Genomic DNA, 72,089 nt, shown 5'->3' with positions numbered 1-72,089 from the left:
ACTGTAGAAGCTTGCTCTGTTCTCTCACTGAAATCATAACTTTTACCACGTTTTTTACAGACAATATTGAGAGATAAATAGCAGTTGTCACTAATAGCTTTGCCTTCAATACCTTAAATTAGAAAGCTGACAAAGTAATATTGCTTGTTAACATGTAACCCTTTGCATGGAAAAAACCCTCAACTTCACTGATGTGTAGGTGATCTAGTATTTAGTATTGTTTAATGGAATGTATATCAGTGTATTAAAGTCAATACTTCATTTATTTAAACCAATATCTTTCTTGATTCTTTGTACAGTATAAAAAAAGAGTATTTGTACCTGTGCTGAAGTTCACTGCTGTGAGGAGTCCAGTTCTGTCTCTCACTCTCTGGTCCAGCCTGTCTGCATCACCTGGACACTTTAAACAAACAGATATATATGTAAAGAACCATGTGTACAAACAATATAACTTATTCTCTTCTGTTGAACATGTTGGATTGTGTATTTTCCGAGTCAGGGTCCTTTTTATTTTACTGTAACTTTGGAAGTTGTGTTACCAATGCTTACTGTTTATTTGATACCAATTTGGTAATGCAATTAATAAAAACAACAACGTTTGGGTTCGTTCTTCAGATGACTGTGACGTTAACGTGTAAGCTCAATAATGAACTCCAGCTCAACCAACCATATTGTAATATCTAAGTAATCATCTTGAAATATGACATTAATAATTGTAATATACACACATCTTATTGTGAGGTTGATTTCACATACACTACTTCGACGTTAGCTTGTCTACATACTTGAGCATAGCCAATTTAAATTAACCTTAGCGATGCATACAGTTCCTACCTACATAATAAAATATCTCTCTAAGTTACAAGGATGACCTTATTTTATCAACCTCAAACAGAAGCCTTTTGTTCTACAGTACTATCTCACTTAACGCTTAACACTTGTCTATTTCATTTTAACCTTTATATATACAGTCTATGGTTTTAAGTTAACTTGGAGGATACGATTAGCATCGTTAGCACCGATGTAGCTACCACTCACTTACACGCTAACCCAAGCCTTAACATTCATTACATAGCTGATTAAAATCATAAACACATAAATAAAGTACGGAATTTCACTTACCGCAAAACGGCATTCATGCACCGTCTGTTTTAACCGCAGAGCGAGTCACAATAGTCCGATATATAAGCATGAAGAACAAACAAACACGGCCGGGATCAAGTTGTGTTCCCTGGATGAACTGAGCAGGCAGAGTCCCTGTAGCTTCACGGACGGAGCAGCTAGCAGAGAGACAAGAAGCTAACAGCAGCAGTCACTTGACAGAGCTGTCACTCAATGTGACCACGCCCTAATTTATGCAAAAACTTTAAGACCTAATATAAATAAAAGGGTCGTGTTAGAAAACAATTCACTCACAGATTCATAATCATGAAGGTGGAATCTAACTATATTCATAATAATATTTATTGGATCCATCGGTAGAAACATGTTTTTTTTAGGCTGTGAAATTGGGCATTTTAACATGGGGGTCTATGGAAATTGCTCCTTTCTGCAGTCAGCGCCTATCGGCCAATATATGAACTGCAGTTTGTGGCACTTCCGCATTGGCGTCCCGGCTCTTCCCCAGAGTTTGCCGCTTGGTCCAGAGGCAAGAGCTTCGGAGCTATGACGCGGCGTCGCTTACGTCTCTTACGTCGAGGCGTGCAGGAAACCTTACTTTGACCATCCGTTCGCTGTTATTGATCATTGTGGAGATACATGGGCTATACAGGTTGTCATGTCCGACTATCAGAAGTAGAATCATAATGAAAAATACGCCGGTAAAATGTGCCTATAGGAAACGGCTTAGCAAGTAGTCAGTTTAGCTTCGGTTGCTATGCTAACATCACCCATGTTATACCAGAGAAACTTTCATAACAGCGTTGTGATGCCAAACAGCGTCAATTCAGACTGACACACATTCACTTAAGGGGAACTGGGGATATGTATCAGCTGCTTGTGTGACAGTCAGACAGTGAATACTTTAGAGCCGTGTGAGCTAACCCGGAGCTAACGGGACAATAAACTCCCGTGGAAGTGCAGCCACTGCAGCGGTCGGTAAATGCCGCTGAAACACATTAATAAACAATGAACCACGGCACTCTGGAGAAAAGTATAAGGTTGGAGAAGTCGTTATTTAATTTAATCTGGCTTCGTATGATTAAAAGCAACACGATCATCGACCCGATGCAGTCCCCGGCCCGTTGTTGTTGTGGGAGAAAATCAGCGACGTAAACTGTGACGTCATGACGCAGCAGCGGCAGCTCTGGGCAGTGTGAACAGAGCGGGAGCTGAAACGGGAGCTGAACCAGAAAAGCTCTCGCGAGGAGCTAGAAAGTGAAAAGCGCCGGTGTGAAAGCCGCATAAGTGAGGACTTTCTACAACACCAAAACTCATTTACCCATTGGTTGTGAGAGATGTGTCATGTGACTTAGTTTAGCTTTTACCTGTGGCCATTGCATTAAGGTTTCAAAAAATGTATAACTGGTAATACTGTATGTGTTTGGGGAATATCTTGCTGAAACAAAGGTGTGGGTATCATTACAAATGTTCTGACACAGATCATACTTTTTACAATAATCCAACATCTAGTTCAAAAACAAGTTCACTTGTTGTCGAGGGAACCAGGGCAATGCTTACTTAGAGGGTTGTCCTACAAAAAGTTCATTCCTGCAGCCCTCTATAACAACTCATTTTAAAGTTGATATATATTGATAGTTGGTATATTGATTGATATCATGATAATATATGTATTATATACAGCTCTGGAAAACATTAAAAGACCACTGCAGCATTATCAGTTTCTCTGTGTAAAATTAACATGTTCTTATTTTAATCTTTAAACTACAGACAACACTTCTCTGTGTTGGAATTCAACAGAAAATGCAATGGAATGGCTGCCATACATGTAGAGATTGAGATTTAAGAAAAATGGTGGTCTCTTAATTGTTTCCAGTGCTGTAAATGTACACCTTTCTGCCCTATTAATGCAACTGAAATGATAGTGACAGTGTAAATAAAGGGACGTCACGTGTCAGACTGCTCTTTACGTATCTATCTGTGAAGTAAAGTCTGATGGAAACTCTCCAGTGAGGACTCTCTGTGTGGCGGCCCCTCCTCGCTCTCTGGAGTCTCTTAGTCTAATCACGGAGCCTGTCTGTGTTGCTTAATTACCAGGACCAGCGTGGCGTCCACTAGGTGCCCGAGGTGAGGCCTGCATGGAGCCGTGGCACACTGCCAGGCACGGGGATTTGGCAGTGAAGCTCTCTCTGTTTCATTCCAAAGTCTTTGTTTATGTAAAAACAGTAGTGAGCCCTCTACCCCCAGATAATTCCCTGCTGGGAGGATAAAGACAAACACACACACACACACACCCACACACACACACACACACACACACACACACACACGCACAGCCTGGGAACCGGCTCTGGGCCAGGGCCAGCTCAGTCCAGGGATAATCAGATTGAGGCACAGAGACAAGAGGCTTGACTACAGACCACCTAACCTTCGTCTCAAGGTCTGTACTTATTTGCTCTCAGTTTAAATACTCATTAGTAGTGTGAATGCTATGAAGCACTTCATGTTTACACCGTGAGTCTTAATGGAAGGAAAAGAGCTGCAAAGATAAAACAATGCAAAGTGATTCAAAGAGTAGACATAAGAGGATTGACCGTAAGAGGTGAGAGGTGATGGTGCACCCTGTTGAGAGGATGCATGTTTGGGGTCTCAGTTAGGTTTAACATTTCACTTTTTTAATTAATTTTCATGTTTTTTTTTTTTTTATGATAATGAAAAGAGTGCTAATGGCAACATCCAAAAATGTACACTTCTCATGCTTCTATTTTTTACTGACAACTACTCTGCTCAGTCAAGACTTTGCTTTCTGAATATATTTATATTATTTTTGAGTTTATAGCCACAGTTCCTAACATGTTTAATATACGCACGCACGCACGCACGCACGCACGCACGCACGCACGCACGCACGCACGCACGCACGCACGCACGCACGCACGCACGCACGCACACACATACTCAAAGCTGATGTAGCTGAAGGGCATCTCATTCAGCACCATGGACAGTGCCCCCGTGCAGAAAGGGTGCACTTGTTTCTCATGGCCCATTTCATTCTTTTTATAAACAAGGATGTTCTGCCCTTTTATGTTGATTGTTGATCAGTTTTTAAGAAAATGTAAACTAGTCAGAGAAAAGACCAGTCTCAATACTGCACAGTGATATGGGCCAGCTTGTATATTCAGGTTATAATTGTTGTGAATATTTGTGAAAATAAAAACAGTATTTCTCCCATCTTTTATTGCCACCAGAACCTGACATGACAAATGTTCAACATGTTGTTTAAAGTGGTGGATTACACTAACTCCGAGTTGATTGATTCTCTCTTCTTTGGATGAGTTACAAACTGTCTGAATTTCTAACAATAAGAGTAATTTCCACTTATATATTTAAAATAAGTATTGTTGTTAAGTGCAGACATGATATAACACAATGAAACGTATGATTACACTGTATTTCTGGGTCAGTATTGAGAACGAGTGTTACAATAATATACACTTGTTTGTTATATATCCAGCAGGGTGTATATGAGTGTATACATGCAGCATTGAGGTCAGAGACAAACAAGTGGCTCACCAACCTCACAGTTTGAATAATGAATGATGTGACTGCAATGAACTAAAGAGATATTGATTGTGAGGGGAAACACAGTGTGTTGAAAGACTGATCCATCATTTTCAGAAAGCTGCCATATGCATTATTTAGTCCTGTCAGGGTGACGGTTTTTAAGATTGTGATTTCTGACTAACGGATACATAAACATCAGAAAGATAAAGCTATAAGCCTTTTGAGATGAATCTGCTCACCTCTCTCACATTCATTCATGCATGAAAATGATTCGTTGAATTCACAATTTCCCCAGGCAATAATAAGTCAGTTCATTTTCATTAACTCAGCAGTAATATGAATGTGAAGGAGGATGATGAGGGGGAAGAAACCTAGTTGAACCTAAAGGACCTTTGTTTTTGTGGGAGTGAAACAAATGATCAGTTTTTGCAGCTTTAGAGAATGTAATGAATGAATGTAAACAAACATCAAAGCATACATATATCATAAAGGGTAAGTAAGGGATATCATTGAAGCAATGGCTTTAGGGACTCCTGCCATCATAACAAATATATCATTTTTCGAGCAGAGGCCATGCGTATTTGAGTCTGATTCAGCAGATAGTTAGTTTTATTGATGAGAGCGTTATGAGTCATACTATTATCCTTGTTTTTGCACATGTTACTTCTGTATAGGGAGGCGTGTGGCGCAGTGGATAGAGCATTGGTATGGGGATCAGATGGTCACAGGTTCAAACCCCACTGCAGTCAGCATGTTGGTGTGTCCCTGGTCAAGACACTTCACCCCACAGTATTGAGTATGTAAGTCGCTTTGGATAAAAGCGTCTAACATGTAATGTAATGTATATGTGTTGTTGGTGTACAGCAAAGAGACGTTCCTCTCACTGTGAGTTGTACAGAATATGTGGAGCATCCAGGGAGTTATTCTGTTATCAAGAGTCCTGAGGGTTTTGTAAACTAACTTTACTTTTACACTTAGTATGTTTTTTTCTAAACAAAATGAGATACAAAAAAATTCTTTGTTGCACTCTCATGTAGGCGGATTAAATAAAGCTACATTTGTTGAGTTTTCCAGTCAAGAGAAATAAGTTCAACTACTTTTGCAAAACACATCTTCAGGCTGCATTGAATTGTTAGACTACAGCCTGAAGCTAAACAGAGTTCCAAAGTACATTGTTGAACCGTTATTCAAATCTATTGGCAAACAAGTAATAATAAAGTCAGAACAGAAATGTCTACTTTCATTGTTGTAGGTGGTCTAACTACTCCATATGTTTCTTTGGATCCTATAGTTTTGTTACGTTACACCATATCTGAATAGCTCTCTTATATCTGGTTTGATTGTGCACCTTCCTCCCTCTCTTCACTTCCTCATCTCCCACCCAGCTACACTACACCCAGCTGATCTGAAGCAGATGTGTAGAATCTGTTTAATATAATCATGTGTTTCAAGCCATACTAGTGAGTATTCATTTCGTTTCATGGAAAGAGGCCGATCTCTCACCATGAGCAACAGTTGTCTCCATAGGCATGTGTGGTATCAGCAGAAACGTGTCATGGAACCTGGGATTATTTCAAGTCTGGGGGGACAGAAGATGCAACATGAGGTCAGGAAAGGTTCAGCTACATGTACGTATGCTGTTTCAAGTGTATATAACCTGTAAGATTCTCTTAGTCTATAGGGCATTACACTATTGACTGCTTTGGTGCAAGGTCATGTGTCTCATTATAGTGCTGTACAGCAATATCATATTTAACTTCTACCACCTCTGTGTCTGTGTTTGATTGATTCCTCTTTGTCTTATTCTTTAATGTTGTGAGTGTTACATTGGATCCACGACAGGTGCTTTATTCCCGCCTCCTCCTCTAACAGCACCTTGTTTGCTACCTGAGAGACGACTCGCCAGACTCGCTAGTCCATGTGGCCTCTACTTTACCTTCTAATCCACCTATTTAATTACGAATACCTCTCCCTCAGACGCCTGAGCAAGCTGCACGAGGAGCTGAAACCAGATCAGGAGGCCTCTCAGTCTCATCAAGTGTTTTCCCAATCAGAGATTTCAGACACAGATCTTTTTTTCAAGCGCTTCCAGGTTGTATTACTGTTGGTGCCTCTGTCTGATCTTTTTCTGCTTCTATCAGATCGACCAACAACACAGGACACACTGCAAGTGTTTGCAAACAAGACAGAAGTCAAAGTAGGGCTTTTATTGTGAAAGGGAAAACATGACCTGAAGGCAGACAGAATTGCATTGTGAAAACGAGGCTTACATTGAACCAAGCGAAGTGCTGACTGCCTTTACTTACTGTGCAATCAATCCATCACTTCAAACAGTGCATGTTCACACACACACACACACACACCAAAGTACTTCTCCCTGACACGCAGAATACTAACAACTGAACAAACGGCGACGAAGAAGGAGTTAAAACAAATGAATAATTCTGATCAACAGCGCAGCGACAGTTTTGATGATGATTGTCGGCAGTGCTGATTGACCGATAATTTCATGCAAATCCGAACCTTTTTCTGACTACCATTTAAATTGCTGTTTATCTCTCCCACTGGGATCGAGTGATGGAAGCAGGGTTCCCAATCACCCACCCATCCATGCTTGAAGCCTCTGGAGGGAAGAGGAAAAAAAGAGGGGGGAGGCTTAAGTAAACAGCAGAGAACAAATGAGCTCTGTGACGGCTCAGCGAGCTCTGCTCCCTCCTCGCCTGTCTGAATGCCCGTCTTTTGTTGATGGCTGAATAGGGGGCTAAATATCCCTTGAAATCAGAGCCAGAGCCACCTCTCTGGATGCTATATTCTGAGGCTTTCATGTGCAAATAGTATCTGGGTTAGGATTGGTTCTACCCCAATGGTTGGTGTGCTATAATGGACGTCACATTTAGGGTCAGAGGATGAGTAATGGGGCAATATTTGTTCTTCTCATCTTCAGTTGGCTTTTGGAGTCTTTGCCGTTGTGTGCTTATTCATGCTGCTTTGACACGACCTCATTTTTCCAAGCGAGGATACCAGATGGTGTCCCCCAAACTGGTGTTTAGCATGGCAGCAAGAAGGGTTTGGGGTTGAGAGCAATGCTTGGTTACAATTCACTGAAGGATTAGTGTGTGTGTTGAAGAGGACAAGGCTATGTGTTTGTGTGGCTTGGCAACCTATTCATTAGGACCTAAATCACCATCTAATACCCCCTGAATTCCCTAAATGGGTTGGGTCTTCACAGCACAAGCTCGCAATCTGTGGTAACTTTGGTCTGATGTTGTACAAGCCAGCGGACATTTACACTGAACACAAACACACACAAACAAACTGAAATGGCTTGAATACACTTGCCAGAAATGCACCTTCTGTACCACTTTCTTTTGAGGCCATTTTCACACTGAAGTGAAGCCATTGTTTAACGTGAAAGAGAGTCATTTCAAAGACAGCGTTTCAGGTTTTATCATCATGTATTAAGGAAACAATGGTTCATTCACTTCAACTACAAAGTGTCACCAAGGTGTACAGTTGTTTCTGTGTCAATTAAATCACAAATGGTGTGTTATATCACCGTTTTGGAGAACTCCGTTTTTCCTTCCACACTGCTACACAACAATGATCAAATGATTCAACTCTGGAGAACATGTAACAAAAGCACTTTTGAAAAGCACCCTCTCTCTACGTCGTGTGGACAAGAGGCCAAAGTTAGAAATGTTATTAAAAGCATAACAAAGTATGAGTGACAATATCAAGCTGTACACTCGCATGTCTTGCTCCTGACCCTGTGACATTTATCTAACGTACCTTTTGATTATGCTGCTGTACTTAAGCTGTCAGTGCCCTTCTCCCACGCCTGCTGCCACACTGCTCACCTGAGAGCTGTGCTGATACTTTCTGCTGTTCATATAGCTTTTCAAATCCCCACCTTCACCCCAGCATCCACTTATAGGAAACCTACTATGACCTCTTCCCCTCCCTGCTGTGCAGACCGTGCTGCTTCTTTGTGGGGGGGGGGGGGGGGGTCAAAGGTGGAGGCAGTATCTTAGCAGCACATATTGTGTGTGATGCCAGAGCTTAACCTTTGTCTATCCTCCTTTAACCCCACTCCCACCAAGTTTCATTGACAATACAATCAATGATTGTACATTTCAGATGAGATCACACTGTTTGCAAAGGGGTAAGGCCTGATCATCTTTTTGGTTTGTGCTGCACAAGGGAGAAAACTATTGACTTACTTAGTTTGTATTACAATATTCTCACCAAGCAGAAGTCATCATCCTCCTGTGTAAAACTTATTTCTTACCAAATGAGTCAAACAGACAGAAAAGGAATACAAATCACGTTGAACATCAAGCCCAAAATCATCAATTCAGATGAATCAAGACTAAAAATATACATTTTTCAGTCAGGTATTAAAATTGCAGCAACCTTCCAAAACAAGTCTTTTTTTAATGGGTTGACTCATACTATCCTTAGATTGAGAGTAGTGATGGGAAAAAAAGACCCTCACAATTTTCTGCGGCCTTGAAGAATCCTCGATTGGCTCTTGACGGTCCACTTAGGAGCAGCCAGAACATTGGCTTTTGTCTGAGGCAGAAATGAGGGCAATTACCTGTGCCTTTTATAATGCTCACTGCCTTGTGTAATCTCGCTGTGCGGAGGCTGAGAGGAAAATACAAGGGCTGCCTTAAGTACATCTACACTCCCGCAGCTTTTATTTTTTTTGGTCAAGGCAGAATGAAAGAACTCACCTGAGCAACACACAGAGAATAGAGAAGAACTTTCTGAGGCTTTGTATGAAAGAGAGTCCACAGGCTGGTTTCAGGTGGAGGAGGATTCCGTTTCTAAAGGGAAGAAGATTGACATAAACAACAATAACCTACATAGAAACAGAGTGAACACACTCAGCGAAGGAAACATGTATTGCAATTTTGTAGCTACTTGTTGTACCTAGTTGTGTCTGTAACTGCTTTATGTACGTTTTATAATTTCATTTTAATCAAATAACTAATGTCAGTCCAGTATGCATCAATGACTTTTTATTGTAATGTTTAATGTTACACGGCTATAGCTCTGCCTTTGTATGCTCCTTGAAAGACTTACAAAATATTTGGACTTAAATCAAATACTTAAAGCAAGTGTTTCGTATTATATATTATGTTTTTCATCAATACATGGCTGTCACTGTCAATATGCAAAGGTGATAAGGCAGCCATTTCAATATATACAAAACATGTCTCTGAGTGTTTGCCTCAAAATACCAAACAGATCATGCATTGTAGCATCCCATAATCCCCTCTGTTTCAGCCCCGTTTCAAAAGTGCTGTCTTTTACTTTAGATGAAAAATAAGGAGCCACTCCCAACGCACCTGATATTTGGTTAATAAGAACACAATGGGGCTCTAAAACGTAAGCTGCGACTACACGAGAACCGTACTAGCTATCCAAAAATATCCTATTAGTCTAATAAAGTCCATAGTCTCGAGAACCGTTACATTTTTCCCATTCATTCCTATGGGGCAAATAATCGCAGTTTTCTGCTCATTCCGCACGTTTTGATGTGTTTTTTGTGTGTTTCGTGTCAACGCTGCCGGACGAGTAGCATGACAACATTTGTGGCGGAAGAAGGAGAATAAGATGAGATAAGTATGTCGAATACTAGACTGTGTGTGGCTTCCCCAGTCACAGAATAAAAAAAGGAAAGATACCTCGCAATAACCTTACATTTCCTAAAGCTACCCACGTATATTGTGTGGTTGAATAGAAGTATCAGGATCGGCATGTCAGTGTGAAGACTAGATTCTAGAAAATAATTATTTTTCACTGTGTGTGTGCGTGTGTACATGTGTACATGTGTACGTGTGTGTACGTGTACGTGTGTGATCATCGTGCTCCCAGATTGAGAATAATTTCTGTAGTACCAGAAGCATATAGCCATTAAAACCTCTCAGTTTGTTGCCATTTCTGATACATCCTCTTAATTAGAGCTGAGTGGCAGATTTGAATTGATTTGCATTTTGAGTGGAGTAAATACGCTCAGAGATAAATACACTCTGACATGAGACGACATCCAGCAGACTGTCTTTTAAACACCTCGCGCAATTTACTGTCATGAGTGATTCAAATCTTACTGTGATGTTGCTGTTGGGATACATACATACAGTACAGTACAGTGCCTTGTCTTTTATGCTGCTGCTGCAACAAAAACAATTTCCCAAATTAGGATCAATAAAGTACCATCTTATCTTATCTTATCTTATCTTATACATTCATACATCAGATAAGATGGTACTTTATTGATCCCAATTTGGGAAATTGTTTTTGTTGGCCAAGAGAGGGAGCATTTGAATTGGCTTTAACAGAGCCCTGACCTCTACACCATCATTTGGGAGGAACTAGAACGGCGAGGCCTTATCACCTTACAAACACTGAATGGCTGAATGTCTGCCAGAATCCCAAATGTTTTGGAAAGACTGAAACAGAGTGGAGTTACAGCTTTTCCGTTGTCCACATACTTGAAGCCATGTACTTTAATGACCATCATGGATGGACTGGGAAGCGTCTGGAACAACAGAAACGTTGTCTCATAGAACAAACACTATTATTTGACTCATAGTTTTGAAATTGATGAAGGATGGTTGAGAGGTTTGTGAAGTGATTTGTGTGTGTGTCGAGTATCTGACCACACACCCACATGATCACTGTCAAACACACGTTGATTTTGCTTTTCTCTGACACACAAAGCCATCCCACTCTTCCTGAGGACAATAGCTGTGCAGTGAGGTGAGACTGCAAGAGGAAAAGCATTTATCCTGGCGGAGTAGTGCTGATGACCCTCCCTGCTGCTCTCTCTCTCCCCGAGGGACACCACAGGAAGCTTTTGTGTCGGCTGGACGGATTCCAGTGTGTGTGTGTGTGCGTGCGTGTGTGTGTGTGTAGGGGGTTTGTGCAGGGTTAGCGGCAGGCGGACTGCTGTCACACCACACACAGCTTTTTCAGGACACAGGCTGTACTTTTGACATGTGTCTACTGACATTACCCATGATGCCGCCCCTCCTCCCCCTCTCCCCTGGCTAGGGTTGTCTCCTCGCCTCACAGGGGTAATGGTGTGAGAGACAGGTCGAGAGAGGGAGAGGGAATATGCTGTGTGTGTGTGACAGAGAGAGAAACTCGAACAGAGACACGGGCAGAGAGAGGAAGAGCCTCTGCAGCTCTACACTGTGACACTCTGACTACACTGCACTTTAGATTTACAAATGTTCTCATGCCCAGATTTCTCTGAGAAGCAGGAGGGGAACTATCTTTTCACACGTAAGAATTAATTCCCCTAACATATCCAAATATGGTTGGAGGCTGATATCAGCAAGTGGACTGGTGTGGTCAAGTATTTGATCTTAAAGGTTAAACGCTTCATTTACTAGTTCATCTGCGTCAAACCCATTGCAGAGCGCTCTGGACAGTAAATAAAGGAGATCCCTGGATGTTCCTCTGAGCTCAGACAGAGGAGGAGAACTGCTTCTCTTTGTGTCAGGAGCATCTGGCGGAGGGTGTTCAGCCTCTGATCCGGACGTCTCCTGGCTGTCCCCCTGTGGAGGCATTCAGGACGCGTCCAGCATGTCTGTGTCTGAGCTTACTTGTGTGAATGTGTACACACACACACACACACACACACACACACACACACACACACACACACACACACACACACACACACACACACACACACACACACACACACACACACACACACACACACACACACACACACACACACACACACACACACACACACACCTTTCAGTCAGGGGGATTTCAAGTGAATGCTAAAAAGGCAAACCTTGACAGAGAGAAACATGTGTAACACTTTGATGACACGCCTGTCCGTAATGCATTACAAACATACTTCAAATGTTAGAATCTGCCCCTAGCTGTATAATTATTGTGATAATCATTTATAGTTATTCATGATTGTTTTATATTCACAACACTATACGAAGCATTTTATAATGACTTAGAAAGTCAAATATCATAATACTCCATAATCACTGGTCATTTACTTTAGAGACTTATTAAGATTAAGATTAAGATGGACCTTTAATTCAGTTTTCCACTCTGTTTTTTATACTCGCACATGCTTCTTATACAAGTACATACAAATACACACAGTTATGTTTCGTGTAAACATGCACATGCATTTGTGTTATACAGATACAAATACACACAGTAATATATTGACACATGCATTGAGAGGTCCAGAGCGGAGAGGCAGCCGGCGCCAAGGAGCAGTTGGGGGTCCGGTGCCTTGCTCAAGGGCACCTCGGCAGTGGCCCAGGAGGTGAACTGGCTCCTCTCCAGGACCAGTCCACACTCTGTATTTCTTTGGTCCGTTCTTTGTTATAATGCAATACAAAAATGATTCTGTAGAACTACTTTGGGACCATTATGGAGTATACATGAAACATATAATATATAAGTCAATATAATAAAGTCAATATAAAATGTGTTATAATGTATAACTGATTTTAAATATGAGTGCTACAAAAACATTATAACTTATTATCAGTCGGATATTATGAAAATAAGCTTCATTGATCACCTTGTTCTCCATAGCTCACAACTCCTGATGAGCTTCTGCCTATGTGAAGATATTTCTAACTCTGCGTGCCATCTATTTCTGGAGCTGTCTTGTGCATTTATGAATTTATTACTAATTGCAAAAAGCATGAATCATTTACAGAACACACAGCAGTATTAATCATCAGTGACAGAGTTGGCAGAGTATTTGATTAGCTTCAAAGCAGCATTATATTCAGTGTGCCGTTCTGACCGCTGATTTGAATTCCTGTTGGTCGGACTCTCGCCCGCCGCTCTCTGACACTCTGAATGGCCAGTTTCCCCTTTCGCCTCTCGCTTTGCATAAAGCCCATAGAAATCCAAGGGACAGGCTCACACTCATTTGCCTGTCACATTAACTTGGCACCTCACTCCCCACTGGCGCTTTTAAACACTGTGACCCGCCCAAACAAATGAGCTGTTCATTCAGCACAGAGCCTGTCAGCTTCCGGCTTCATTTCACTTCTCCCTCTGCAACGAGCTCCTCTAACCTCCCTTCCTCTTCTCCTTCTCTTTCTTTCTTTTAGAAGGTTCTTACTTCATTGCTTAACTTCAAACTAGATGTGTTTTATTAAAATGACCTTACTTCAAAAACAAGGATGGCTCTGGTTTTAAAACAGTTAACACATCTCATTCATATCAAGATCAATTATAATAATTAACACTTTATGGTAAAGCACTTTTTAAAACAAGGCCTACTGAAATAAATCAACTGTGACTTTTTCTTCTTTCTCAATACAAACATACATCTATTGAGCACAGACGGCAGAGGTGGGAGAAGTTCTTGTACCTCAGTAAAAGTAGAAGTACCAGAGTGTAGGAATACTCTGTAACGGTACGTCCACACAGCAGCGTTAAAAAAATCTTCCAACGCTTCTGCCCATTCACTTTGATGACGTCACTTTGCCTCACTTTTCGCCGAACTGCATTGTGGGAAGCAGAGCGGAGCTTTGCTGGCGTTTCAGGCTGCAAAAGTTGAGCAATGTTCAACTTTTGAAGCTTCTGAAGCCAATCAAATCCCGTTTATGTAGCCAATCAAACCACGTGTATGCTGGGAGAGACAGCAGGTAATTTCCTCATATTCCAAAAAATGGAGCAAGCTTCAACGCACGCCGCTGTGTGGACGGGCCGTTACAGTAAAAGTCCTGCATTCAAAACGTTACTCAATAAAAGTACAAAAGTATTGGCATCAAATTATAGTTAAAGTACCAAAAGTAAAAGTGCTCATTATGCAGATTGGCCTATTCCAGAATAATATATATGATATGTTTTGATTATAATGATTGATCATTAAAGTGTTATCAAAGCTGGTAAAGGTGCAGCTAGTTGTAATGACTTTGTATACTGCAGGGAGGATTGTGAATTCACTCCAGGTGGAACTAAAGTCTGATGTTGAAGTTGATTTTATTTCACATCATTATTCCAAATCTGTAAAGTAACTAAAGGTATTAAATACATGTAGTGGAATAAAAGTACCAAGGAGCAAAACATTTCAATAGTCAAGTAAAATACAAGTATCTCAAAAAGTACTTGAGTAAATGTACTTAGTTACTTCCCACCTCTGCATATTAGTCCCAGTGAGGAGTCTGTTAACTTCAGTTGATGTTTGTTATGTAACAGATCCTGGATCAGGTTACAGGATACATAACAACCACAAGGAAAACATATATACCTGCGCACAGGTAGAACGAGCAGCACAGAGCGCCATGGCTCAGTGTGTGACTGACCCTACACACACATGCTCACAGATACACACCTGAACCTGCCTTCACATCCACACACACACTGTTCATCTGATGAGACAAACCTCAAGTCTGACAATCATCCGATACAAACGTATTCACTTTAATAAACAGGCCCATGCCTCAAAGCAGTGTTTTGCTCTATCCCTTTCAAATATCATTAGTTGCTTGGCTAGTTTTCTCAGCCTCCTATGAAATTGAAATTAATATCTTGGTGTTTTTGAAAAAAAAAGCAACTGAAATGTTAATGTTGACTCTGTTCAATTATATTTTCTGACCTTTAATACCCCAGAAACATGAATAGAATACTAATCAGATCAATCGTTAATGAAATACTCTTTAGTTGTTGCATTAATGTGAACACACTTCTAAAGATCATGTTTTAAGACTGCATCTTTTCATAGTTTATTACATTTTCAATGATAATTTCAGTCAGTATTCTGAAAATTACAATAACCCACTTAAACAAATACCTCACTGAAGTTGTGTTTCAGGCCACTTGATTAATGCAAATATGTTGGTTTTCGTCTCAACCCACTCCTGCAATGGGTTACATAGTGGGATTCATTACGTCATGAGTCAAGTCACAGTTGTGGAAAACCAACAGAATATAACTGTATGTATACATCATAATATTCTCAATGTACAAAGAATTTGAACAAATGTTAATAGACAATTGCATCAAGGAGCTAAGTACATTTTGTATTGGCATAATATGAAAGCCATCACATAATTATATAAAATGTGTATGTTACTTAAAAAATGAAGGATTATGTTTGGTAAGCGCTTCATGTTTGCCTGTACTGAACATCTGAGATTTCTAAAGTAACACTAATTATCTCTGAGGACTTCCTCGTTACAGCTCCAATTGATGGAGGAAGTTTATAATCATGTTCAATTAGTGCTCCTTCACTTTCTATCCGAGCCTTTCCACTCTGCTAATGACTTATTTGTACCAATTATTTGCTTTGCTGAGCTTGTTAACCCCCGTGTTCACCTTGGTAGTTAAAGCGATTGCTGTGAGGAGAGTTTTACAGTTTCCCTTTTCAAAGATCCACAATGTGAACAAGAGATGTTCCTGTTCCCCTGATCAGCTGTCACTGTTTATAACTTCCTGTATTTTACAATATGCATTTGAACTATATCTGTGTACTCATTCCTCATATTACTCTATTTGAAGACGGCAGCTTTAGCTCAGATTTGACAGATAAGGTTATTAACTCATCAGAAATGAACCTGATAGCCTCTATAGTTCCTAAATCTTCCTTATGATCCTGGATGTTCGGTCGTTTCAATAAAGTCGCCGACATCATGTTCAGTGGCAAGGAATCAAACTCCTCTTCGTTTGTCCTCCTCCTCAGTGTGAGTGGGTGCTGGAGGAGTGCATTGATCTGCTATATCTGTTTGTTCTTTTTAACTCCTGTCCTTGATATTCGAGGTAAGGTTCAAGCTTTCCAAACATTTCACCAATGTAATGTATCTCACTATTTAAAGGGGACCTATCATGCAAAATGCACTTTGTGATGTCTTTTATACATAAATATGTGTCCCCGGTGCGTCGGGGAACTCACGCAGCGTCAGAAAATAAAACCCTCTCTCTTTTCCTCCGTACCCAAATCTTTAAAAAACGGGTGTACAACGAGCGGATACAGATTCCATCCGATCTGACATCGAATCGGCGGCGGACCCACAGAAAGTTGCTATCAGAAACAATAGAGAACCACAGTGACGCGTCCTAAAACCCGGAAGTAAACTTCTTCCGGTTCCTTTGACAAAAAAGCAATGCAATTTCTCCATAGGATTTTGGAAAATAGCTTGAAATAAGGTCTGTGGTTGACACACATTTAAGAGACGGATCACGTTTTGTTCAGCCGGGTAATCTCCACATGTCTACCCCACTTTTATAATTTTCTAATCATAAATCTATCGATCATAAATCTATCAATTAGATAGATCCGCCTGACGTGTTTTGGACGTCTTTGTTTACATTAGCAAGCCTCGCTAACACTCAGAGCTAACCTCTACTGTGTAGAGCACATGTGTTTAAAAAGCAGGAAATAAAAAAATAACTCCCCTTGTGATAAACCTGCAAGAGAAAAAGCATTTGAGCTCCATACTATTTCAGAAATAATCCTTGACGTGGTTTAAACAGGATGGCGAAATATCACAACTGAATGTAACTTTATCTCCGGTAGAATTCTGATCAGGCATTAGCTCCTCCTCCTCTTATTTATTTTGTTCAAGCTAAGGACCCAAAATCTGCATTTCTCTAACAGGGCTTCAAAAGAGGGGTTTGAGCAGTATGAGGCGTGGCTACAATGGGTGATCTGTTTGGTATTTTGAAAAAAAAAATTCACAGACATGTTTTATATAGGTATGGCCCTACAATATATTTTTCAAATATAGCATGATTGGTCCACTTTAAACCATAACAGCTGAAGACACAGATATGTTCACAGGGGTTGGTGGATAACAAAATAGAACAACAGCAATCAGGTTGCCTAAAACATAACTTCAGCGAGATATTTATGTAAAAAGTAACTATGACTGATGAAAACGTTTTCTATCTGTTTATCGTGAAGCTAGGTGGACTTTGTTACCCACGAGTTGTTTCTCTCTGTTTCCAGATGATATGCTAGATAACAACATTTAACACATGTCTTACACTGTTAGTAAATGCACACATGGTGGAAAATAACATCCATCCCTGCTGAACTCACAACAATACACTTTCAGGCACTTTAGCTGAGCTTGTAAGAGGTGATGCTATAGAGTTATTCTGATGCAATGTTATAATGATCTTATAAAAAGCAACTTCACATCACGTGCTCTCGGGGGGGTTGAGTGCCAGGAGACATCGTCGGTTTTTTGGGATTTGTTTTATGTACAGGGTAGAGTTACTTTATGTGTCAAATCCTACTGTTGCACTATGGACTGTTTTCAGGATTAATACTTTGATTATAATAACATTTTGATTTACAGTTAAATACATATAAGGCCTGTTTCTACAGTATAGTTATATACATTTGACCACAAATCACAAAAATGGTATTCATGGCAGATCCATTGGATTACATTATACTGTGAGCTCTGTTATCCTGGCCGCCCCCCGTGTATATATACAATACTCACATACTTGATATTCAGTATGCAGTCAGGGTTCCTCCACTGTTTTGTTTTGTTTTGTATTACCTGAATTCTTTCAAATCCCCCTCCAGTTCCTCCTGGAAACATATTAAGAGTTTATATATTGTTCTTATTGTCTGTGTGTTCAAAGACCAAAGGTAAGGTTGTTTTGTAACAATCAAACCATTGAATTTTACATTTCTATAAAAGCTAGACACGCACACACACACACACACACACACACACACACACACACACACACACACACACACACACACACACACACACACACACACACACACTCAGCTCTCCTCTAATTTGCGCCCTGGTCCTGAGTGGGCTCTTGTGTGCTGATGAAAGCTGCTCCTCTTAAGGACAGGTCAGAGATGCAGTCTGAGCGAATCAAAGGAGCACAATGACCTCTGAGAGCTGAAGCGCTGCCGCTGTCTGCCTCCACACACACACACACACACACACACACACACACACACACACACACACACACACACCCCCCCTTTTATCTCACACTGCTCTCCCAATACACTTGCTTATCCAGCGAGTAAAAGAAAGAAAAAAATATCTCCTTGTTTTTTTTGTACTCTTTAACAAGGAAGAAAATTCTGCCCCCTCATCCACTCCTCCTGTTTCCTCAGGACCCTCGGTTCAGCCCTATCGATGTGGACACAGACACAGATGTGAAGGGGTGTAACTGCTGACAATTGGATGGAGGAAAGGAGCAGGTGGAAGTGGAAGATGGACACATAAAAGGTCTGTCTCGGTGAGAAAAGGCTCACCATGTTGCCCTCCATTTCTTCTGGCTGTGCTGTGAAAGAGAGATGACATCAGAAGGCTGTCAGGTGAAAGGAGAGTCAAAGTGAAAAGGAGCGAGGAGGGGAACCTGCTTCACTTCTCTTTCACAGCCAAAGCTCTCGGCTGTCAAGAGAACAAAAACCACCTTACTCACGATTTCAGCGCCTGAGCCTCTCAAAGTGAAGCTTTTACTGCAGCACATTCAGCTTTATCCTGACGTCATGGCAACAGTTATTATATCAAAAGGGCTCTCAATGAGACGCATTTAGATATTTTTATTTCAATGTTTCTTTTGTATTTTTGGTAATATGTCAAGATTTCACTAATGGAAAGTCACTAAGTACCTTTAGTCAAGTACTGTACTTAAATACAATTCACCTGTGTAATCTACTTAGGTATTTCCATTTTCTGCTACTTTCCACTACAATTCAAGGGGAAAACATTTAGCTATAATTATTAACTAAGTTACTTTATACTCTATTAAAATGCACCATTGTGCAAACAGAGTACTTTATGCTTGTTATCAAAGAAACATTTTGAATGTAAGACTCTCAAAGTACTCCATACGTCTTCCACCACTGCAAAATGAAATAAAATGCATTTAAAACAGAGATTACTTTCTTAACTTTTACTAAGGTTTACTTTTTAATGCAGTACGTCTATCACAGGGGTTTTACAACCTTCATTTTGTTTAAAGTAATCGATCTTCGTTTGCTTCACCAACCTCTGAGAATTACCTTGATCTTATTAAAACTCAAAGAAGTCAACTGGGATTTCTATACATCTAAATTTTTCTCAAGATTTGACCAAAATCACTGGGTTTCTTCTCTTAAATCTCAGGTGTTTGAATTCCTAAACCGGACCACATGTAATACACAGATCCACATGGACGTGTACAAAGAGGTGCATAATGTATGCATGAGTAGCTCAGCCATATGTACAGAGAGCTTCAGCCAAACTGTGAGGGGAAATGCATGTCCCATATTGCTTCCCTCACCCCCTCCTCTCTTTCACACAGTGAGAAATCACAGCCTGACAGCCAGCACCCCCACATGAGAGAAAATGAATGCAGTCAGCGCCTGAGGACGAGAGAGTGGGAGAGGAAGAGGGAGAAGACACAGCAACTGTTCCGGGTGAGTCAGTAAAACAGACTCTCACATTAATAGTGTACATCATGGATATTCCATGGAAGCCTTTTCATGACTAAATGCATGACAGGACGAGCCGGGAGCTGCGGTTTCATAATAATGTGCTGCTCGTTATTGCCACGTTGTTTTATTTCATGTTCTCATCAAATCCTGTTTCACAATCATCACTGATATCAGCACAAAGCCACAAATTCCCAAAGTAGTTTGTCATTCTCTGAGGTGTGTGTGTGGGAGTGTGTGAAATGTGAGTGTGACTGAATGTGTCTCTGCTGGTCCTGTGATGTGTGTGTGTGTGTGTGTGTGTGTGTGTGTGTGTGTGTGTGTGTGTGTGTGTGTGTGTGTGGAACCAAAGACATTAACTCATAACAACCGTCTCTGTCCCTCTCACACCTTTTTATTTCTCCTCTCTGTGTCATACATCACTTGTTTCATATCAGTGTGTGCGCTGACAACTATATTTGAAGTCTGTGTCACAAACATGACATTTAATAGTTCTCTTTACCAAGAATTACCCCCGCAGTAACTACTTGATTTATCTGTCAGTGGTGGCATCTGTTCCCTGTTTTTGTTTTTCATTACCACCAAATGTTAATGTGTGTCAATTTACAGTCTGAACACCAAACTAGACTATTCACAGATCTAGGGCAGTACCAGACTGGTGTTAAGACTCGTTTTTATTTAAAGGTCCCCTATTATACTCATTCTCATCAATATATTATAGGTCTCAGATATATACAAAACATGTCTCTGAAGTGTTTGGCTCAAAATACCAAACAGATCGTGCATTGTAGCATCCCATAAACCCCTGTTTCAGCCCTGTTTCAGTGTCTGTATCTTTAAATGCTAATGAGCTGCTGCTGGCCACGCCCCTCTGAGAGATGATTGGTTAGAACACAATGTTGCTCTAGGAGGAGATTCAGGTCATGAGGTGTGCATAGGGTTACCTTGGTTGGTTATTGGCACAACCCAAAAAAACATTGTAACATCACAAAGTGGCCAAAATCTGATCAGCTCATTTTCAGACAGGTTTTTATATAAATGGATCAGGACAAAAAGAGAGAGAATCTTTTTCCCTGTAACTCTCCAAATCTCTTTACACAGAAGGGACACTAAGCCATGAAAAAATGGATTTTGCATAATAGGTGACCTTTAAATAAAACGATGTTATGTAAATGGTAAGTCGCCGATGGATACCCATAACACAACTATGGTGATTTTAAAAAGGGTTAATCCTTCTCAAAAAGCTGAACTGATTAGGGGATGAAGAGGGCGAAGTACACCTACCTACACCTTTATGAGAAATTCACAAGATATAGAAATAGGACAAAAATAATGAAGTCATCACAATTTGGAAGGAAATGAAAGTAAAGTGCAATTAGACTTGTAGGCGGAGGCATACAACTGTGAGTCTGTTTAGTTTATGACTAACTATATCTCGATGTATTTTTATGACATGCTATACAACAACTTTTTGTTGAACGAAAAACATGTCTGGGCTTGAATAGTTACTGCCATTCTCATACGTGTACTGTAGAAAAACACATCAGGTCAATCACAATGAAACGGGCCATTCTACAAAAACTGTTTTATTGATTTATTAACAACTGTACATTTATTTTCAGTGCTGACAGCATTTGCTACATACTTTGGTGTGATTTAGAGGGACCTTTGCTTTCTCGCCCCTTTTTATTTACTCGTGGGAAATGCCGACAGTATCAGGAGCACAGTGTACAAACCAGAATTATTCACTGTTGTCTTAACAACATAGGAGACATTTGATTTCTCATTTCTGTTTACATTTAAGTGCCGTTCTCGATGTCCTCATGAGCATTTACGTGTCCCGCCGCAAACCAAACATATTCCAGGATTATTGATAAGATACAGAGGGCAGGAGGATTCCAAAAGCGCAGATTTGACTGTCTGAATTGAGTCTGTAAGCCATGAAAACAATGGTGCAATTCAACATCCATGTTACGTCAAGTTAGCAAAAAGCACATTTTCTTCCAGTTTGCGCCTGCTGCAGTGCATCAGCTGCCAACTGAGGTCCAAGGGTTAGGCTAAACACTAAACGTTCCCTATCTCCCTTAATCTAACAACGTAAAACAAACAGGGAGAAGATAGCACAGACAGAGCAGTACACTTTAAAAAATGTCTTTATATTTATATATATATATATTTATTTATATATATATATATAAATAAATATTTATATATATAATAATATATAAATGAATTAAATTTACATCCATCGCTTCTCCTGAATCCGTCCCGCTGTGGTCCAAACCAGCCGAGGCTCTCCACACTTTCATCTTCCGGTAAGAGCACTGTGACAAAAGGCCATTTTTAAATCTCCACAAAATGTCCGACATACAAGTGTCATGCTCCTCTGTTCGATTTCTGAAAAGGTCAGCCCGCAGAATGTGCTTTAAGAAAATCAAAGAGTAAAATTGTTAAAAAGTTCTAATCTATTTTCTGCTGTCCGACTCATATCACTGCATAAGAGTGGGCCGAAAAAAAAAAATCATCACAAGTACACCCAGGACATGAAAATATATATATATTTATAATATATATAAAATGTCTTTTATTTAATCGGATATGTACACTTTTCACAAGACGTCGAGGAACAAGGTTCTCAGAAATGAAGCGCTGCTCCATCGGGATACACCCAAATATTCTCAAAGTAAAACAGGAAATAAATCCCAAAAATATTTAACCCCCCCCCCAAAAATTAACCCTCCAAAAAAAGGGAAAAAAAAAGTCTTTCCAGCACAAACATTCTTCGGTCAACTACGCCGCCGATCTCCTGCAGATCCCGGCGCGTTGTAATCCACAGACGGAGGGTCGGGGGGGAATTAAAGTCGTTGGATCAGAAGTGCTGAGGCAGAGGGGAGCCCCCTCCTCTAATAGATGACCTCGTACACGGTGGCCTTCTTGTCCCCGGACCCCGTCACGATGTATTTGTCGTCTGCAGAGATGTCGCAGCTCAGGACGGAGGACGACTCCTTAGACTGGGGGGGGAAGGAACTCAGGTTAGGAGAGGACAAGTCTTCTTCCTGTCACTAGTTCAATGAAGGATGCTTGATTTAAACTGAATGAATACGGGTGGACAGGTATGTGACTTTCTCTAATTCTCTGTAGTTACTGTTGAATAAGCTTGAACACTGGCCGGCCAGTTAGATGCTATAGTCTCAGAACACATGCAGCTGATTCCTGCTGACGTATGTAGCTCCATCTTTCTGAAGCATTATAAACTTCCAGTAGGTAACAACCAAACTGTAACTTGCTTGAAATGTAATTTAGGATTAAAGATTATGAAATATGCTCCGCAGGGATCAACAACCTCCCTATTTTTGCTTTATATTCATTTAAACGATTGGATTGTTAAAAAAAGATAATTGACTAATGATCTGAGAAGACCCAACAAGTACTTATACTCATCAAAAGCATTCTAAAATGACATGTTTTAGTTTGACACAAAATATATCATGTCTGAAATATCTGCTAAACAATATAAGCATCTTTGTGAGCTTCCATTGTGTGCAAAAGAACAGACGCTGTTCTGTAAAATCTCGTCCGTGTCTTAACCTAGGATCGTGTTATACCTTTTTCAATGAATTGTGTTTATGTTCGTTACCTGGAATATGCTGGCACCATAAGGAGTCCTCCATGCATTCAGCAGATTGTCCTTCCCCGTGCTCACAAACCATTTACCTGCAGACACAGAACACACGTCTTCAGAGATGATTCACAACATACTCCAGCTAACATTCTGTAATAACCTGATCAATGGTCATAAAAACCTTATTGGGGAAATGCTATTACATTAAGAATGGTAAAATGCCCATGATGAAGAAGACCCACATCGTTTCCACTCTGATAATTATTTAAATCAGTCTCTGATTAATTGCCACACTGACTAGTTGGTAATGATTTAATTAGTGGCAGCGAGAGCTGTGAAGCAGGGAGTCGTGTTTGAATGAACCAGTTCTGCGGGGGCAGCGATACGAGACGCTGCTGTGGGGGGTCTGCTGAGGAGGAATGATTACTGACATTTCGGTGGGGAGAAAAAAAGTGAGGCGATAGTGAAACCTCATTTGTCTGAGCCTCAAACTTAACACCAGCTGCTCTGCCCAGCAGGCACAATGATCTCACGGAAAAGCAGTGACAATTTTAATGAGCATATTTAAAAAAAGAAAAATGGCTTCCTTCTTATTACATGCATTTTACAAGCCTTTGTTATTTGCGTTTACACCGTACAGAGGAAGCAAGTGTGCATCTGATTTCTAACTAATACTCACAGATGTCCAGAAATAAAAGAGCATGTTAATCACACCCTGCCAGTGACTAAGTAACAGTCACTGGGTGCTAAACATTTCAACATCTACAGAAACTGTCACTTCCTCTTTTGTTGATGCAGAGGAGTTGTCTGTAGCTCAGACCACAGTAGCCCTCTGCAGGAATCAGACACGGCTCAGGGGCTGCTTTCTAGCAGAGTGCCTGTCAACATAGTTTTGGCAAGACGAGAGTAGGAGAATTGGAGAAATCCACGTTCACCACATTTAACAGCCGGGCAGCTGCTAGGACTTTTAGTCTGGAGTCAAATGTTTCACTAGCCACCCACCATCTATTCATGTAACTGTGAAAGTGATGTTTCAGAGACTTTTGTCATTCTGTTGTCCAATGCCAAGTCAAGTCATTATATATTTTTTATTTTATCCCTAACATTCACAATCTAATGTAGTTATTCTAGAAAACACAAAAATGTGCTTCAACATTGCTACATACAGCAAACTGTGTATAATGGGTGTAACTGGGAATGCTTTCCTTCAGTCATAACTAGTTTGGAAGATCGTGGTTCTCTCATGCCAAATACAGCAACAATTTTGAAAATGAGCGTTGTCACGAAGTGTCAAATGTTGCCATAATATGGCCATGATAAACAAATCCACCCTCTGACAACCATGATTATCAACATCCACTTTAACAGGAGTGAGAGTTGCTCAAACAAAAATTTCAATAAAAATGTAAGTCTCCATGTCCTTGCTATTAAATGCCTACATCGGCTGTTATGCGCCTGGTTCTTACCACAGTAGGCGAACTTCAGCGAGAGGACGCAGCTCTCGTGCAGGTGCAGCTGGTACTTGTCGGGCTTGGTGTGGTGCAGCACCTCCACGTTGCTGCTCTCCATGCCCACAGCCAGCCACTCTCCGGTGGGACAGTAGCCCAGCGAGAAGATCTGTAACGAGGACACAACAGCACGGTGGGATCAGAGGCTGTCAGCAACAAGGACCCCCTAACAGGCACACTCGATGCATTCATCCGCAACAGTTCTTCTTGTTTTCTCTACCTGTGAGGTGAAGTCGTGCTGCTGGAGCTGTCGCCCCTCCCTCAGATCCCAGGAGCGCACGGTGTTGTCGAGCCCTCCGGTCCACAGCTTGGTCCCATCGTGGGAGATGTCGATACAGCTGGCTCCATCGGTGTGGCCCTGGAACTGCCTGGAACCCACAGGACAAAACACATTCATTGAGGACAAAGTCTTAGCAACTGTTACAGTAAGGCAGTCTCGCCATCATGGCCACTATTGTATTCTATAAAGCTATGAGCTGTGTATTTAAAAAATGCCTGGAGATGTGCATATTGGTAAAAACACCGACCTGACGAGGGTCTGGTTGTGGAGGTCCCACACGGCGATGTTTCCATCCGAGCAGCAGGAGAAGCACACCTTGGCGTCGGGGCTGATGGCCAGAGCGTAGCAGGCCGGGGCGGAGGAAGTGAGCTCGGCCTTGATGCGGGGCGTCGGTGAGGCGAGGTCCCAGATGGTCAGCGTGCTGGCCTCCCCCCCCACTATCAAGGTGCGGCCGTCAGGCAACAGCTTGCAGGAGCGGATGTAATTGTCCCTGTTCTGGAAGAGAAACAAGTATGGTCACAATCAGTGCTGCTCTGGGCTGAGAAAAAGTCAACTAAAATACTGCTGAGCTGAGCAATAAGAGATTAGCAGCATACATCAAGACCTTCTCTACTTAACCCCAAGAGGAGCTGTTCTCTGACAGGTGGAGTTTTCAGGCCGTCTCTTTTTGTGTTATAGTGAAGATGTGGCTGTCAGCTTTAACAAGAGGTGTAGGGCTGCAGCTGCTGGCCGGGCTCCAAGGGAGCAAGAAGACGATCAATAGATGTGGAGGCTCTTGGTCGAATTAAAAACAGCACCCCGATGGCTTTATAAAACCCAATCGCACTCTGGACTCACCTTAAGGGTGTTGGAGGCCATTTGAGTTGAGCAGCATGAAGCCACAGTATCAAAATGAGAAATGGGAGGCAGTTGGGAGGAAGTAATGAGCTGGGTAATGGCAGACAGGGTCGGCCAATCAGAACATCATTACTCAGCAGGCTTTTTTTTCCCTCACCAAAAGATTATTTCAGCGAAGCAGCGAGACACTTTGCTGAATTATTCACACCCGTCTGTAGGGATCTGAGGGAAAGCTACGGTGGGATGTGGAGTCAGGCTACATTGATGCTCGGGAAAATCTTAATGAAGGAGGCTGATCGCAGTGACCTCATGAAACATGAATCACCCGCAGTAATAACTCGCATCTGAAACTCATGAACAAACACATCTACAGAAGGACTAGTTACCAGGCAGTCGAGCTGGGACACTGGGCTCTTGCTCCCTGGTTGGCTGATGTCCCAGATCTTGACGCAGCCCTTGCCGCCGGTGTAGACGTGGCGGGTGGGGTTGCTGATGGTGACGGCGCACACCACCTCCCCGTGGCTCAGGGTATTGATCTGGCGAGCGTGGCGAGGGATCCCCGGGCCTATCAGCGCGTCTGGAGGGAAGGGCACAGGCTGCATCTGACCATCTGCGCTAACGTGAAAAGAATAAGCTCTGCGGGGGACAGAGGGAGGAACAGATTGTCAGTTTAGCTATCAACAATATGCTGTCTGTTATAGAGTTGAATCCATAACTGCAAATACTCACGGTTTTCCTCCGGAGATGGACGTGAGGCTGGCTGGCAGGCCTGGAGCTCTCAAGTGAGAATGAGGGTCAAACCCCGCCTGCATGAGGAAGAATAGAGTTAACAAGAAGCTGATAACCAGAAAAGATCATTTAGACTAAGCTAATATTCTAATTAAAAACGAGGCCTAGCTGTATGTGCCAACGCCCTGAGGAACTCTCCATCGTTTCCAGGCAAATCCCTTGAAGAAGGCGCAGATTCAGCTTCATTGCATACAGAGCAGCTTTACACAAGGCTACAACATCCCACTTGCTAATGCTAATGAAAGCCTGGGAGATTTTCAAACACGGAGTTGCATTTCGAAGGCGAGCCTTTTTTTAAAGCCTTTAGAATGCTAACTAGCTAACATCAAAGTAAAGGAACTCGGCTGTCTTTGTACTTTCTCATTATGTACACACAACAAGCCAGCCAAGCAGAAACATTCACAATGAGTTATGGAAATACGGGACGAATGCTTAAGTTTCTCAAAGTCATTTTGCAAACAGATTCTACAACCTACAGCCGGGGAGGATCATTCATACGGGCGCTGGTGAGGGCGTGTTGTGTCAAACTGATGGAATATATGAATGAATATATGTAAAGAAAGGAGCTTTGTTCAGTGGGTTGTGAGCTTTAATATTCTTACAATTGGTGAGCGTCCATAGGCGGCAGCAGCTGCAGCACTCATCTGCGGAGAGATGAGACCTGGGTAGACCGGGCTGGTCAGGGATCCGTTCATCTCGTGATGACCCATCATCGCAAAGGGGGAGGCGTAGGAGCCGATGGAGAGAGGGGTACGCAGGGCGGGGGCCGCTAGAGAAGGGAGGAGAGCATTTTAATTGATTTATAAAACTGCAGAAGGGAGAAATAATAAGTCAAATGTAACTGTGATTCATTAGAGAATGCAATATGATTGAAAACTTCCATCAAAACCATCCAAAAAAAAGTGCATAAGAAAACAAGTATTTGAATTAACTTTCATTCTAAAGCTTATTTTAATAGCAGTTAACCTGCACATTATTTTCTTGATCATTGTCTGGTCCATAAAATGTTACAAGACAATCACCAATTTAACATCAATTAAAATGCTTGTTTTGTCCTACTGGCACTCAAAAACTAAACAAATCAGCTTATTATCACATAAAAACAATTAAAGCACATGGTGTGAATCTTTGGAGAAGCCCAATTTCATTTAAGTCCCTTTTCAATAAAAAAACAGCAGAACAGCTTATCGTTTGTCATTGAATGAATAACGTCTAAAGAAGTGTGACAGTGCAGGTGTTCACATACCTAGTGCCTCCATGCCGGGGGGTTTGCCCATCGTTAGGGGCCGCAGTCCTGGAGTGGTGCTGGTTCCCGGCGTTGGCACCTCGTTCCTGGGTGTGGGTGTGTTGGACTTCAGGCTCGGTGTGGACGACTTGTCATTCTAAAAAAAAAAAAAAAATCCTTAGTTTTTATCAGCTTTCACGAAGCTGTAAGTTCACGTACTCTCAGTCACAGAGACATGAAACATTGTAGAGTCACAAATACCCTCACTAACGGAGAAATCCAGAGCGACAATCTGAGTGGACGGCTCAAGGTAATCCAATCTAGCACTGACACTTCATTACAGCCGCTGTGTGTGTGTGTGCGTCTGTATTAGCGTATGTGTGTTTGTGTGCGCATGGTGGGAGGGGCATAAACATTTGCTTAGAAGTCAAGCTTGTTAAGAGCAGCTAGATAAGCAAGATGCTGGCCTGAACCCTCCCCTCATAATGAATCCGTCTCTCTCTTCCTCTGCAGGCGGAGTTAAAAGCAGTGCAGGGTTTAGCCTGGTGACACACACTAATGAGGGGCTGAGAGAAGCTGTGTGTCCTGGGAGTCATGGGAGGTAGAGGGTAGTGATGTGGACTATGAATCTGCCCTAATCTTGGGTGAAAGGGTTTATCTAAAAACCGATGCACGAGGATTGTTTTAGCCTGGTTAGCGAGAGCTGGATGAGAAGATGAGACTGAGCAAAAGAAAAAGATGGAGACAGCAGTTCCCTCACCGCCCTGTCGCGGGGTTATTTACAGCCTCGGGCCAGGGAAGAAATGACCATTTATTGGGTAAGCCATAAAGGAGATTGAGAGGAGTGAGCCACAGGGTTTGATTTCCTGAGAGTGCATCTCTGCCTTCTTCAAGCCCCTAAGCCTCCTGCGCATTAGTCCTTCACACAGACACCCACTTCACTTGACAAATGCCCTTTAGTCTGTCACTTCACCCTCCACTGTAACCGCCTTATTTCATCTCCTCCCCGGTCGTTCAGTGTGTCACTCACATGGGCGTGGTCCTTAGCTTTGGAGGACGGCGTGCTGCCCGAGGAGGCCACGGAGGCGGGGCTGTTGGGGGCAGCATCCTTCTTCAGGACGCGTGATTTATCCAGGCCGTTCTCCGGAGGAGAGTGAGCGGGACTGGCTCGAGGGGTGGCCGGATCCTACGGAGTCAAACGACACAGAGAGCGAGACTGAGCAAACAGAGCGGAGGAAAGGCATGTACATGTAGGTCAAACAAACCGGGGCCTCGTGTGCAAACACAGATAAATATACTTGTGCATGCTCGTACTCTCCCTCACACACACAGACTCAGATGCGCACACTTTTCATTCACCTGTCACTCCCTTTTCTCTTTGTATTCTTTGTATTACGGTCTGCATGACTGGCAAAAGACATACAGCAACTAAGCTCACACTCATCTCACACACAACCAATATTATGACAGACTTCTTGGCAACGCTTTGGAAGGTGTTGAAGCCTCTACAGAGGAATGACAAAAGAGCGCTGTGTTTGGTTTCTTTGCAGCGTTCACAATGAGGAATGTGGCGGAGCAGCTCTGTTCAAACGCAGTCTCACCTCGTTGGAAACATCCACCACCAAGTCGTCACTTTTGTCTCCGTCACTGTCCTGAAAGCAAAGAGAGACAGGCTTCACGTTACTGGCAGAGCATCAACAGAACAGAACACAGTGCAAAATACACCAGTACATTAGATCAACATCAAATACCAGATTTATGAACTTTGTAACCCGTTTAAAGGGTCTGTTTGTTATTTCCTGGAAATAACTATCTTTTGCTGTAATTGTAGTAAAAATGGAAACAGTTCTGAGGCTGTTGTGCAAGTTAGTTGTTGGTATGCCGAGAACATCGGTACATTTGAACTCAATCAAATTCATAATATAACACTGTGTTCTTCACATTTATTGAATAGTAAACTTACCTGAAGACATAGTGTAAATATTCAGCTGTTGGCACAGATTAAGACTCAATAATGCAGTAGCTGAGCATTTGATACAAATTAACTGATTGGAAGTATACAACCAAAAGAATGGTGCTTATGTTATAAAATACCAGGTGGTAAACTGGATACAAATGAATGTACCTGCCATATTTAGGATTGCTTTTATTACCTCCTGTAAAATCTTTCGAGAGTAGCCTTATATAATGCTGAGGTGATACAAATGAAAACACAGGCTCAGGGACCCGCCCTCAGCTAACACAAACACAATGTAGACAGAAACACTCACATATCGGCTCATGCTGTCCTTGTCGTCCACTTTGCGTTTCTTGGAGTCCAGGCTGTAATCTGAAGAGCCGCGGTGCTTCTCGCTTGCTGCCCGCAGGCTGTCTGACGGCGACACCGAGTTATTCTGCCAACAAAAACAACAACATGCAGCCACATCAGTACCCTCTGGGTGTGCTTCACTTCATGAGTCGTACAATCCTAAAAATACTGTCAATATGCCTCTTATAAACATGACTTTATTTGGAATCATGCAGAACGGTTGCTTCACCTAACTTGACATGATATGGAGTAACTAACAGCATGACTCTTAAATACCATTTGGTACAAGATGTCAGAGAGTAAAGAAGAGCAAGCATGTGCACCTCACTCAAGTGATGATTTTGGGATTAAATGCAGCATGTGAAACCAGAAACAACTAAATGGTGCGTTTAAGTCAAGACAAGGCTCCGGAGCCTGTCAGAGCTGCGACAATATTGACTGGAAAGCTAAAACACACAATGCTACTGGACAGAGCTGGACAGATTTGGGATCTAAGGGGCAGACGAGGATTCTGGGACAGCTCAGCCCTGCTGCTGCTGCCAAGGCAATGAAGCAAGAAAGAAACAGACGAGGCAGCTGAGCAAACCCACCTCTGGAAGACAAAAGCAAGAAGGAGCAAGCAAGGTGATGCTTAGGAGAGATTGAGGAGAGAGGAGAATGTGAGGGAGGAGGACACACACACACACACACACACACACACACACACACACACACACACACACACACACACACACACACACACACACACACACACACACACACACACACACACACACACACACACACACACACACACACACACACACACACACACACACACACACACACACACACACACACACACACACACACACACACACACACACACACACACACACACACACACACACACACACACACACACACACACACACACACACACACACACACACACACACACACACACACACACACACACACACACACACACACACACACACACACACACACACACACACACACACACACACACACACACACACACACACACACACACACACACACACACACACACACACACCCCTGGTAGACCCTCACAGTGACCTAGTCAGAGACATGCTTGAAGCAACATTAACTATTCAAACCAAGCACAGCTTGCATTCCTGACATCCAAGTACACGCAAATACAAGCAAAGCGACTAAAACATCTAACTGTTATTCCTTCACATGTCTGCTGAATAGTCACTGTGTGTGTAAGTGTGTCTGCTGTTGCAGGTCAGTGACTAAACGGCAGAAAATGACAGTAAAGTTCATGAAAATCAACTCAAATGAAAAAAGAGGAAGGAAAGAAAGAGGCCATTGAGGGAACCTGGACAAGAGTGCAATGTGAAAACACAAAGAGGGTGCTGCCAGCGGAGAAAAGAGCCATGAAAGAGGCAGAGTGAGAAAATAAGTAGAAGGAATAAAAGAGGAAGAAGAAAGACAAGGGAGGAAAAAACAGGAAAGGATCTTGGCAAGCAATGAGAGCGTAGCAGTGTGGCCATGAGTTCTCCTGAGTAGTGGGGATGCCCGGGCAGGCTGGCACTCTCTCAGAAGCTGCAAACAGGGTTTCTGTAGTCTGGGCACTGGTGTGGTGGGGTGGCACCGCCAAACAGGCCGACAGGCAAGAAGGTAGGGAGGGAGAAGGGGTGAAGGCTCAACAAATCCCTGCCTTCATCACAAACAGACGGATGTAGTGAAAAGGGGAAAGGAAGGGGTCTGACTTTTTGGCTTCGAATGAAGGAGAGAGGAAGGGAACAGCTTGAGAGAAAGGCCACATTTAAAACCAAAAACACCTCCTGAGCTGGGGAGAGTGGAGTGTGATAATAAAACACACTGTGACTGGGCAGTTAATGGCGTACACACACTTTCTGCCAGGTGCACAACCCTCATTCTCAGGTCAGAATAAGGATGTGTGTTCAGCTACTGCTGTGGAAGAGAAAGCCACACACTGAGCTTTAGTCTGGCTCGGTGTGAAGATGCCGTCTGGAGAGACAGAAATCTCCTGCAGTCTGTCTGTGTATCTGAGCCTGTGACCTTTAAAGGATAGCTTGGACTCAATAACCCTGCAGTTGCCTCCAACTCCGGTATCAGATGACCTGAGACAACAGGACAGGAAGACTGTGACGGGGTGTGTGTGTGTGTGTGTGTGTGTGTGTGTGAATTAGAAACAAGAGGAGGAAGGGGGGTGAGGGGATCAGGTAAGGCAGCCGCTCGTCACCATACGAGCCCAGAGAGGGGTTTGGGTTCCCTTCAGACATGAGTGGTCTCATTCAGGATGGTCAGTCAATGGGAACTCAATCTGGCCGAGCAGATCCAACAGAGCGTTACGCAGCGGCTAACTGAAGCTTTAAGCCAGTCCAATAAACAAGGACTTTAACATGAGAAGGAGGCGAGAGATGGGGAGAGACAGAGAAGAAGAAGTGGAACGGAGTAAATAGGTGAGATAAGAAGAAGAAGAGAGGGCGGCAAAGAAAAGGTAGAATAAAAGAAGACGAGTATTGGAAACGTGCAACAGCGAATCTTCTAAAGTGCTGAGGGGAGAAGAGAAGTCGATTTGAATTGTGCTGTAATTAAAAGGAGGTCGCTGACTACTAATCCTCGCCCAGTGATTGGAGTCATTTTCCACCTGGATTAGATGGCACTGGCTTATTTGGCCAGACTTCATTATTTGATTTCCGTCAGCGGCCCCCCTGAGTCCAAAGATGTGTATGTCCCTGCATCGGAGCACGGGTTTCTATTGGACAGTGGGCTTAAGTCTGCGTAAAGCACACCTAATCACCAAACACAGAGAGCGGCAGAGACTAGACACACACGCACACACACACACACACGCGCACAGGAGAGTCAACGTACCGTACTCGACTCGCGCTCTTTCAGAGGATTGGCCAGGGGCGAGTGAAAAGATGAGGGGCCAGGAGAGACACAAGCAAAACACAAATTAGTATGGAAGTCACCAGAAAACAGTTATAGATTTATAAAAAAAGAGCTTACAGATAATGTATGTCTGACGCTGTGCATGGCCTCATTTCAGTAGCATCTATGGGTCTTTTCATAAAGGGATAGAAGTTGAAACTAATAACTATAATAATGCTTAATAAATAATGAAGTAGTTCTTTATGAGGAAACTGCCTGGTGTTTATTAGTCCATCAGGTAGACGTACTGTTTGACCTCTGACCTTCTGGGAGGTTTCAGGGCTAAATCAATGTATTGATTAACATGTACAACAGCAGAGTAGATGAATCACTAAACAAAACCCTCAATGACCCAACATTTATAAGTAACGATACACAAATGTATTGTCTGCATTAATGACCGTAATTAATGTGGACGTGTAATATTGGTTTATTTTTGTTACCGGTCTATGAAGCATTAATAATTATAAAGCCATACCTTACAATGCTTTACATAGGAAGAGTTATTCAAATGTGTTTTTATTTTATTTCCAAAAACAAATTACAAAAGGTTGCATTTATTTCCATGACAGACACACATTACCGACAAATGAATAAACTCACTGAACTGCAACATCTGGACTTCATATTGCTACACTATCAATATTGCACACACGGTAATCTATCCTTATGTTAGTACAACTACACTAAAATAAATCAGTGGTAGAAAACACTAAAACCTGTATAAATATTACCTCCCACAGTAATTCCTAATGCTGTGCATAAAACGCTTACAATTTAAAACATATATCTTTGATAAATGTGTCTGGCAGGTAAAGCAGTAATTGTCAGGTACCATCATCCCATTATGCAGAGTGCACGTGCGCGCGCGTGTGTGTGTGTGTGTGTGCGAGCCATGGGGTGCTCCTCACCTCTGTGCTCCAGGTCGTGGTGGCTCTTCTCATCCTTTACGGGCAGGTGGGCCTGGCTGCCCAGAGCGCCCAGAGCCAGCAGGCCGGAGCCCGCGCCCGTCACAGGGGGGAGTCCGGGGGGCTGCAGGCCTGAGGGGTGGGGGGGCATCTGGACCGGGGGGCCGTGGGCCGCGTGAGAAAGGTGCTGAGCCTGGAGCTGCTGCTGCTGTAACAAACCGGGGAGACAAAACACAGGACAAGTGGGTCGGCTGGGAGGAGAATGCATGAATGAGTGCACTCTACTCATGCAGCAGAGCTGGCTCTCACAACATTTAGTTCAAGGCCAAATCGTTTATGCATAATAGCAGACTGACAGCGCCTGCCAACATGCTGATCCAGCTCATTCGCTGAGAGGAAAACTGACTCTGCTCATAGCTGCGAATGTACAGTACGCTTATCATCTGGCTAAGTGTTAGATAACTGAAAGAGAATACATTATTACATTAATTATTACTTTGGGTTTGGCAGAGCAGCATTATCCAAAAATAGACTTTTGCATCATGATGCAATACATGTCAAGTTTAAACATTTGTTTTTTTTCCCTTAGAAGAGTGTGCCTGCAATAAACAGTTAATAATTATTCGTTATAAATCCTAATCGATTGATGTTTATCCATTAAAAAGCTAAACTCTCCAGAAAGTGAACACTTTCTTAAAAGTATTGGTTTTGTTTCACAGAGTCAAAAACACAAAAACATTCAATTGCATATCACATAAAACAAAGAAAAGCAGCATATCATCACATTTGAAAAGCTGGGACCAGGAAATATTTTGTATTTATGCTTCTTCTTCCGTCTGAATCCTCTCTGTTAAAAGGTTTGCACACGAGTGAGATGTGCCTCCTGGTTTACACTACAGACCTGCTACTTTTCCCACCTCATGCTCTCCATTTATTACAACACTGCTACACTGTTGTGTTATGATTTTTATTTTTTATAGTTCGAGACCTTCATGTCAACCATGTTGGACTCGACAACATGTCACCTCCGGTCGTCTGAAATGATACGGAGCCTTAGTGCTCTCTCCCGAACCACGGTGCTTCAATCATAGTTGGGATGGTCAAAAATCAATAGGTCTACACTTGAAAACCTCAAAACCTTTCAACACTCTGGAAAACCAAGCAAGCATGCCCCCTCGTCCAACAAAACACTGTTAAGCACAGACACACACACACACTTCCCAAGAGGCCAGGGATGTGTGTGTGAGAGAGGCAGCCAGAGCGCAGTGAGTAGATAGACAGGAGTTAAATAGCCACTCAGGCAAGAGGGAAGCAAGTGCTTTAAAACAAGGTTAAATAACACTTAGCACATCCATCAACTGCCTCTCCAAAGAAGAAAAAAAAACATGATTGCTATTCTGCTCGCTGGCTAGAACTTCAATAGCCTCATCCATACATTCATTACATAACATGGAGAAACTAGACGAGGGTATATCTAGTAGCTTACCACATTTAAAGGTTTATTTAGCAGCTGGCCATTATTCAGTCAGCTCATTATGTGGAGCTGGACCTGAAATCGTACGACGGATAGAAGCAACTGAGGGGCGGCATTGTTAATCGATATTGTGCTGGTGTGCCGAGCAGCCCATTTGTTGTGCAAAAGGAAAAGCGAGCAGAAAAGAGAGAAAGGGGCAGCCAGAACAAGAAAAAAAAGGAGGGAGAGGCAGAATCAGAAAATAACAAGAGAATGAAAGAGAGAGTGAGCGAGGGATTGAGGCAGGGACGTCCCTATTGAGTGTGCCTAATGAGGAAAAGCGTGCAGGGATCATTATCAAGAAGCCTCATTAACGAGCTATGGCTGAGGAGGAGCGAGAGAGAAAGAGGGAGAAAATTCACGAAAATAAATTGCTTCCAATTCAATATTCATGGATAAAGAGCTGGCTTCCTTTCACACTTATCTTTTTTCATTATGTGTAAATGCCGCCGCTGCTCAGGCAACTTCCACAGGAAACAGGCAATTAAAGTTAACTAGGCGAAGCAGGCTCTCTGCAGAACTGTACTGTCAGGTGGAACAAGCGTCAACAGCACCAGCACAAACCAGCTGCCACACTGGCTTAATAAGTCTGCCAACGATCTCCACATTACCTCCTTTTTCTCTGCTTTACAACCGCGACTGTGGCTCATCATATTTTCTTCAGTTGTCGGGACAAAGATTAGCGCTCATTCTACACTAAAAACAGAGCTGAGTGAGTTTGGTGTAGGAATAATGTTCCAGACATGGGAAAACGTTTTTGAGATCAGAATTCAAAAGTCCAATCTATGACACCTGAGCAGGGCAGACTGAAGGACAGGAGACCAAAAATATCCAAACACACCCAAGTCATGCTTTGTCTCCCATACAGCACCAAATACCCCTTCACTAACACACATGTTAATCCGCCAGCAAGCAATTGAAAACACTTAACAACAGATTGTTTGTCTATGTTTGGTAACCTGAACACTAACCATGAATGCTGGGTAGACACTATGAGGCGGCTGCTGCTGTTGAGTCAAAGGAGAGAGGAAGAGGAGAGATTCAGCCAGAAACGATTTAAGCAACAAGCAAGAAAACTGAAGGACAATGATAATATGTGAAAGATCCAGCCCAATTTTCCAGAGTGCAAAGTAATGTCTTTAAATCTATAAAACTACTACTAAACTGACCGCTGGTGGAGGCATTTCTTTTTAAATATTCTTAAAATATCAACTTAAACAGTAAGGAAACTAATTTAAATCAACACATTTCTAAGCTAATATCATTTATTCAAAATGTAATGGTGACCTAAGATTTCAAATGACTATCACCCTTAAAAATGACAAAACTTTAGACATTAACAATGTGTAGATAACCATGTGCTGTGTGTGTGGGGCCTATACACTCCGGATGGAAATAAGACATTCTGATACAAAGTATATATGCATACACAAATAAAACATGCAAATTATTCACAGAGGAGATCACTGTTCGCAGAAACATCACCAGGCAGAGTAAAACGTCACATTGTGTGTCCCACAGATAACAAAACATTTGGATAAGTGTTGGTGATAAGCAGCTCACCACCTGGAACTGAGGCAGCCCCTCTGACAAATCAAACCTAATCCTGTGTCGCCCCGGGCCAACACTGATGCAAAACATATTGTAGGACAGACGACACTAGTTTGGATGTTTGCCTTAGTTTTCCAGTTCCCTTTAGCCCGCTCAATACAAAAGCTAATGTTTTTGTAGTTTAGCATTATGGAACAATGTTTTAACACCTTCAGAGAAACTCAATATATATATTAAGTGCTATTTTACTTTGGACTTCACAGGTTTGTATAGGTCGGCAATCTGTCACATTGTCAGGTGAACTAAGTAATTATGCAACTTTTTAAAACATAAATACATAAATAGGAATAGGACTGAGAAATGATAATTGAATAATTGTTCCATCAGTCAAAACTTCAAGTCTAAACATTTCTGAAGAATTGCCCCCTCAGTTTCCCACACTCCAAGTCTTCATATTGCTCACTTCATTCAACCTTCGGCTAAAACGCAAAGATTTATTTTATAGATGGGTGTTTTGGGGGACTTAAAAATAATGTTTGAATTGCATCACAAACATTTACTGCGTGTGTGTTTGTGTGTGTGGACTTAATGTCTGCTCTAGCTGCTGAGTCTGGTGCTCTCTGGATATCCCTGAGACTTTAATGACACGAACAGCACAGCAGCACTGCCTCACTCACACTGCGGGGACATGGAGATTGATCACCTGCCATGTCTGCGCCCCTATAATTAAAGTCTGTTTTCCTGTGTGTGTGAGTGTGTGTGTGGCCCTGCCCCCCTTAATGAAGGCAGGGTCACTCCCGTTGATTCACAAAGCGGGTTGAAAAAAAAAAAAGGAAAAGGAAACAGGAAATAATTACCTTGAAAACTGGGGGTTGTGCTCCTGGCTCATTTACTCTAATCGAATTTCGATATCTGCCTCTCATTAGACTTGACCCCCGACCAGTGAGAGCAGCTAACCGCTGACTAACCTCTAACTACAGAGGGCTAATCAAAAGGGTCAGCTATCCATCTGCGTCCAAGATGGCTATAAGAAAGCAGCTCGGCTGATCTTTTTAAAAAATAAAAGCATGTGGAAGACAAGATCACTACAAAAGTATCTTTGGCCAGATTGGATTTTGTGTGTAAAGGGTTGTGGCTACAATAAAAAGGTCAGTTATTGATTTTTAAAGTGCACTCCTTTCCTCTATTAAAGTTTAGATCGCTGCAGATGCTCTCAATTAAATCACACGTAATAAAATGTACTTTTAATATGATCACAAGAAAAACAACAAGTTAAAAGCCCAAAGGTTTTGCTAGATCCTAAAAACCTACTGAGAAATAGACTGGAGCAGACATGTGTACACAAAATATAGATTTCAGCTCTGTAGAAGAGAGGATGTGCAGCATGTGTCTTTGAGCATTAGGAAAAGCGCTATACAAATCCCATGTGTTGTTGTTATTATTATAATATGTGTCTTATGTGACAATAAACTATTGGACTGTGGGTGGGGAAAAGGAGTGATGGGCATTTTGGTCATTTTTGTCTTAATAGTATTACATTATTTATTTATTTATCAAATGAACAGAATATTAGTTAGCAGTGTGTGTGTGCTCCTTGAACAGCCTAAGTTTTTCACCCACTCAACCTGACAAAAGCTCAGTACCTGCTATGTCCACACTGCTGTAAATCTCTGTTACGATCACATTGCTTATCCCACTCTGACCACTTTAATTCCTCCTGCTGCCGGGTCAGAGGTAGGGGTAAGCCTGTTGGCTGAAACCTTTTATCAAAAATTAAAGTGCAGCCAAAGTGAAATCTGAGAAACCTGGTGATCTGATCTCAGCCTGGTCTGTGTTTCTGTATCAGATGTCCTTTGACTGCCTGAGCAAATCAGAGCACTGCTGCTGCTGAAACTGCTCCCTGCGTGCTGACAGGTCATGGTTAACCAACAATCAGAGGCATTACAGCAGTGAAGACCATAGTGCACTATAGCAAACATTGCATTGCAAATCAAAACATAATACACCACTGAAGACAGGGGCAAGGCTGCACAAGTGAAGAGGTATATAGCACTGCCAGTTTGTATTCAGACCGAACATTGAAATGCCACACACTGGAGGAAGTAAAGGGTTGCAGATTAATACATTAGGCTACACTTATTCCGTTTTCACCCCTATGTTCCTCCTGAATCCATTACCCTTTCTGTGTTTATCCTTGACATGCAACGCTTCAACTGAAGCGTATAAAGGTGAAATAAACCTGCAAGCAATAAAGTGGCACAGTTAAACAGTCTATACGTCTGAACTGGAGGTCCGAGCCTCTCTATATGTGCAGTTTTGCCCCTGGCCTCAGGTCAAATGAAGTAAGAAAAGGGGATATACACACAGTCAGAGGCAGATTGGGAAGTCCACGTACCCCGATGATCGCATTCAGCTCGGTCATGGTCACCTGCTTGGCTCGCTCAACAGCCTGAGCCACCTGCTGCTGGTGCTGCAAGACATGTAAACACAGAGATTAGATCCTTAAGGACGAGGATTTATTAGAAAAAGACTTATAAAAGCACATATCCAGGCCTGTACTGATGGTATACCTACACGAGTACAATTACGGTGAAAAAAAGCCCTTTATAATCCTATATCTTATTCAAATCACAACAGTTGCATAAAAAGGCATAGCCGTTACTAAATGATACATTACAACAAGGGACGTTAATGATAAACCAATGATCCATCAACTACTGTCAAGAGTTTAATCAAGGATATATCAACCATCAAAAGTTGGCACAAAAAGTGTTGCATCCCTGAGGCACCTTCCATTCATTGGAGTGTTTGTAACAGCTGGAATAATATATGAGAGTGACAGCTAGAGTAACTGTTCCATGCCTTACCGTGAGAAACTAATAAAACAAGTTCAACTGAAATCTGTTGACGGGAGAATGCGACAGCTGAGTTTAGCTCCCTAAAGATATTTGAAAGCTTGTTTTAAAGTTTCCTGCCTATTTTAACAAGAGATTCAAGTACTATGCTTGTTTTTATTTTAAGAAAGTTATTATGAAATGGCATAAGTCAGCAGGGTTGAGCCGCTAAAACCATCAATTCAATTTCCTATTCAAGGTTTACACAATTGCTTACAACCTGTACTCCGTTTACACAATGAATGCACGTCTTGTAATATATGAGGCCGCCTGCACGAAAGCCAACCTCCCAAATCTCCTGTTCAGTTACCCTGCATTGTAGATGAAATGATTCTCACTCTTAAAATGCTGCGAGCTGAAGTGACACTCACCTCTTGTGACAAGAACGGCATGATCTGAGCCAGGATTGCATTGAGACGTTTGGCAATCTCAGTCTGTAGGAGAGAAGAGAGACAATGTTAGAATGAGAGTCTTTCAGCATAATCAAGCTGTAAAACTATCTATAAAACAAAAGGGTGTGCATCTGGGCACACACACAAATGTTTGCAACGTCCATCTGGATAGAGCCTGTATTTCTTAACTAAATTGGGACCGCCTTTGAACAAATGTACTTTGCCCTCTCTCCTGCCTCCATTATACTCAGGCCTTATTTCATTAGGAGGCTGAACTATGCTAATAGCATCTGGCTGGAGAGGCCGTAACGAGGGCCATACCTCATAATTACGCCCCACAGAGAGGGGGGAGGGGCCAGCTGAGGCAGACAGGTTAACTCTCCGGTCCCATCTATCAGAGGCATCTTTGGTATCGACCACAGAATATTAGCTGGGAGAGTAAGATGATACTGCAGCGCTCGGCGGACATAGAGCACTTTACAGCGCTGCATTTGGACAAATGGATATGCCGCGCTGCTCGCCTACCGCACTTGAAGGTCCCAAGACATTTTGCCCAAACCCATTTCCTTTTTTAAAGTTGTACTTTCCACAGAGTGAGGATGAGGAGGAGGAAGGAGAGGAAAACAAAAGGAGAATAAAGGGTAAGGGGTGGGCAGTATAAGGGGGTGATGAATGGCGAAGTGAAACGCTCTGATTTGACACTAAGGTAATGCAGTTTGACTGAACCGGGGGAGGTGAACTAATTGATTGTGAGAGATTAGGGGTGGAGGCCCAGCAGGTGTGTGGGGGTGAAGAGGTCCTTCCCGCCGTTTTATACGCTGCTGCATTCCACTCATTTTCTCCCTTAACCTCCTTTGACTGCTACAGGGGGAGGGGGGGGGAGAAGGTGGAAAAGGGGGGACAGGAGGTGCCGGTGGCCTTTTGCACAGCTCTTTTCATTTGGGAGGAGGGGAGACGGGGAAGAGGAGGGGGACAGACCTTTGCTGGCCTGTCAGGAATTATCTCACAACCTCCTGTCTGACCTCAGACGCACTGCTTTCTCTCCACCCAGCCTCCCCCTCCCTCCAAACACTCCTTCACACCCCTCCCTGTTAATCTCCACTACTCTGTGCCCTCCCTCTTTTCTCCTCTTCCCCTCTCATCTTCCCCCTCTTCTGTTGCTGGGGCAACGCTATCTGGCACGGCAGATCGTTATGTAAATTGGGCTGGGGCCCTGACCAGAACAGCCTGTAAAATCATATTAGGCGCAGCAAAGAGGCAGGTCATTAAATTGAATTTTCGGCCTGTCGATCTGATCGGCACGGGAAATTAATGAGGGATAACTGGGAGGGGGGAGGGGGGATGCACTGGGGGAGAGGGCTGACAGAGAGAGAGAAAGAGAGAGAGAGGGAGCTCTGTGGAGACTCATAAACCATCATCATTAGCGGGGGCTGGATACAATGACACACAGTAGGATTAGAGTGTTTCAGCATCACACCACTTCTCTGAAATGGCTGCAAGGGGAGCAACATGGGGCTTGTAGGAAACAGCGGTATGCTGATACACTCGGCTATTAGAGCAGCGACATTACAAACCCTCACCGCAAACCGATTCACAAAGAAAGGCATCCATTTGTTCAGAGCAAATCAGCACTCCAGAGCCACCATTGGGAGCCAAAAAACATTCATAGTATTCAGGTGCACTCGGGGCACCAGGTGCTCTGAGAGCTGAGATCATGCTGAGCTGGGTTCACTGTGTTCCAGGTTAAATGTTCCCAAACCCTTTGCTTCCTCTAAAATTCACTGCAGTCAAAATATTACTTTGGAGTAATATTTTGTAATTAATGGAACAGACTTCCTTTGTAATCTTTTTTTTGTTTATGTGGCCTAATTATTGCTGCCGTACATTTTACTCAGCTAAAATGACGGAGAATGTGAGGGCAAGCACAACCGCCCACCTGCAGCGCTGCCTTTATCGGCTACATATAGTCCTTCCTTTTCAAATTGAGTCTCAGCAGATAGGGTTCACACTTGTTAGGGAGGGCAAATGGGCACATGGCTTATTTACACAACTTTTTCACAGCCATTTGGCAGAGAAAATATACTCATAACACATCACATCCAATGACACGCAGCCTCTTGAATTACTCCCTCTTTACTCTGGAGGCACCATTTTCCACAGTGCTTTTAGTGACAGAGACAGACACTGGAAAGAGTTATTGTCACTTAAAGCCACTGAAAACAGAAGCCTTTGAGCCAGCAGAAGCTTTTCACTGCAGCTCCACAATTACAGGTACTCAGGGTTGTCTAGTAGCACCAGAGCTTGGAGAGGATCTCTCTCCGTTGCATCCCTCTGTCAATGGTGCATTGAAAGCCATTTGGCTGTTTGTCGCTGCAGGCATTAGCCCCCAAGTGGAGAGCAGAGTCTCTGACGAGGATTCAATTGGCAAAGAAACCAAGTGGCATATGATGGTGGTGGTGGAGGGCAGGGCTGTTTGGGAAATATCTTCTCAGCCAGAGCAGAGGAAGAAAGAGGCACTTAGAGGTATCTTGTTCATTACAAATGCATGAAGAATATTTTGCATGTCATTCTATTTTGAGCTCGTACACACGAAACTGAAGTGACATCGGTTTCTGCAGTGGAGCATATGGAAATGAGCTTATTTCAGCCGATTGCATCTGATTTCGTATCATGTGAACAATATTTTTGATGGACTTCATTTTCAATTATGCAGTTTATGTGTACAGACACAAACAACCTATTTGTTTCCACATATAACCACATCAACACTAACACACAGACCCAGGTTGAGTGTACACAATCTCACACTAATGGTGTCACAATGTTTTACCAGCCCTTCTAGTCCGGCTATCAAAATAAACCATTTCTCACCGCCTGCAATAACCTCGTCAGATCCCTTGAGAGAGTGTGTGAGTTCCCGTCCTCAGTTTGCTTTGGCTTACAGACAGGTCGGCAATCATCACCTTGGCAAACAATTCCAGGAATCCTGTATAAATTATTCATTTTCTCCCTCCCTCTGCTCCTCCGTTCACCCTCTTCCTCCATCGAGGAAACGGACACGACTCTTGATAAAGCACTTTATTCGTTTCCCTCATTCACTCAACAAGTGAGGAAATGGATACATACAGCATGTGCACAAAATGGCTACCTAAGGTGCAACAAAAGTAATCAGCCAAGAATAATGGCATGGCATAAAATCCGTTGACGGTTAATTCTTCCATTTATGTTCCTTTTGCTTTCAATTCACCCAAAGAGAGAAGTGAAATCAAAAGGAAGGCAAGCGTACAAAAAGATAAACATGGACCACAACAGAGAACAGAGGAAATGAAAAACAAAGCAGGCCGCACCACAAAGTCAGCAGGGCATGTTGCTGAGGCAGCCTAATGAGCTGCGCTAATTAAAATCACTTATTGACAGCAAGCGAGGGTGATTACCTCCACCCTGCACTCTTTGCCATCATAAGAGACACTGTCAAAACAAATTACCCCCCGGCAACCGCACAGATCCCTACGCTAGCAACCGTTCAGCAGACACACAGTGTAGGGGACACTGTGTATCTGTCCCAACTTCAATTACGGTGTGTTTGTGTGCAGACACACAACTACTGTCACCATGTCAGGGGTATGAGAATGTATGTATATGTGTGTGGTTTGTGCAGACCCCTCTGCTTTTTTTAATCCAGCTTTGAGGCGATAACAACACAAACTGACTTTATCAGGGCTTTTTTCCCCTCTGTAATAAATCTCCCAACACGAGCAAAGTAATGTGCCGGGCTGCATCCAATAATCCAGCCCCCCTTCCTCCCTCTCAATAACAGGGACAGCTAAGGGCTGTCTGTTTACCTCTCGCTGATGTCATCACAAACACTGGTTCACCAGGGAGGGGGGAGAAGGGAGGGAGAGAGTAAGGGAGGTGGCAGGAATCATGCATTATTCAGAGTGCTCCGCCGACTCCACCGGGCTTATTGATAAACAAAGGAGATGCACAGGAGAGGAGCAGTCGATTAACCCATTTACCCTGAAGCCTCTCACTCCTTTCCTGTTTTCATCCCCCTTTGTTTTGTCCACTGCCACCAGCATCCACCCACAACAACCAGCTCCACCCCCTCCTGCAACCTTCTTGTTGGTGATAAGTGCCTGACAGAAAACACTCAAGAATGGGGGGGCTATAACAGCTAGTTAGCACACACACGCCTACAAGAAACGTCTGCACCTGATGAATTGTGCAGTGTGCCACCCTCCCACTGATGCCATTAACCTTCTGGATCTGAGAGCCATGAAGCCTCCACCCCACCTCTCCCTTTCCCCCCCTCTGACAGACTCCCACTCTCATACATCATATCACACAGCTAATGACACAAGGGCCATCATTCACATCACATGGTTGGGGTAGGGGTGCACACAGAGGAGGGAGAAGCAATGAAAAGACACGAGGGCACGAGGAGGAGGTGGATAAAGGAGAATGGAGGAGGCAAAGGTGACTGAGGGAAACAGAAGGCAAGACAGAATCAGAGAAAATGGAAATGTAAGTGGAGAAAGATAAAAGAGGGGCATCTTGAGATGACGGTTATCTTTTTCCTCTTTTAAAGTCGGCTGAATAAAAGATTATGCTAATGTCGCTTAATAGAAAAGAAAATGTAGGTTTCACACGGCTGACTAAAAGGCCTCGGGGCAGATCTTTAGCTAAACAGAGTTGTTTTGCAGTGTTGTTTGAAGGTGTAATCTGACTTCTGAAGAGCATTTAGGATGATATAAGTCTCAATGCAAGCCGTGGGCTGGACATAACAACCGTTTCAAGATGTATTTCTCAATTTCCGATTGTTTTATCCATAAACGGAGTAGAATAGTCCATATGCTCATCACAGAGAGCTTGTTTTGTTGGAAAGACTGAGATATCATTTATAATGCAATAAAAACACAAAAGCAACAAACTTTTGATTGAATAGCTGACTTAAAATTTCCCCTTCATTCATTTTCTTTCCAATTGTTGCTCATTTAATTGTTTTTCGCCATACAAAAACTAATTAAGTGAGAAAACTAATTTCCAACATAGTGTTGGAAGACGTAAAGATGTTAAGCACCCAGTCAGACAAAAGAAAACACATCAAAAAGGGAATAAAGACAACACTTCTTTTCTATCCAGAGAAATATCAGAGCTGACAGAAAAGCATGATCGATGAAGCTTTTTGCTGAGGGACACTTCAGCAGCATGCAGGGCTTCTAGCTGACCTAGGATCTGGGCTGAGCGAGGCTTTCTACAAACACTAAACCAACATGCCTCCATAACTCTGGACATGACAGGCCAAAGATCAAAACAATAAAGAAGAGTGATGTGAAACGCGGTCACCGCTTCGATGAGAAGATGATTTTAACATGTCTGAACCCCCAGCCAATGGAATGGCTGCTTGGGAGGTGTGGAGGAAACTGCAGATATTGTTGCCCTATTTATCTGGAGAAGTCTTTCCACTGCAGCAGGATGCCCAGTGCTGGGTGGCAGCTGAACTAATGAGCTTTTACCCCGCCTGGCACTGGGGAGACACACACAGAATAGAGCAGGCATATGTGCGCACACACACACACACACACACACACACACACACACACACACACACACACACACACACACACACTCAGAAGGACAACCCAGACAAAAACACATCCTCTCAAGACGGTCTGCCAAATACTTTGCTTTAATCTTATCAAAGCATCCACATCAGGCAGCGTGCCCTTCGTGTTGTTTAGCCTGTCAGCATTTTCACTACGGGAAGCCAGTGTGTGTATGCGTCCTAAAGCCATTTAAGGGTAGAAAGTAAGGGCAGGTATGCGCGTGTGTGCGTGTTTATATTCCTCGATCACTAAGGGGGAAAACATCAGTGTTTAGGCTGCACACAGAGCATCCCTGATATGGCTACATACCTGTTTGTGCATCTCAATGTTGAGCCCATAGGACATCTCATAGTACTGTAAAAAAAAAAAGAGGAGAAGAACATTAATACATAAGAAAGAAAGCACAACAATTTTCTTCAAATACTTTACTAATGCCCCTTTCACACCGGCGCTTTTCCAGCTCCTGCTCGGAGCTAGAGCCTGAAAAGCGCCGGTTTTTCCTGTTCACACCGCAGCGGCGGCGCGTCATAGCTCCGGAATGCGGTTCACTTCCAGCTCCAAAAAATTGTCGGTCCAGAGGCAAGAGCTTTGGAGCTATGACGCGGCGTCGCTTACGTCTCTTACGTCGAGGCGTGCAGGAAACCTTACTTTGACCATCCGTTCGCTGTTATTGATCATTGTGGAGATACATGGGCTATACAGGTTGTCATGTCCGACTATCAGAAGTAGAATCATAATGAAAAATACGTCGGTAAAATGTGCCTATAGAAAACGGCTTAGCAAGTAGTCAGTTTAGCTTCGGTTGCTATGCTAACATCACCCATGTTATACCAGAGAAACTTTCATAACAGCGTTGTGATGCCAAACAGCGTCAATTCAGACTGACACACATTCACTTAAGGGGAACTATGTATCAGCTGCTTGTGTGACAGTCAGACAGTGAATACTTTAGAGCCGTGTGAGCTAACCCGGAGCTAACGGGAGAATAAACTCCCGTGGAAGATCAGCCAGCACTGCAGCGGTCGGTAAATGCCGCTGAAACACATTAATAAATAATGAACCACGGCACTCTGGAGAAAAGTATAAGGTTGGAGAAGTCGTTATTTAATTTAATCTGGCTTCGTATGATTAAAAGCAACACGATCATCGACCCGATGCAGTCCCCGGCCCGTTGTTGTTGTGGAAGAAAATCAGCGACGTAAACTGTGACGTCATGACGCAGCAGCGGCAGCTCTGGGCAGTGTGAACAGAGCGGGAGCTGAAAAGGGAAACCGGAGCTGAACCAGAAAAGCTCTCGCGAGGAGCTAGAAAGGGAAAAGCGCTGGTGTGAAAGCCGCATAAGATGCACTTTTCATTTGTACATTCAAGTAAACAAAGGGCATTATGCCATCCTTGATATCTACATTTCTTAATTGCTGTCAACTAAATAGGAATCCCAAGCAACTTCTTTTTAGTTACTGAGGAATAGGAATCTGCTCGTAAAAAGGGAGATTGTGGTGACTGGTTTGACATTTGTATCCGTCCTCTAAGGCACCAGAACAATAAAGGAGACAAGTCGAATACTTGTTGCAGCACGAGGCGTGAGCTATTAAAAACACAGTGACATTTACCATAGAGGATGACAACTTCATGTTCTTTGTGTCACCAGCTTCTACTGGGCACTGCCTGCCTGTGGCTTCAGAAACACTCATTATCTGCTGATGATTGGCAAAACCTTGTGAGCTCACCAACAGATACAAACTAAAGCCCAGTGCTGTGTCAGTGTTGTTTATCTAACAGCTTCCATTTATTATATTTACTCCCACCACCTTCTGGTTACTCGCAGGGAAAATAATATTTAACAAACGTACTGCTGTGTTTGGTTTATGTCATTCCTTTTATGTACAAACAAGATAAGCATGCACATAGACAAACTGAGAGGGCTAAGTTACAACACTCGTCAGATAAAGATTGTTCTTTTTCCACGTACACAATGCAGAAGTTTTGAAAAGATCCTAAAAGATTTAAAAACAAAAATGAATGTCACATTTCTCAAAACCCAATATGGTGTCTTCAAATGTCTTGTTTTGTTTGACCATCATTTCAGAACCCAACAAAAATGAGTTAACTGTCATTTAAGGACTAAGCAAATCTTCTTCTCTTCACCTTTGATAAGCTAGAATGAGCTAATGAATGACATTTCTGATTTAAAGAAAAGTTATTAGGAGGTCTCAAAAAGTTGCTGATGTTTCCTTTTGTTGACGACATTAGTGATAAGACTTGTGATATCTATCATTTTAAATGTTTTCATGTATATGATATGGATTCTAACGACAGCACTTTGCCCCACGAATAGTCTATTATCTTTATGATTGTTCTCCCCATATCTCTCAAACCCCTGGGTGTGTCCAAAGTGTCTCAATGACCCCAGGGTTCACCGTGGGTCAGTAAGGAAGTAAAAAAAAATGCAGGATACCCTCTAATTCATGCACAAAGCCAGCAGACCAGTCATTAACCCCCAGTGGGTCATGGTGGGTGCGTTAGGGAGGGGGTGTGCAGGGTCATAAAGAGGACCCCAGGGCCATAGAGGGGGGTCGTCACACCCAACAATCAATAGTTGGACATTTGACCCCTGCTAGTTTCAATTCACCACACACACACACACCTACCCTGTGCCTTCTTATCCAATGAAAACAGAAAACACCAAGCAGGGACAAATGCTAACATGGCCTCTGCAAAACACAGGGCTGCAACACCTGTGAGTGTTCACCTGAGGCTAAAGGGAGGACACGGCACTAAATCACATTCAGAGCTTTACGAAGGCTGCCCTTACCATGACGTAGTGGCGCTGCATCTCTGTCTTTTCATTGGCCAGTTTGTCGTACTCCACTTTCAGACTTCAAGAAGAGAGAAATGAAAAGTACCGTTATGGAAAGTTGGATGTATGCATTCATTTGTGTATGTTATGCTAAGTTAACATGTCTGAACAGAGATTTGTAACATCAGTGTGTTGAGTTACACAAATGGAACAAGACAGACACAGCTTCCTCTTCCTATTCTTTCCAGGAAGCCAATGGTGTTTACAGTGTGCTAGTCATTACCTGTGGTACTGGGCCTGCAGGAACTGAAACTCGTCTTTGATCCGGTCGCAGGACTCTGCAACTGTGAACTTGAAGCCAGGCTGCCCTGGCTGGTGAGGTGCCTGAAAGGTGCAAGATTGCAGAGACCGCAGGTGTAAATAACTCCATCACAGTACAGATAAGTGTCATCTCGCTATATCCGCCCACTCTTCTGTCTTGGTGAACAGTTTTTTTCTTCTATCTGATGGTTTGCCCTCACATTTCCCTGCAGAGTACCAACATGTGCACCGTGGATCACTTCATCCTTCCTCAAAAGTACATGGTAGGATGATAAGGAAGGGATAAGAAACATACATAAACCTGTGGTGTGTTGCACACAAAACCATTTCCCTCTTAGCAGTGTTAACATGTGACTACAGAAACTGCACTGTGGAATGAAGTCAGATTACAGCAGGGGTGATGATCTACTTTCCTGACTTCAACAAAAAGCTCTGATCTTATCGCCAATAAACACGATCTCCCAGTTTCTCTGCTGGCAGCGAGCAGCGCCTCAGCAGCAGCACCGATGCAGACCATAAATAGTAAGGTGTGGATCGGCAGCACCAGTCTGACGAGCTAATTAGGCTACTTTGAAGGGCGGTGTATTCGCAATTTACACACAGTGACAAAGAAAAAAAACTACTTACCGGATGCCGGCCTTGTGGATACATGTCGTGTCCTTCACTCAAGGGAATTCGGTGTGTTTTCGCTCTCTTTCCTTAATCCTGTGAAGGTGCGGTAAATCACCGCCACCCCCTCCCCTGTAAACGCAGGATGGCGGCGGACAAAGCCCTGTTCTCGGCTACGAGGCACACACTTAGACCGCTGGATGGATCACCTCGTCGGCCTCTCCTTTGTACCTATACAAACAGAAAACGAGGCACAGCTGAGGCGCTGGATCACTTTCGCATCAAACCACCATAGCACCTTGTAACTCGACAGGAATTGACGCTTTAAGAAACTAACCGGTTTATTATCTACTCCTTGACCAAATAAGCCTAAAATGTGTTTTTCGTCAATTTGGCATTAACATGTTTTTCTTTTCATACATTTCCTGTCAATAATCTACATGATTCGCCTCATTTTGCATTACAGAGGGAAACACAAGCACAATACGTCTGATACGATGTATCAAATAAATCCCAAAGTTCATACTTTTGATCACAACCTTAACGACATGGTGGCTTTGTATTACTCGTAAATCTAACGAGTTGGCTTCCACAAAAGGAAACAAGAACACACACAACGGGGTTGTTTTGGTGGTCCGGGAAAAAAAAGAAAATCTGAAAACAAGGAGCTTTCAAAGTCGGCTGCCATGAAGCCACACCGCCACCACCTCCCGTCTTGTTAGCGGCTCTCTTCATGTCGCCCTTTTTACCTTTGTCTGGGCTGATTCCTCCCCTCTCTTCTGCACAGGTAACCAATAACAGTATCCAGACACAAAAAGCGTAATATCCTTCTCTTGAAGCCGTAAGCACAGAGAGATAAAGGCGGAAGATTTCCGTCGCAGTTTCTGTTATTCGTACACTTCTTTGCCCCTGGAGAGTCCTTTAAAACCCCGGTGATCCCGAGGCGGAGAGCGTCTCTCCGTCCGGTCGGTCGCTGGAAACCCCTCGGTTTCGGGACGAGTTGTTGACGGCATACAACTTTGAACAATATTACATCCAGTAGTAGTGCACGAATCTTCCAGTAAGTCCAAAGATTATTTTTTGGGCGAGTAAACTGCTTTTTTCCTAATGTCGACCGTTGTGAAATATACCACGAGCTTGCTGTTGGGCATACCCAGTTCCTCCGCCGCGCGCTGTACCACACACAGACTGTGCACTGACACGAGGACCCGACTGCCGAGAGAGGGCCCTGCTCTGACCAATCGGGTGCTCGGAGAGGAGTTTAGCCAAGGTGGCCAATCCCAGCACGGTATCCCCCACGTGGGGTGCCCAGTGCACCTGCCTTCTGATTGGGCTGCGGTGTGTGACCTCACATGTTCGCCATTTTGGATTTGAAGTGACATTCAGTGCGTTCAACAACTTGTTCAAAACAAAAGGCAGTAATTTATTATATATCCTTGCCTTCTATTGCTGTTTCAGAGTGTTACGCTTCAAATATTTACCTGAGAGTTTTATAAATAAAAACTAGGCCGTTTCAAACAGTATATGCAGATGTAAACAAGAAAATAACCCCATAACCAAATACATCATTCACCATTTTAATACAAAAAAAAATCACAATGCAGTAGATGTGGTATGTACTTATGTTATGTTAGAATGATAGTCGGACCATTAACAAGCATTGTGTATCTTTAACACATTATGCTCTCAAATCAAGAGAAGCACAGAAGCAGAAAAAAAGAAATAAGTCATGCCAAGAAAAATAGAAAACTGATAACAATTATTTCAAGACCCCAATAGCAACAGGAGATGTGAATACAGCTTAATCTACAGCAGAGTGTCCTTTGAGTGACTTGAATTGATCGACCTATTTCTAACGAGACCTCAAGCATCTACAAGCTTCCCTATCAGCAGCACTAGGTAGGCTACAACACGTCAGCCTATCAAGAATGGCTCACTGTGCCCGGCCCCCACGTGGGTCCTCTCCCGCCCTCTTCACTGCGTTCTATCCAATGGGGTCGCAGCTGTCTTCCTGCGCGGCCTACGATTGGCTCAGGGGTGGAAGAGCTGTCAGTCAGGAGCTCGGGTTGTCAATTAAACCCACGTTGGGTACGGCGCTGACAAATGCCTGTGCTGCTCTCCCTCCTGCCTGCGAATAGAGCCTGGAATGGCTGCTTAATTAGCTTCGAATGGCTTTTCCTTTCAGCTCAAACAATCTGTCACTACCATGTGGTAAAAAGAGCCCTGCATAAAACAAAAGCAGGAGGGGAAAAAAGCCAGTAGGGGCTAAATATCAGTTTGATTCTCCCCCCTCTCTTTAATACCATCCACCATGAAAACATTTGCTGCAAAAACTAAGCATTTACCTCGCTCAAACATGTGCCCATTTCACTCATCTGTTTCTGCCCTAATTGTCTTAGAACATTGTATTCTTTATTTGTTTATCTGGGTGTCCATTCAGCCCACTTAGATTTACATTTAAATATATTGTGTTTTTGTAAGTACCTGAAACAAGTACACAATGTTTGGCTGAATAATCCTCATGGTATAGGTTTATTAGGATTGGTTAAATGTTGGTGCTAGCTAGATTTTCTTCACACTACTATTGCTACCTCCGGATTACTTAAAAATATAAATCTTTAATATGCTTGTTTGACAGATGTCACAGGGAAATAAAAGGTGTGTGTGTTGAAAGCAATAAACAAAATATGTGTTACTGACACAATCTAGAGAAACTAAATCAAACATCTGAGCAAATGTCAATTATTTGTGATAACAGCAGTTCATTTCAGTTTTTTATTTGTATTTAATTTATGTTTTTGTAAAAGCAGATAGAATAACTCTTTCACATTTCATATCATTTGTAGCATAACAAAGAGCCCCAAAGCCAGGAAGTAAACCACATTTTGAACATGACTGTAGTGAGCAATCTGCGAGCTTTAGCTGTTGCTTAGCAACAAATGTATCCCTCCTGCAGATGCTCTGACATGAGTTGGGATAATAACTCATAAACTGAGGGCATGTCAGTAAGCTACACACTCACTGGGAGACTTTTAAGAAGATTTTTCACACAAGGCTTCCCTAATGATAAATGATCTTAGTACTTCTGGTTGTAATCACAGTGGTTTGAGCAGCAACAGACAACAGACTGTCAACTGAAAGAGAAACAAACTTTTTGACTTCTCAAAACCAAAGCTTCCTGAGGGAACTTTGCTAGTTCTCTCATCTGCTCAAAACAAGCACTGATTTACATTGATGTCGATGATTCTGACAGACAGGACTTCTCAAAACCTATTTAGGTAAACAATAATTCACCTATACCATCATTATTATATGAAGAGGTCACTTACAATATACTATTTTTTGAAGTGAAATAGCAGAAGTAACTTTAAAAGGGGAAATAAATAGAGCTTTTGTGAGAATTGTCCTTTTTAAGTGACACATCTGAATTTCTAGGATATTGTAGTGGGACTTTACTCAGGTCACATGCGGCATAGATTTAGCTATTACTGTACATTGCGGCATAGATTTAGCTATTACAAATAAGGCTTTAGTTTTATGCAGCATGCCAAAAGAATAGTTGCACAAAGGTTCATTATGTGACAATATCTACAATGTGGTGTAATTCCAAGCTTGTATATGCCTGTAATATGTTTATAAGAAAGTGTGAACATTTCATAACTGAGTAACTGAAAACATTCTGACTATGAACTCCTCTTGCTGTAAATGTAAAAAAACACTGAAATAATTTCCCTTCTGCCTTGCAGTGGTTTGACCTTTGACCTCAAACACAGACTTGCAGACTGCTTGAGTTCTGGCTACATGTGTAAGAGAAATGTACAAAGACAAGAATAGATGCACAAATGTAGGCTCCAGAAGCATTATAGACACTAACTTTGTTTAGACTCACGTTGTTAAAACAGACTTGTTGTCCAAAATCATCTTCAGGCTAAGATGGTTGTAAATTATGTAAAATGTCACAAACCTTTTTAAGGTTAATAAATGTTAACAGAAGCATCATTACTGAAGACGTTCTTAGTAACAGACTCCTTCCCAATACAAGGAGGCTAAAGTTGTTTTTGAAGAACCAATTATCATGAACACCATCAACTGATCTGCACATTTTGTGTCCTAATTGTCTTTCTCCCACTCCTCAACTAATCTACCAGGACTGAAATGTCACTTGTGATGGTATATTCTCTATTTATATAAATGTGTGTTTGTCACACAGTGAGTCTAATGCAGAAATGATGGCAGAATGACATTCAACTTCACAATAGATGTCATGCTTTTTCATCAAATGGAGGAACCATTACTGTCTTATTCTATGTTTAATACAAATTGAAGTTTTCTTCATGCAGCAGCTAAATCAAAGTTTACTTCCTGGACATAAATCATAAAGCGGTAGACTGTTTTACATTCATTCTAAACCATTTCAAGTAAAATACATTTCTTTCTGTCGTCTCTAACACTCACACTTTGTGACAGATGTTCTTTTAAAGGGCCCATGTCATGCTTTTCCGGTTATTACCCGTCCCCTTGTGTGTTATGAAGGTTTTTATGCATGTGAACGCTCTGCAGAGTCAAAAACCCTCAAAGTACACCCTGTAGGGAGTAAAACTCTAACACAGTATTTGCTGCCCCAAAACGCCTCGTTGGAGATTTTTCATTTTCCATTGTTTACTTCCTGGGTTCTGTGACGTGTGAACACCCAAATCAACAACAAATGACCGGATTGGTCTAAATGGACCAATCCGCGGAGCACCTCACACACCAGGATCCCTTGGCTAACTAGCAGGGAGTCCCCATTGACTTGAGCTCCCTGAACGCTGGTAATAGACGAGTTGGGATTCTCACAGCATTATAAACCTTTTTCTTACTCAATATCAAGCCACATTTATTGTTTTTACTTCGGCTGTGAGTGTTTGTGTGTGCTCAGGATGAGTTTCGCTTGTTCTCGGTGTATCGCCGACCCGGAGATCTGTCCGCTCCTCGCAGCTGCTCGCAGCAGCGGCGAGCAGCAACGAGCCTCGCAACGAGCCTCGCAACGTCCCGACCAATCAGAGCACACTGGGCTCACAGTATACCTCAACAATGGAAATATGATCAGTAGAAATGGCCATGACATGGGACCTTTAATAAATAAGATGACTCACAGAGTTAAATGTGTAAAATGATATGAAAAGTGTATTCAGTATCTCCTTCAGCACCATGGACATTGCAACATAAATTACACAAAGGTATGAATGCTAAGAGTCTCGCGCTCTCCGAACACTTTATTCTAGTATAAATCACCAAATCCCTTGAAAAGATTACATTTCTATGTGTAATTCATATTTAAAGGGTGTTAAAAACAGAATAAACCACTTTTTATATAGTGCTAAAAACCTCTTCCTCTAACTGGAATAAAAGAGCAAATGACTTAGGATCTTATGATCACTTGTAAGTCACTTGCCAGGTCTCTTTTTCAACCAAGTTATTTTAACGGCACTATACACGGAAATAACATTTGCATTGAGATGCATTTGATAAGTGTTACATGTTTAGAAACGATGTACTTCTGCACAAATACACAAATACTGACATACAGATTCACCTTGTACATTTTATGTAAAGGAAAACAGAAAAGTATATAAAGATATTCTCTACTTTCATCAAACAAGCCACACTCCAAATAAATTGTCCAATTATCTTCACAGTCAGGGTCTTAATGGTTTCAAGTGTTTGGATCTGGTTCACATACATTTCTTTTTCTTTTTAGAAAGAGGGAGCAGACTGACATTTGAAGCAAGGACATGCAGACCCATTCCTAAGAGATCCCAGAATAATGATACTAGAACTTGCTGAAACAACCTTAATAACACAGGCAACATAATGTGCCACCAATTATCGAGCAGCTGCGGGCCATAATGGAAGCAATATATGTCATTTTCCTCCAAATTTCACACCTCACTCTCTCCATATTGCATCGAAAACTATTTTTTTCCCCAGTAATGATAATGATAGAATGCACGATTTTTGGTTATTTGACACATTGACGCATCAACATGATATCTGCTGCAGTACATTGGGATAGTAGAGCAGACTTAATTAACTTGAATATAATTCAGACCGTTCCAAATACTGATCCTGGTTCAGGTCCCTGTGGGGAATGACCCGTTATGACCTCTACTTTGCAGTGTGTGTTGGATGTCAAGCATATCTCACGCTGTCCAAAACCAACTGCTATCATATCAACATCATATTCTACTCAACCTATCTCAAGCGTGCAGGTACTGTTGATTTATGCAGAATTGCTGGTCAACTGTGCTGATGTTTGTCAGTGTGCTCTGCGCTGAGGATCCTGGGACTTGTATGCCTAGGTTGCAGTGTGAGGATGTGGGTTATCTGTAAACTGGTAAACACATCGGTGCTCTCCACAGCCCCGAGACTCAGATTTAAGAACCACACACAAACAGACATTATCATACAGCTTCATTTCACACACCGAGGGCCCTGGATATTTCACAAACACACACACACACTCAGATCCACTTTTTATCCCACTCAGTAGAGAGTGGCCTAGATTAGGCAGCAACAAAGGAGTGGGCTTCACCTCTGGGATAAGGGGGGCCGGTCCCCCCTTGTAGACCTCTGCACTGTTTATTTGCACTGGAAACCCAGACGCTGTGAAACTCCCACTCTGAGGCACTACACAAATATTGGGGTTATTTGCAGAGGTGGTTTTAATTCTTTACAGAGCAATGATTGGCTCTTTTCACTCCCATCTCTGCAAGAGGTTGTCCAATGGATTCCTTCAGCCTCCTTCAGCCCCCTCCCCACACACCATCCCCAAAATAAACAGAACAGATGTATATTTTCAATGATTTTAGTGGCCACCGAAGACTCAAATCCCATTTATTCTGCTTATGGTTTCACATTCTCTGCTGAAACAACTCCTCGGGACCGAAACCGCAGCTTCTATAGCGAAATGATGCTGGTTCCTGCTTCTGCTGTACACAAGGATCTCGATACTTCCTGAGAAGAGAAACCATGCTTGGTCGCCTTTCGAAGGCCCGCAGTGTGAAAACAAGGAGGGGCTGGGCAAAGCAATAAAGCTGTTCTCGAGATATTTGGTATGGTATGTGAGAGGGTTATAACTGAAGAGCGATTTCATACTGCTTCAAAGGCTTAACGTTGATTAGCACTTTTCTCCTTATGTAAGTAGTCTCACCTTTTGTGAAGTTGTTTGATTATCAGCATCCATCAGATTCATTTCTTCATCCATTCAACTGTCCTCTCTTTCAACCATCCCACTCACTTTCTTCTTGGAGGAGGGCAAAGCGGGGCCTATATTTCCACAGAGGTCCGGGCGGAGGGCTGGTCGCAGCGGTATTGTGAAGCGCCCACTGACTGGGGATTATTGACATGCTTTCACAGGCGGGTTCAGGCCATGAAAGGAGACATTCCTCGCAACAATAGACCCAGTGTGTGTCGCGGGGGCTGCAGACATGAATAGGGCCCCTAAGTGTATCACTGTGACTCGTCAGCCTGTAATCAATGCAAACAAGATGAAAGGGCCTTATCAAAAGAGACAAACACAGACATGAGCTGTGTCCGAACAAAAGGGTGAAGACCTTTTTTGGCAAAGGTCCATACATTTGTTTGTGTTAATGACTGGTGTATATACTGTATGTGTGTGTGTGCACATATGTTGGTATACACACATATTTGGAGAAGAAATAGTGAAGCGCAACACATACAATCTTTTAACGATATTGTTTGATTTGTTATGCCTTGAAAGTGTAAACTGAGGCTACAATATAAAAGTCTCTTCGTATATCATGACTGAGATTTTTTATGAAGAGCACTTATAGTCAACCCTACAATATTGCTGCAACATTTATATTGAGGTATTTTACCAAAAATATTGTGATATTTGAATGACTTCATATTGTACAGACCTAACCCTACAGGGATGTATGATCATACTAATTGTTTTCACAAATACAGACAGTTGAGCAATTCTTTGTTTTAAAATATCAGATGATTTGCTGTAGTCCCTCCATGAAAGAGGGCCTATCCTCTGCAAATAAAACCTGTAACAAGTAAGGTTTTTTAAAACATAGCTGTATATCACAGCGATTTGTTGAGGTACTAAAGGTTGAGTGAAGAAGTGAATAAAGACAGGAGGCTCCTCAAAGTACCTTTTGTTCCTGTCTTTAAAGAAGCGTGGAGATGTTAACACTCAAAGCTCAAAGACTGTCTTATTCCAGTTTGTACATTATCAGTAAAAGATGTTCAGATTTCTTTTCAGGCACATTTTAAGCAGCAGTTACATTCTACAACAGGTAGGACAAGGAGGAATATTCACTTTAAAAGCCTATATATTGGTCTGTTTAAAGAAACTAATTTGAATCTTAGTTGTTTTGTTTATCCATCCTATAGCAGGTTATTTGAAGTGTTCTGTTATATTTTATGGAACGCTGACCCTGTAACGTAATATTAAACACTTAAGTATTGGTTTTACACAAATGCGTACATTTGAAGTTCCTAATTCTTGATACCGATGACATCATCCTTTTTTAAAGCTGCTTTGCTGAGCATTAATGAATGGAGAGTGCTCATTGTAAACGGGTCCACAGGCCTGCCCGGTGTGAGGCTCTTTAGTGGATTGGTGTTATTTTTTGTGATTACTATCCAAGTGGCTGCTGCAGGAAGCAGGTCGACAAAATGACCTTATCCTGTCCTTCAGCTGGAGAGTAAAGGGAACCTGGTGATGACGGTGAGGCCCACTTTACTATTACCAAGTGAATGATAACACAGCCAGGGAGGTGCCAAGTACCCCTTCTAGTATTACTGCTACTGCCACCAATGAAAAACAGGAGCATGAGCCGCTTTCACACCAAGTACTTTGCCGTACTTAGTGCCGGCACTTAGTGCCCCGGCACTTAGTACCCCAGGGCACTAAGTACAGATCGCGTTCACACCGGAATAAATTGCCTGAGGGAAGATTACGCAAATGAGCCGCTGACGTCACTTCGTCTTCTTCTGCTTTGGGTTTACTGGCAGGCCGCAAACAACTTCACGGCGTAAACTGCCGCCGGAAGTCCCCGGAGTTGGGGACTGGCTTCAGTAGAAGCTGCTGGGACCCCTGCTGGTAAATCGCCAGAATGCCGACACCTCCTCACTCCACCACTCCCATGTTTTATTTTGTGTTGCCATAAGTTATTCTCTCTCCGTTGGTGCGCGGGGCTAATGCTAATAATGCTAATGCCACAAATACAATGGCGGCTTCACAAAACTTTTCAGAGTTTTAAGGGCGTGGTTTGCAATTCACCCAGCCAATAGAAATTGGTACTTTTTTGGTACCACCTCTCTAGCAGGCACTAAAAATGGGGGTAAAAGTTCCCGGCACTAAGTACTCTTTTAGTGTGAACGCAACATAAGGGGTACTAACGGAACTAAACGGGAAAAGTACGGGGAAAAGCAAAACTAGAGAAAGAATAGAAATAGGGTGATCCACTTTCTATGTTTACTCAAAATAGTTTGCTGTTGTTTTATCTGTGAAAATTATAACAGACTACTTTGCATCAATGGTAACAATCATACTGGTAGTTTCAAAATGATGGTGATGATGAAAAAGAAGAAAGCGGAAGGGCATTTTCTTAATCTTCATGCATTCATGTGCTAACCTCTGTTATCATTTTCTACTATCATCTTCAATGCACCCTCTTCTGCTTGTGTGTCCATATGTTATATTGTATCAAGTGTACATTTTGTCAGTTTTCAAATTGTTATTCTATTATTTTTTGGATAACTAGGTGGTTGGGAAGTCTAACAATTGTCTTTGAAAAAATCCTACCATAAGAATGATAAACATAGAACCGTATCAGAGGCTGCTGCTCTGTAAACTGTAATTTGTTCATTATTTGTGGAGGATTGTGCTCAATCGCTTGCCTTCTTGTTCAAACGTAGAATTGATATTAGAAACAAGGGGTCTACAAGTATGTAAGAACAGCCTGACATCTTGGTGACATTTCAAATGTCATCTCTATGTAATGACCTTTTTTTCATCAGTCACTCGGCGGGCAACCAGAATCCATCATGGACCAGAGCAAAATATGGTTTCCTAGGGAACAAGCCCCTACACGCAGCCCCTCAGGACTGTAGGCAAGATGAGATTGTTGCACTCAGACTTCAGAGGGAATTGTGTAGCATCATTGCATGTTTATTAAGAGTATCCAATAGTGTGCGTGGCCTTACGTGCTGTTTTTCGTTCCTGTGGATCCTCTCAGCCTTGTGAGATAAATGGAATGAGGGAAATCACCTGGGAGATTGCAGCCAGGCCATTGATTTCATGGGTCATCAGATAACACCGGGGCTTGCTGAGCACATGCCCTTCAGCACAAGGCGAAGGCTATCATTTAGCCGGATCAATAGCTCTAATTACCCCGCTCCACCCACTGCTATAAATTCAGAACCTGTCATATGTTGTTCAAGAAACACAATGAGGAAGCTGATGCAATCTAACCAAAGTTACAGTGTTTTTACTGACTGAATATAAAAGCATACATGTATGTCCATTTAGCTTTATATGCAGAACGACATTAGCTTTATGTTAGCCATTTTCTGTGAGAAGAATATATAAATTTTCTTTGAACAATAACATCCAGACAGCTGTTCTGATTTATTTTCTCAACACTGCCCCAGCTAGCTTAATATCCGCATAACATAAGGCTCTTTACAAGACTTAGATCATTAAAATTGATACTAAAAAATACATTTTGTTTATTCAAACCTGTTTACTGTTTACCAAAATGTCAATTGTTCCCAGACTCCATTGACATTTAATCTCACTGGTTATCAATAAACACACACATTTAAACTCAACAAAAACAAATAAAATCCCCAAAATGAATCTTTAATTCAAAGTTAAAGGGAAAATATGGCAGCTCTTCACAATGATTTCAATGATGACAAGATGCGTAATCAACCAACTAGAGGAAGCTAATTTGTACTTACATGTATTTTCACTTTGGCAATAACCGATTTCTTGTCCATTACATCTCAAACAGCATTATTGACTCATTCAGATTAAAAGAATAAATGATTGCATTTTTGTAGGCTTTAATCTTGGGAGCAGAACAAGGTGAAGGATTTTCCACGAGAGGTTTAGTTAGCTCAAAATTAATGAAGTTCCTCTTTGGACAGTTGATCTAAACACTAAAAGATGACAGTTCACAAACCCAAAGTTAGCCGTCATGCCCACCAAAGAGACGAAAATGCTTCTGCCCTGTGTCAGCAGCCAACTTGAATCCTTCAGACTTGCTAATGATTTCCAAGTGAACACCAGAACTTTGTATCAGCGAGCAAAATGTGAAAAGTGTGACAATATTCAGAGGTCTGGAATAGGGCTGAGTGTCCTTCATCGCTGTGTAGCCTATGTTGTTTCACATTAAAATAAAAGCTAGGAGCTAAATATGTATTTTAAAGAAACAGAGATTTTCTAAACTCTATTCAATGAAAGCAAAGGGCTTCTTTTTTTTTTAAATAAGTTGCAGGGGTCACAACCTAAAGTAACTGTGAGATGAGCACACTGCTCACTAAAGACTGTCAGTTGCAGTCGTGGCCTGTGTGTTTTATGAGAGACTTAATTGAAACAAATAAGCCCACATGGCACAAAAAGGAAGTATGTGAAATAGTTTCACCTTCACTCACTGGTCTAGTTAGATTTCCTCTCAGCACCACTTCTGCTTGACATGCCACTAACTCCCACAGCCGAACAGCATCTTGTGTTAATATCTTCAAGCCGTCCACTTAGAAGCGATGCTGTTGTCAGTGTTGTGCCCTCCCTCCGCCTGCCTCTCACCTCGAACATGCTGAGTGCTGCCATCCTGATATCAGGTTTCTCCACACTCCTAGCTCTGCAGCGGTCCACTTATCACTGAGGCTGGCCCGCTGCCCACTACCCATCACTTTCATTCACTCTCTCCATCAGACGGAGCCTGATCCTGGTCCTCAGAAATGGACCTTTAGCACAACATAAATTAAGTTACTACTTTGTTGCCATTATAATTTGTTTAGGCTTAATATTCCATTTGGAGAATGCAAATTAAAACTTAAACGAGCTGCCAAGAGACACTACATAAATTGACAAAAAACTTCAGCTACAATCCTCGGTTACATTTCTGCATGTTTGACCTATCAGCGCTCTGACTTTAGACATTAAAAAGGTCTATGAATACAGGGGAAGGCTCATAGTAATGGTGTCATTTTCTGCAGGCTTGAATTCCACAGGATGGGTCTAGTTGTTGGTGTTTGAGATTGTGTGTGTGTGTTGTTAAGATAATGATGTTTCAGGCAATAAACTAAGTCTAAAGTCTAAATCTTTTCATCAGGTTTTCCATTTAGTTAACTAGACATCACCTTATCACACCTCCAACGTGTTGTAACAGCTTTTGGGATTTATGGTTTTGAACTGAAGCTACCTCGCTGTGCCTATTTTGGGAATGGGGCGGTCTGTAAGGTCGGGAAATAGCTTCATCCCTGTCAATGGCTGTTACATTGTCAAGCAATATAACTTACATATAAGAATAACTTTTCTATGTATAACTCACAGTATAATAAAGTCATAGGAAAAGAGTGTGGCTTTGTAGGTGCTTGTATGTGTGTGTTTGTGTTGTATGCGGGACCTCAGTAAAGCCAGCCTCACCAAAACAAATATAATATAAATAGATTTAATGTTCTCTTGTTACAAAGAAGTGTGTCGTTGTTTTTAGACTTTGTATTTATGTCTCTGCGTGTAAATGTGTTTGTTCATCACGGGTCCATCAAACTGTGCTGCCCCCATGCTGGCAGGCCTTTGCAATGCAGGCACCGATCCAAACATGCCCAGCAGCTGGCCTCAGGGCCAGTGGAGCTGTTTAGTCCGTAACAGTGACTGATTACAATACCATTGGCGAGAACTGAACTCAAAGCAGTTGTTGACAAGGGATATTAAGCAAAGTGGGGAGCCCAGCCGAGGGGATTTGATGATGCCACCGGGGGAACATGTGCTGGCCCTAACAGGGGCTCTTTAACACCATAGCATCCAAACAGCTGATAACTCTATCCAGACTCCAGCAGGGCTACAGCGCTTCACCCCACCGCCCTGCAAGAGGACACGCATTAATAATGGAGCTCTATCACAACAATGTAGAGGCTGGACTTGTGTCACCACTCTTCCGTGATACTCTTTTTCTTATTGTTTTCTTGGCTGCTTTTCATCTTTCCTCTGTTAATCCCACCAGCAAGGGGAAGTGCTTTAGCATCTCTGTCACTTCATATGCAATCGCTATGTGAACTCGAACCCTTCTTTGAACTTCTAGACCCTTTCATACTTCCCATTTACCTTTGGGCAGGAAAGCAAATATAAATATTCCTTACATACTGCTGAAACAACTGTTTGTCTTTTTTCGATATTAAATCAATACATTTGAACACAAAGACATACAAATAACCTTTTAAAGTCCCCTTTATTTACTGTTAATTTGCAACTCCAAATGTTTAAAGAAACACAACTCCTCCCCAAATGTTGTTTTTAGGGTTGGACGATATGGCTTTGAGGAAAAACAACCAAATACAAAACAATTGTCTACTCATACACATAGCTAAATAAATAAAGCACCCACAGAGGAAGAGAGTGACTTCATTCTCTGCTCAGGTAAACGATATATGTTTACATACGTAATACTTTCCCAGCAAAAACAACAATGTCATTTTGTATGTAAAATAATGTATAATTTATCATATATATTTTATGATACAGGGTAAGTAAAAAAAGTACACATCCTCTGTTTCCATGGTCACGTATAAACAAAAAAAGTTATTCTAAATCAAAAAGTACTGTGTGTAACAGAGCAGAAACAAAACAAAAAAATTATCCTAAAACATGAAATGAACTAAAGTATTAATGAGATTTTGGTCTTTGGGGAAATCTAATGTAATTCATTTTGTCACTGACAGAGAGCTATTAGCACCTTGCTACATTCCCCCAGAGATCAACCCTCAATGTTTGATTGTGTTTCGCTGCTCTACAAAGTGCCACCTCAGTGTAATGAGTTGTTCATAATTTGTCACCACTCTGCCTCTTTCAACAAAATAACCTTTTGTTCTGCTTTGCTGTCCACCTCACTGCACTCTCCCAGGAAAGGCTTTTAGGGCATCTACTTCAGAGAGGAAGAGCTGCACGATGCGTGGAAAAGAAATGTGGAAGACGACATGTCTCTTACCTGCATTATTCATGCAGAAAAATACATGTAGCTCCAGTCTTTCAAAGCCAATATTATGTTAATAAGGGGAAATAATCGTGCGAGATATAGTGCACTTCATAAAAGGAACAATATGCGCCTACATGCATCTAAAGGACTACTCTCAATGCACCTTGCTGCCTTTTGCTCCTGTATGCATCATTTGATGGTAATAGTCTGTCTAGGTTGATCTGAAATCAGGGATTCTGCACAAAGGTATCCGCACTTAGCGAAAAGCAGTAACAGTCTTCCATGCATACTGACTAGATCTCCAACAATGGACACGTTAATGCAACAATACTGGCGCTGGCGCAACAACAAAAAAAAGTAAATCTGCATTCGAGATATACACAAAAAAGGCGAGTGCAGATTTGTTTGTATTGAAAAACTCAGGAGCAACAAGTAATTTCAGGAACAATGTCACAGTTACTCGATTATTTTATGAAACATTTATAATAATAATACATTTACTTTATATAGTGCTTTTGTAGATAAGACGCTTTAAAAAAACAATAAACAAACAAACAAAGATGAAAATGTAAAATGTAGTGAATTGGAAACATTACAAAGAGAAAATACAGAACAGAAAGCATTATGAACTGACGTGGTAATAACGTGCGGGAAGAGGTTTAACAGGTGAAGGCAAGTCTGGGGGTGGGTTATGAAGGATGGTAGGGTGTTTGACTGTCTGATGTGGCTGGGGAGGGCGTTCCAGAGGCAGGGTGCAGCAGAAGAGAAGGCCCTGTTACCCCAGGTCCAGAGCTTAGTCCTGGTGGGCTTTAGTGTTTTCACCGGACTTGAGGCCTAGGTCTATGTGACGGTGACGGGGGTCGGAGAGATAGGGATGGGCATGTGTGGGGGCTTTGTAGGGGGTGATTAGAATTGTAAAGTCTATCCTGTATTCAACTGTGAGCCAGTGGAGGTTTTGGAGGACCGGAGTTATGTGGTCTTGGCAACAGGTGGAGGTGAGCATGCGGACGGAGGAGTTCTGGACATATTGGAGTTTATTGGTGATTTTGTTTGGTGAACCGTAGAGGATGCTATTGTCAAGTCTGGAAGTGATGAGGGCATGAATGAGGGTTTCAGCAGCAGCATTAAAAGGGAGGGAGGGTTGGAGGTGGGCAATGTTCTTTAGGTGGAAAAGGCAGGTGGAAGAGGAGGCCAAGGTCGCGGATCTGAGTGGAGGGGGTGACGTTTGAGCCCTTGATGGTGGGTGAGACTGACTGGGCAGAGCGGGTGAGAGAATTTGGGCCAAAGATGATTATTTCTGATTTACTGCAGTTGAGATCCGTAAGACAGGCGGTGAGGGTTGAGTGGGTGGTGGGTGTGATGGTTTTGGAGGAGAGGTAGAGTTGAGTTATCTAAAGACTTGTGTGTTCCACTATCACATTCATTCAGTCACAGTTATATGCACCACAGCAATATAACTTATTCATGTAGGTCTAATTTATTTGTTTTATAGTATTAATTAATTGTAGTAAGAAGTTTATATTAGTTTAAAAAGTCAATTGTTACTAGCAGGCCTCAGTAATTACATGGTGAACAAATATTTCCTTATAGCTCAAACATCCATAGACACAGATGTCCTTCCATTCAAAACTTGAATTTGTCTTAGTGTGCTGTTATAAGCTTGTTATCTGATATAAAAAACATGTTTATAAAGCCCTGATATATTCCTAAGGACTAATCACATTTGACAAAAACGCAGCAGGACAATCATGTCACTCATCTGTATGAACACATTAACTCTAACTAGCCACCTTGGATGCATGTTTATGCAAAATGGCTCTTTTCCTACAAACGTTGCATAGCCTGCACACGTATAGTCCACTATATTGTATTCAGTTGTGACTACATGAATATGCAAAAGAGAGCTTTCAGTTCAATCAGGAGCACAGAGCTGTCAAGTAGAGAAGATTGTTGCTAGAGGGGCCTTGCCAAAATTACAATTAAGCTGTCACCGCCAGAGTCAAGAACACCCTCTTTAAGCCTTTCTCTCATTAATAGGGATTTGGGGAGTACCTGGGTCTCCTTGGTAGCGAGGTTCAAGTGGTTGTTAGTGAACGACAGAGCAACTCCTTGAGCCTCTCCATCCTCACAGCCTGAGAAGATGAGATTGTTTCAAAACGTGATCAACAGCCTCTCAGGGGTCACAATGTGGAGCTTTAGCACCGACAGGAGTACGCACTTTAATTCATGCTCTTTGTAGCCTCACTCACAAATGTGTTTTAGAAACTGACTGAAGGGCCTCTCGAACAACAGACAGTTCTCCCATACAGAGAGCCACACACACCTCATCAGGGTCGGACTGTTTTTGAGTGGCTCTGGCAGCTGATGTCTTTATAATGTGCAAAGATGAGAACTGTATATGGCGTCTTTAGAAATACTGAATAACCAGAGCCATGCTACTGTGAGGCTGTATTTCGGCATAATGCAATGACAGTGTTAGCATACTGATGTTTTGCAGGTTTCAGTTTTATAACTTTCAGGTGTAATTGTTATAACTTACTCTGTTTTGGGCACAAACCAGAGTATTGTAATATGTGGACTCTGGTTTTGGTATTGGTATATTGATTGGCCTTTCCTTTCCGTTTTGTTGTAGTAGGAACACTATCTCTGTTGGTTGGTATTCAAAAAACGTGTGTGTGTGTGTGTGTGTGTGTGTGTGTGTGTGTGTGTGTGTGTGTGTGTGTGTGTGTGTGGCCTAGCATTACTATACTTGTGGGGACCTAGATCTGTTTACACAGTCACGTGTGGGGACTCGCCTCCCTTATGGGGACAAAATGGAGGTCCTCATGAGGGGAATCATTAATTTTAGGGTGAAGACTTGGTTAGGTTTAGGGTAAAGCTGGCTACACACCAACCCGATTTTGGGAGTCAGAGGCCGTCAGAGGCAGTCGGGCATTCGCGGCGCCCTACTCAGGTTGGTGTGTCCCGCACGTCGTCTCTTTACGGCACCTTTTCACACCTCCCGCGGCCGATTCAACATGTTGAATCGGCCGCGGGAGGTCAGAGAAAGTCGGCCCAAGCAATCACTCTGATTGGCTGTTCACACTACCGCTGCCTGCTGGTAAGGACAGTTATTGCCACTCGTCGACTGAAGTATTTGCAGTGTGTTCGTAGGTGGGCGGCGTAGGCGGGCGGCGTAGCCGACGCAGGCGACGTAACTGACGTAAAAGTCGGGACGCCTTCAGTACGCGTTCTTTGGTCTCAGGTGGGTGTGTAGCGGCCTTAAGGGCAAGGGTTAGGGTTAGGCATGTGTTGGTTATGGTTAAGGTTAGGATAAGTCTCCAGGAAATGCATGTAAGTCAATGTAATGTCCCCTGAAGTGATGTATACATGGCGTGCGTATAAGTTATTATCATAAATAATTATAAAATAATATCCCAAAAAATAAATGATATATAAAAAGAACAAGGTAACAAATGAAATCAACAACTTTTCTGAAGATGGTGATACACTGAAGGTTTAAGGATCAAACAGATATAACATTTCATCCCGGCTGAAACATGAATCTCTGTAACAAGTGTCATGGTAATACATCCAATTTGTATCATTGAAACGAAAAACAACGATTCATCCTCTGGGGAACATGAAAGCCAGCACAACATTTCACGGCAGTCCATTTAACAGTTGTTAAGATATTTCAATCTGGACCTAAATGGTGAATCGACCCTCAGACTGCAGACTGTACAGCTGGCAGGGCTAAAATGTCTCGTAAAAACCCTCATAAAACACATTTATATTTATACAGTGACACATACTAAAGGTCACAGTTTAAGACTGAATAAAGAGGTGGCAGTTGGAGAGGGGAGATTTGGCCTCACTGCCAAGCTGTTCTAAGCAGTGAGATAGCAGTTACAATAGCCTGGGCCAGCAATTAAATCTGCACTAAACCACATCATCTGCCTTAAAGTCATTTAGATGTGCTCCCAAAGATAGCAGTTAATTAGATTAAAGAACTGCGATCAAGCTGAGAGTAGCCAGCTGAAGTAGGCGGATAGAGCTGAAGACATGTTGTACTGGCTCAGAGAATCAGCAGTGTGTGTGTGTGTGTGTGTGTGTGTGTGTGTGTGTGTGTGTGTGTGTGTGTGTGTGTGTGTGTGTGTGTGTGTGTGTGTGTGTGTGTGTGTGTGTGCGCGTGTGCGTGTGTGTGTGTGTGTGTGTGTGTGTGTGTGTTTGACACAAATGTAAGTGCTTTATTATTTTCCAAGGATATAATTAGGGTAAAAATGCAGATGTCACACTTAGTCATACTATAATGAAAAAATGATCATGGGCATTAATGTGGTTGATATTTTATATCAGGTTATGTGTATAAATATGAGCAGGATGAGTGTGTTTTCTTTCAAATGAAATCCAGTACGGTTTACATTTATAATTCTTAAAAACTACACATAAGGCGCTTTCACACCAAGTACTTTGCCGTACTTAATTCATCAGAACTCTTTAGTTCTCATGAACTAAGTACAGATCGCGTTCACACCGGAATAAGTCCCTGAGGGAGGATTAGGCAAATGAAGCCGCTGATGTCACTTCTTCTTCTTCTGCTTTGGGTTTACTGGCAGGCCGCAAACAACTTCACGGCGTATACTGCCACCCGAAGTCCCCGGAGTTGAAGCCTTCCGAGTAAATCGCCAGAATGCCAACACCTCCTCATCTCCACCGCTCCCATGTTTTCTTTTGTGTAAGAAAAAGTTAGTCTCTCTCCGTTTGTGCGCTGGGCTAATGCTAATGCTAATAATGCTAATGCGAGCAAATAAAATGGCGGCTTCACAAAAGATTTTGGGAGTTTTACGGGGCGTGGTTTGTAATCCGCCCAGCCAATCAGAAATGGGAACCTTTTTCTCCCACGAAAGTACCTGCTCTCTAGCAGGGACGGGAAAGGGGGTAAAAGGGTTCTCATGAACTAAGTTCTAGTTCTGGATTTCTTTGGTGTGAACGCACATTTTCGGAACTATATCGGAACTATACTGGGAAAAGTACTCCGGTGTGAAACGCCTATAGCTATGTTTGATTACATAAAGGCCCATTTTCTCAGGGTTCAAGGGTGTGAAAAGTGTTATGACCCCTGGTAAAACTACAAGGATTTAACACCGACAACTAAATTAAACTGCTCCCAAGAAAAATGATCCAATCAGTCTTTCTCAGTAAATGCTCCAAAACAACATGTTCAGTGACAAATCCCTCAAGCTATCGTTTCTTATCACTAGCAAGATATTTCTCCAAGTCGTACAATGTTGTTTTTGTGCCTAAACCGAACCAAACCTTAACCATTGAATGTCGGAACAGTATACTATGTGTTGTTTTGTGGGCAAGTAACAAAGAGCATACTTTGTTAGAAGTCATGAAAAAAGTTTTGGCTATGTAGTTTAGATGACCGTCGAGTACATTAGTCGATTGATAATATGTCATTACATTTCCTCGACAAACATGGATTCATCTGAATATGAAGAAATCCTGTTTCTTTGTATTTCCATGTAAACTGAATCTAAAAAAACAACTAACTTGAAAGTGTGTCATGCTTTTCTCACTACTTCCTAAAATTATGAAATCAATCAATCTAAAGAGTGTTTGATTAATTATTTGACAAATAAAATTGATAATGAAAACAACCAGTTTGATGTAGCCCTACACAATATGAACCATGAAGCAGCCCTACAAATATGGACAAAAGTTTTCTGTCTAACATTTTATTATTGTCTGATATGAACTCAGGCATGCTGTTGGCCATATGACACCTGAGAAGTTTTAGGAAACATTGAGCTAGAAATGAGAGCTGGAACATACCAGGAACCACAGATTATGTTAGAAGGGTCGTGGAGATGTTGTTAAGGGGCCTAAAGCTCCAGAGTGCAGCCGTGAGAGTGAAGGCACAGCAGCAGCAGTATGTCTGTGCTGATTTATCCCACATCTGCCTATAGTGCAAAAACACAAAAGGCTTTCTGTCTCTGGAGGCTCTCCTGTCATATATTTCTAAGTGTCAGTTCCAAAACCTTGCTGGAAAAATATAAAAAATCCCCCTTTGGCTTCTGCAGTGTTCTTCCACTTGTTATTGCCACACAGAGATACAAACAAAAGCCCCTCCAGGCACAAGACTTCACATGAGCCCTTCAATGCTTGGCAACTGACACAGGGGCCTTGTTAAAAATACCCTTGCTTCTTTACCAGCTTGTAGTGAAGGCACGGCATCTCGTTTGGAGGCCGCTACATTGACAAATATGACTGGAAAGAGCAAACAGACGATAGGAGAGAATGAGTACATACATGAACACTCATTTAATCAGACGGAAATGTGGAGAGAAAGACAATAAGCTACCTTCCTTAAGTCTTTGCTCACCTATTTAATCTGGGAACGATGAAAAAGACAATGATCGCACATTAGGATCAATACAAGATGCATTCTCTATTGATTGCAGTCTTTGTTTCCAATTTAACCCCATTACTCATGAAGCACTCCAGTTTAATTATCTGACTTCAGTGGTATAACACCTCTCTCTGCTGAGTGCTAGGGCTGTAAACATCTTGATGTGATCCGAGCCTGACACACTCGGAGAGTGATTAAGCAAATCAACATAAATTAATGAAACTAATAAATCACTGCGTGTGATGGCAATTTTCTCGCTTGTCTATGCTGATGAAGATCTCAAATACACTTTTCCTACAAATGCTTTAATTATGTGCCCGTGCCATGAGATTTCTGTAAAACAACCCCAATTCTACGCTGCCCAACAACAAACAAACAAAAGCAATTATGATGACAAAAGACCTGGAAAAAAAAAAAGATTTAGTCCTCTGTCTAATTAGATGAATCTACGGTTACGAGGTTTTGTCCTCTGATCGAACGCCTTTGTTTCTCTCTTGCATGCTAACACACTATAGAGCAACTAGATTATTCTTATTTTATCACTTTCTTCTCCAACATGCAATTAATGTTCTTTGGTATTTCAACTTCTATGTTGTTCGTATTGACCACAATCGTATCTGTAAAGGTAAAGGATCCCGCCTCTAAATACTGGTACAATTACTTTTAGAATATTCTGTCCCAACGACTTTGGACCCCGTGTCATTGTGGCAGGTTTCAGAGCTATTGTGAAACCAAAGAAAAGATTCAACAGACTATTATTATAATTTAGGAACATGAACTTAAGTACATGATCCTCAAACTTTATGAAGGGTATTGTAAATATGAGTATGCGTGATATGAATTCTGTAAAGGTTTTAATAAATATGCTTTTTTCTGTGAATAAGCATGTGACCCGATTTGGCCTTTTCAAAGAATTGTAATCAAGAGCTTCCGAGAAAGGAACCGTATTATTAAAATCCAAAACAATACTGAACCCTACAGCAAAAATCAAGCTGGAATCCCACATGTTTCCTTTTTATTCTCCAACTTCTTGGATTTCAATTAAACTTCTGTATCATACTCAGTGTTAAAAAAGAAAAAGAAACCCAAGAACCGTTCAAACCTGGTTCTCGGCCAAAGCTGAGCATCTGTGCACCACATTTTGAGCAAAGGTTGGAAAAGCCATGAGTATCAAGGAGATTTTCCTTGTGCACCTCAAGCAGTCAACACATAAAAGGGTTGGATGAAGAAGTGCAGGCACAATCTGGATATTAGTCAGAAGATGGTTTGATT

At 42.2% G+C, this 72,089-nt stretch overlaps 1 protein-coding gene across 11 annotated transcripts; it reads right to left on the bottom strand.

Annotated features, from left to right (window-relative positions):
- Positions 1–21,675: 21,675 nt before the first annotated feature.
- Positions 21,676–51,393, bottom strand: LOC117471169 (transducin-like enhancer protein 3-B). 11 transcript variants are annotated; one of them, XM_034115975.1, is made up of 22 exons: positions 50,951–51,393; positions 50,220–50,432; positions 49,555–49,655; positions 49,287–49,350; positions 46,784–46,828; positions 40,848–40,910; positions 39,948–40,052; positions 37,003–37,038; positions 34,522–34,726; positions 33,551–33,609; positions 30,639–30,761; positions 29,970–30,020; positions 29,399–29,554; positions 28,390–28,525; positions 27,746–27,912; positions 27,084–27,160; positions 26,741–26,990; positions 25,765–26,012; positions 25,458–25,605; positions 25,196–25,346; positions 23,745–23,821; positions 21,676–23,118 (listed from the first exon to the last, which is right to left on the bottom strand). In XM_034115975.1, the coding sequence occupies exons 2-22, from the start codon at positions 50,241–50,243 to the stop codon at positions 23,011–23,013; spliced, it is 2,394 nt and encodes a 797-aa protein (XP_033971866.1). In that variant the 5' UTR covers positions 50,244–50,432; positions 50,951–51,393; the 3' UTR covers positions 21,676–23,010. The 11 variants fall into 11 exon arrangements, with proteins under 11 accessions (XP_033971866.1, XP_033971873.1, XP_033971867.1 ...); XM_034115982.1 differs by having other exon boundaries at positions 33,551–33,567; XM_034115976.1 differs by having other exon boundaries at positions 37,003–37,035.
- Between the last annotated feature and the right edge of the window lie 20,696 nt (positions 51,394–72,089).

This window comes from Trematomus bernacchii, unplaced genomic scaffold, assembly GCF_902827165.1.
Source record: "Trematomus bernacchii unplaced genomic scaffold, fTreBer1.1, whole genome shotgun sequence".
Taxonomy (NCBI): Eukaryota; Metazoa; Chordata; class Actinopteri; order Perciformes; family Nototheniidae; genus Trematomus; species Trematomus bernacchii.
This window is presented reverse-complemented; position numbering and strand designations above follow the sequence as displayed.

Coding starts and splice junctions, on each gene's coding strand:
- LOC117471169 (XM_034115975.1), bottom strand. CDS start 50,243: ATGTATCCACAAGGCCGGCATCCG. Junction 40,053..40,847: donor TGCCGTTCTTGTCACAAGAG/GTGAGTGTCACT, acceptor CATGTCTTGCAG/CACCAGCAGCAGGTGGCTCA. Junction 27,161..27,745: donor CCTATGGACGCTCACCAATT/GTAAGAATATTA, acceptor TTCCTCATGCAG/GCGGGGTTTGACCCTCATTC.